Genomic DNA, 72,089 nt, shown 5'->3' with positions numbered 1-72,089 from the left:
TGTGTTTGTGATCCATGAAATAGCTACTACCACACGCTGGGCCCTGAAATATGACCCCGCTCGACTTCTTAACCACCCTAGTCCTTTGTCCAGGAGTTGCAAGTAGTTTCTGGTGTTTCTAGTATGCTGGAGGCCATGCGCAGCGCTGACCCGAGGGGTGGGCTGTGATGTGGTAGGCACGTGGCACGGTGTACCGGGCGCCCATTTGGTGTCTCGGGAACCCTGCACACATCGTTCGGGGCCGTATGTGGAAACCTCAGCCGGAATCCTTGCGGATGGAACCTGGATAGGCAATAAACCTGGACTAGAGACTTGAGTGTTTAGGTAGATCGTGCCTACACCCATGTCGGCTTTCGCTTGAAGTCTGCCGAGCACATGTCGTGTGCAGACGCTAAGTGGTGGAAACATGTGTGAAGAAGTACACCCCTGCAGGGTTATAAATGATCTATTCGAATAGCCGCGTCCGCGGTAAAGGACCTCTAGGTTGCCTATACAGTTCATAGACAAGTGAAAGTGGATACTCTAAAATACGCAAGATAAGCTTGAGTGCTATGGATGGCGTTCTCATAGGGAGACGGGAGCGGATCCATAGTGGTGTATTGATATGGTGAATATGTGGACTCGCGTGCGCCACCTCAAAGAGTTACTTGCAGTCGTAGTTCAGGATAGCCACCAAGTCAAAGCTACTTGCTGCAGTTAAACCCCACCATCCCCTTTGTTGATAATGATGCATCAGTAGTTAATTCTGATGTAAGTCTTGCTGGGTACATTTATACTCACGTTTGCCTATTTTATGTTTTTGCAGAGAGACTTTAGTCTCGCTAGTAGTTCAGCTTGGACTTTGATATTTAGCTTGTTACCTCAGCTACAATCTTGTGCCCTCGGCAGGACATGGTAGATAGTCAGGCTTCTCAGCCCTTTTCATTTGTAGTTGTATGTACTCAGACATGTTACGCTTCCGCTTGTGCTTTGACTTGTATGCTTTGAATGCTGGGTCGAGAGACCCATGTTTGTAATATCTCACTCTTCAGAGCCTATTGAATAAAATACTTTGGGTCATAGAGTTATGTTGTGATGCCATGTTGTGTTTGCACATATCGAGCATATTGTGTGTATGATTTGAAATGCTTGGTATGTGTGGGATCTGATTATCTACTTGTTTCTCCTTGGTAGCCTCTCTTACCGGGAAATGTCTCCTAGTGCTTCCGCTGAGCCTTGGTAGCTTGCTACTGCTCTGGAACACTTAGGCTGGCCGGCATGTGTCCTTCTTCGTTCCTGTGTCTGTCCCTTCGGGGAAATGTCACGCGGTGTCTACCGGAGTCCTGTTAGCCTGCTACAGCCTGGATTTTCCGGAGTCCTGTTAGCCCAGCTGCTACAGCCCGGATTCACTCGCTGATGACTGACACGTTTGTTGTTGTGTCATGTATGCCTGTCCTTGTAAGTTAGTGCCACTTTGGGTTTATGATACGTCTCCAACGTATCTATAATTTTTGATTGTTCCATGCTATTATATTACTCCTTTTGGATGTTTATGGGCTTTATTTTACACATTTGTATCATTTTTGGGACTAACCTACTAACCGGAGGCCCATCCCATATTGCTGTTTTTTTTTCCTATTTTAGTATTTCGAAGAAAAGGAATATCAAACGGAGTCCAAACGGAATGAAACCTTCGGGAGCGTGATTGTTGGAACGAACGTGATCCGGAGAGCTTTGAGTGCAAGTCAAGAAGCTTCCGAGGGCCTCACGAGATAGGGGGCTGCGCCCCCTCCCGCTATAGGGCACGCCCCCTGTCTCGTGGGCCCCTCGGGCGTCCACCGACGTACTTCTTCCTCCTATATATACCTACGTACCACGAAAACATCCAGGAGCACCACGAAACACAATTTTCACCGCCGTAACCTTCTGTATCCGCGAGATCTCATCTTGGAGCCTTCGCCGACACTCTGCCGGAGGGGGAATCAACCACGGAGGGCTTCTACATCAACATCCTTGCCCCTCCGATGAGTTGTGAGTAGTTTACCACAGACCTACGGGTCCATAGTTATTAGCTAGATGACTTCTTCTCTCTTTTTGGATCTCAATACAATGTTCTCCCCCTCTGTTGTGGAGATCTATTCGATGTAAACTCTTTTTGCGGTGTGTTTGTCGAGATCCGATGAATTGTGGGTTTATGATCAAGTTTATCTATGAATAATATTTGAATCTTCTCTGAATTCTTTTATGTATGATTGAGTTATCTTTGCAAGTCTCTTTGAATAATCAGTTTGGTTTGGCCTACTAGATTGGTCTTTCTTGCCATGGGAGAAGTGCTTAGCTTTGGGTTCAATCTTGCGGTGTCCTTACCCAGTGACAGAAAGGGTTGCAAGGCACGTATTGTATTCTTGCCATCAAGGATAACAAGATGGGGTTTATATCATATTGCATGAGTTTATCCCTCTACATCATGTCATCTTGCTTAATGCGTTACTCTGTTCTTATGAACTTAATACTCTAGATGCAGGCAGGAGTCGGTCGATGTGTGGAGTAATAGTAGTAGATGCATACAGGAGTCGGTCTACTTGTTATGGACGTGATGCCTATATACATGATCATGCCTAGATAATCTCATAACGATGCGCTTTTCTATCAATTGCTCGACAGTAATTTGTTTACCCACCGTAATACTTATGCTATCTCAAGAGAAGCCTCTAGTGAAACCTATGGCCCCCGGGTCTATCTCTTATCATATTTGCTTTCAATCTATATTTATTTGCATCTATATTACAAAATACCAAAATATATTTATCTTATCATACTATCTTTATTAGATCTCACTTTCGCAAGTGGCCGTGAAGGGATTGACAACCCCTTTATTGCGTTGGTTGCGAGTTCTCAGTTTGATTGTGTAGGTGCGTGGGACTTTTGAGGAGCCTCCTACTGGATCGATACCTTGGTTCTCAAAACTGAGGGAAATACTTATGCTACACTTTGCTGCATCACCCTCTCCTCTTCGAGGAAAACCAACGCAATCTCAAGACGTAGCAAGAAGGATTTCTGGCGCCGTTGCCGGGGAGGTCTTCGCTCAAGTCAAGACATACCAAGTACCCATCACAGACCCATCTCCCTCGCATTTACATTATTTGCCATTTGCCTCTCGTTTTCCTCTCCCCCACTTCACCCTTGCCGTTTTATTCGCCCTCTCTTTCCCAATCTCCTCCTATTTTTTTCGCTTGCCGTTTTTCTGCTTGCTTGTGTGTTGGATTACTTGTTGCCATGGCGCAAGACAATACGAAATTGTGTGATTTCTCGAATACCAATAATAATGATTTCCTTAGTACTCCGATTGCTCCTCTTAATGATGTTGAGTCTTGTGAAATCAATACCGCTTTGCTGAATCTTGTTATGAAAGATCAATTCGCCGGCCTTCCTAGTGAAGATGCCGCTACTCATCTAAACTATTTTGTTGATTTGTTTGATATGCAAAAGAAGAAAGATACGGATAAGAGTATTGTCAAATTGAAGTTATTTCCGTTTTCACTTAGAGATCGTGCTAAAGTTTGGTTTTCGTCTTTGCCTAAAAATAGTATTGATTCTTGGAACAAGTGCAAAGATGCTTTTATCTCTAAGTATTTTCCTCCCGCTAAGATCATCACTCTTAGAAACGATATTATGAATTTTAAACAACTTGATCATGAGCATGTTGCCCAATCTTGGGAAAGAATGAAATTGATGCTTCGCAATTGCCCTACTCATGCTTTGAATTTATGGATGATCATACAAAAAATTTATGCCGGTTTGAACTTTGCTTCTAGAAATCTCTTAGATTCGGCCGCGGGAGGCACGTTTATGGAAATCACGTTAGGAGATGCTACAAAATTGCTTGATAATATTATGGCTAATTATTCTCATTGGCACACCGAAAGATCTTCTAGTAAAAAAGTGCATGCTATAGAAGAAATCAATGCTTTGAGTGGAAACATGGATGAACTTATGAAGATGTTTGCTACTAAAAATACTCCTCTTGATCCTAATGATATGTGAGGGAGTCCTGGACTAGGGGGTGTCCGGACAGCCGGACTATCATCGTCCGCCGGACTCCAAGACTACGAAGATACAAGATTGAAGACTCCGTCCCGTGTCCGGATGGGACTTTCCTTGGCGTGGAAGGCAAGCTTGGCGATACGGATATTAGATCTCCTACCATTGTAACCGACTCTATGTAACCCTAGCCCTCTCCGGTGTCTATATAAACTGGAGGGCTTTAGTCCGTAGGACATAACCTCCATTAGAACAATCATACCGTAGGCTAGCTTCTAGGGTTTAGCCTCCTTGATCTCGTGGTAGATCCACTCTTGTACTACCCATATCATCAATATTAATCAAGCAGGACGTAGGGTTTTACCTCCATCAAGAGGGCCCGAACCTGGGTAAAACATCGTGTCCCTTGTCTCCTGTTACCATCCGCCTAGACGCACAGTTCGGGACCCCCTACCCGAGATCCGCCGGTTTTGACACCGACATTGGTGCTTTCATTGAGAGTTCCTCTGCGTCGTCACTGATAGGCTTGATGGCTCCTTCGATCAACAACAACGCTGTTCAGGGTGAGACTTTTCTCCCCGGACAGATCTTCGTGTTCGGCGGCTTCGCGCTGCGGGCCAATTCACTTGGCCATCTGGAGCAGATCGAAAGCTACGCCCCTGGCCGTCAGGTCAGATTTGGAAGCTTAAACTTCACGGCGGATATCCACGGAGACTTGATCTTCGATGGATCCAAGCCACAGCCGCGCGTGCCGCGCTGTCACGATGGGCATGATTTAGCTCTGCAGCCGGACAGTGCCTTGGTGGTCGCACACAAATCCGCTCCGGCCCTTAGTCCAAAGCCGATCGCGCAGATCGAGGACCGGTGGCTGGACACCGCCTCGGGGGCTGCAACTTCCACGGCGATGGAGCCGAACACTAACCTTGTCCCTTGTAAAGCTCGTGACTCCGAGGTGCCGGACTCCCTGCCGGACTCCAAACCTCCTGCGCCCCTGCCAATCGAATCTGATTGGGCGCCGATCATGGAGTTCACTGCTGCGGACATCTTCCAACACTCACCCTTTGACGACATCCTAAATTCACTAAAACATCTCTCGCTATCCAGAGAGCCCTGGCCGGATTATGGCCAAGATGGTTGGGATGCAGACGACAAAGAAATTCAAAGCCCACCCACCTCCCACTTTGTAGCCACTGTCGACGATCTAACCGACATGCTAGACTATGACTCCGAAGACATCGACGGTATGGACGACGATGCTGGAGACGAACAAGAACCAGCGCCTACATGGCACTGGAAGACCACCTCGTCATATGACATATACATGGTGGACACCCCAAAATATGGGGACGGGGAAGAAGCAGCGGAGGCAGATTCCTTAAAGAAACAGCCCAAGCACCGACGACAGCGACGCCGCTCTAAATCCCGCCACAGCAAGAATGGAGATTCCGGCACAGGAGATAATAACACCCCAGACAGTGCCAAAGACAATCCCCTCCAGCAAGATTCAGCGCAGGAGGAGGCAGAAGCAAGCCCTCGCGAGAGAGCGGCAGACGAAGAGGTCGAGGATGATAATTACATACCTCCCTCCGGAGACGAGGCAAGCCTCAACGACGACGAATTCATCGTGCCAAAGGATCCCGTCGAACAAGAGCGTTTTAAACGCAGGCTTATCGCCACGTCAAATAGCCTAAAGAAAAAGTAGCAGCAGCAGCTTCAAGCTGATCAAGACCTGCTGGCTGACAGATGGACTGAGGTCCTCGCTGCCGAAGAGTATGAACTCGAACGTCCCTCCAAGAGTTACCCAAAATGCAAGTTGCTCCCCCGATTAGAAGAAGCATACATACCTTCATTGCCAGCGCACAATACGGCCGACCGACCACCCCGTGGTCGCAACAGAGAGGCATCCAGGCCCTCCACCAAGACCGTACCCCGGCATCGCTCCAAAAGTACGAAGCCAAGAGGGAACGCGCCGGACTTGCGAGATATATTGGAGGACAAAGCAAGGCAATCCAGATCCATCTACGGATCACGTGGGCGCCCAACGACCCCACGACGAATACCGTCGCGCCGGATACAACAACTCCGGCCGGGCCGAACACAGCAACCAACGCTCCCTCGAGCTACGTCGTGATATTGCTCAATACAGAGGCGCCGCACACCCGCTATGCTTCACTGACGAAGTAATGGATCATCAAATCCCTGAAGGGTTTAAACCTGTAAACATTGAATCCTACGATGGCACAACAGACCCCGCGGTTTGGATCGAAGATTATCTCCTTCACATCCATATGGCCCGCGGCGACGATCTCCACGCCATCAAGTATCTCCCACTCAAGCTTAAAGGACCAGCTCGGCATTGGCTTAACAGCTTGCCCGCAGAGTCAATTGGGTGTTGGGAAGACCCGGAAGCCGCATTCCTCGACAACTTCCAGGGCACATATGTGCGACCACCAGACGCCGATGACCTAAGCCACATAATTCAGCAGCCAGATGAATCGGCCAGACAGTTGTGGACACAGTTCTTAACAAAGAAAAATCAAATCGTCGACTGTCCGGATGCAGAGGCCCTCGCAGCCTTCAAACATAACATCCGCGACGAGTGGCTAGCCCGGCACCTAGGACAGGAAAAGCCGAAATCCATGGCAGCCCTCACATCACTAATGACCCGCTTCTGTGCGGGAGAGGACAGCTGGCTAGCTCGCAGCAACAACCTCAGTAAAAATTCTGGCAGTCCGGATACCAAGGACCACAATGGCAGGTCGCGTCGAAGCAAAAATAAACGCCGCGTTAGCGGCAACGACAAGGAGGATACGGCAGTCAATGCCGGATTCCGAGGCTCTAAACCCGGTCAGCGGAAGAAGCCATTCAAAAGAACCACTTCGGGTCCGTCCAACTTGGACCGAATACTCGACCGCTCATGCCAGATACATGGCACCCCTAAAAAGCGAGCTAATCACACCAACAGAGATTGTTGGGTATTCAAGCAGGCAGGCAAGTTAATTTCCGAAAACAATGACAAGGGGCTACACAGCGACGATGAGGAAGAGACCCGACCGCCGAACAGTAGAGGACAAAAGGGTTTCCCCCCACAAGTGCGGACAGTAAACATGATATACGCAACCCATATACCCAAGAGGGAGCGGAAGCGTGCACTAAGGGACGTATATGCGATGGAGCCAGTCGCCCCTAAGTTCAATCAATGGTCCTCTTGCCCGATCACTTTCGATCGAAGAGACCATCCGACCAGTATCCGACACGGCGGATTCACCGCATTGGTTTTAGACCCAATCGTCGATGGATTTCACCTCACGAGAGTCATGATGGATGGCGGCAGTAGCCTGAACCTGCTTTATCAGGATACAGTGCGCAAGATGGGCATAGACCCCTCAAGGATTAAACCTACAAAGACGACCTTCAAAGGCGTCATACCAGGTGTTGAGGCCAATTGTACAGGCTCAGTCACACTGGAAGTGGTCTTCGGATCCCCGGACAATTTCCGGAGCGAGGAATTAATCTTCGACATAGTCCCATTCCGCAGCGGCTATCACGCTCTGCTCGGACGAACCACATTTGCAAAGTTCAATGCGGTGCCGCATTACGCATACCTCAAGCTCAAGATGCCAGGCCCTCGTGGAGTCATCACGGTCAACGTAAATACGGAACGCTCCCTCCGAACGGAGGAACATACAGCGGCTCTCGCGGCAGAAGTACAGAGCAGCCTTTTAAGGCAATTTTCGAGTCCGGCCGTTAAACGGCCGGACACGGCCAAACGTGCCCGGAGCAACATCAACCAAGACCACCTGGAACGTTCCGAGCACGCGTAGCAATGCGGCCCCAACCCCAGCCCTCGCATGATTGCAAGACCAACCCTCCGCGTACATCATTACGCTCTGGAGATACCATGGGCCTAGGGGGAGGGGCACGACCACAACAGACCCAGAGTGCGGCTCGACCACACCAGGGGCTCACAAGTGTGCCACTCTTTTCTGTTATTATTTTCCTTCTTTGTATACACAGGACTCCATTCACCAGAGGCCCTGTCCGGCGGTGAACCCGCCGAACTCACGATGCAACAGCCAGGGAAGAAAGAAGGCTGCGATGAACACTCAGGTGGTCTCCATTACAAGCATTAAATTTGATTATATACACCAGTCTGCAGCCCACCCCTGGAGAGGGACATGTTTAATTAGTCCAATCCCTTGCTTACCGCACTATTTGTATCATTCCGCACTCATAGCAGAATTCCTTGAATAAATAATGCAGCATTTTTTGCCTGTTATTGCATTACTTTACACATATGTTCATTAACGACATCTTGCACCCGTATATTTTGGTACGGCCGAATACACCAGGGGCTTATGTTCCCCGCATTATGGTGTGATAAGTGCGAACACTTTCACAAGTGCGGCACCCCGAATTTATAGCATTATATGAATCGGCTCCGAATCATGTCTTGGGTCAATAGTTGGGTTTGCCCGGCTCCCACATTTTGGTGCCTTATGTTCCATTCTGTCGGCTAAGGTGGCACTGGGAGAACCATTGCGATTGCGCCCCGGTTGAGCTGGGCGAGCGCCTCAGTGGAGAAAGCTAAAACTGACTGGCATGATAAGGCGAGAGACTGGTCGCTGTTCGAGAGGTCTTTTCGGGTCCCTAAAGACTTATGCCGCTTCGAGCGAAGTACCGGATAATGTCCGACGAAGGCGTGGATAGCGCCCCAAACTCGGTCTTCCGAATACTAGGGGCTTCACCGAAATTTAAAATTATAGAATTCTATGGCTAAGTGAGAGTGTTCAAGCATTATAAGTCCGGTTGCCTTGTTCGTTGTGTTGAGCGCCTCCCTAGATGGACCCAAAAATGGGAATAAGAGTGCTCAAGTTTATCCCCAACACCCCAACACTTGTGGCTTGGGGGCTGAAGCCGACGACTTGCCATCTCTCAGATTTTATAAACGGCCGCACAGAAGGTAATATTTTAAATCAAACAAGCGTTGCTTCGCGCACATGAACAAAGTTTTCAGCGCACAGGATAATACATAGCGAGTCTACTCAATAAACATCTCTGGGGCACTCATCCGCAATCTTGCGGGCACCCTTCAGGACAGTCTTATTGTACATCTCGGGCGTACGATACTCCTTGCCCGCTGGCGGTGCGTCGGTGATAAGCTTCTCCGCATCCAGCCTGCCCCAGTGCACCTTTGCGCGGGCAAGGGCCCGACGAGCACCCTTAATACAGGCGGAGCGCTTGATGACCTCCACCCAGGGGCACGCATCCACCAGCCACCGCACGAGGCCGAAGTAGCTCCCAGGCATGGCCTATCCAGGCCACAGCCGGACTATAAGGCCCTTCATGGCCTCCTCAGCTACCTTGTGGAGCTTGACCAGCTGCTTCAGCTGGTCTCTAGGGGGCACCGGATGGCCGACCTCAACGTATTGAGACCAGAAGACCTTCTCTGTTGAGCTCCCCTCCTCGCCACGGTAGAATGCGGCAGCATCGGACACACTGCGAGGCAGATCTGCAAACGCCCCTGGAGAGCTCCGAATCCGGGTAAGTGTCAGGTAGTTTACATTAACATGCTTGCTTTGCATGAAAAATGCCTTACCCGCTGCTATTTTCTTCATATCCTCAACCTCCTGAAGGGCCTTACGGGCCTCGGCCTTGGCGGACTTGGCACTTTCGAGAGCCGAGGCAAGCTCGGACTCTCGAGTCTTTGAGTCGCGCTCCAAACTCTCATGCTTCTCCATGAGAGCCTGGAGCTCTTGCCGCACCTCCGCCACCCGCGCCTCCTGCTTCTCTCGCTCTGCCCGTTCCGCGGCCGCATTGCGTTCGGCCGTGGACACAGCTTCCTTCAGGGTTGCCACCTCATTCGTGGCCCCTGCAGTACCCATGTTATCCTTGTTATTCTCTTATTGCAACCTAAATCCTTTTCTGTAAGGTAACTTTTCAAAGTGGTGTTACTCACCTTCTTTGTCCTCGAGCTGCTTTTTGGCACGGCCGAGCTCTTGCTCGGACCGCTCGAGATCCTGCTTCAATGCACCGACCTCCGCAGTCAGTGCGGCAGAGGTCAGCAGCGCAGCCTGCAAACCCATATTGACATACTTTTTAGCAACCCTGCGTATATCTTTTTAGATCCTCAGTCCGGCTTTTCTTTTCGAACACCGAACTGAGCATCAGGGGCTACTGTCTATGCGGTATTACATTACATAATTTTAACTCCTTACCACAAAGCCTGTTAGAAGGCTACTGCAGGCTTCGGTCAGCCCGCTCTTGGCGAGCTGAACCTTCTGAATCACCGCACTCATAACAGTGCGGTGTTCTTCCTCAATGGAGGCGCCTTGGAGCGCCTCCAGCAAGTTGTCCGGCGCCTCCGGTTGGACGGAGGCCGCCGGCGTCACAGTCTTGCCCTTCTTGCGAAGGGGCCGCTTGCCAGACTCCGGAACCACTGCGGGTTCCGATGTGGAGTCCGGCGCAAAGTCAGGGAGGCTGCCTTGCGGCGCCTCCGGAGCCTCCTCCTGATGGGTCCTTTTCTGGGATCCCACCTCGGCGTCCTCACTGGCGCGAGGGGTGGAGGCAGTCGGGATGGAATCCACATCCGACGGAGCCAACGACCCGCTCGATGAAGCGGGGAGATCATCATCGGCCGGACTGCAGGCAGCATGTAGCATTAGAAGGACACTATGTGACACAAAAGATAAATTACAAATCCTTCAGGAATTCGGATACTTACGATCTCGCCGGAGGCCTGGCCCTTGAAGGCCACTCTTCGCCGACAATGTTGGTGTTGGCAGAGCTGTCCGGGGGAATAGTTCTCCCCCTCTTGGACCCTTCGGCCTCCCCTGTTGGGGAAGCCTTCCTCTTCCTCTCTCCCTCCTCTGGGAGAGAGTCTTCTTCCTCCTCCTCATCTTCGGAGGAGGAGTCCGCCTCGGAGTCGTCGGAGACCTGAAAACGGGAACTCTTTCGAGTACCCGTGGCCACCTTCTTGGCCTTCTTCTCCGGCACCACATGCGGTGCCGGAACCAGCAGCCCCACTAGACGGGCGTCCACTGGGTCTTCTGGCATGGGAGCCGGGCAGATGAGCTGCTCGGCCTTCTTCATCCACTCCTGTCAAAGGAAAAGGGAGATTGAAACCCGCTTAGGGTCGAACTATTAACAACAAGTGTCCCGTAAAGGGGTAGAATCACTTACCTCGTCAGCTGGACGCTGCGAGTGAAATCCGCGATCTTCCGTCGCGGATGCGGGGGCTTCGGCGCCCTTAAACAGCACCTCCAGGCGCCTTCGTACGTCGTGTCGAAGAGCCCGCTCAACTCCGGGTGCTATTCCGGATCGAACTCCCACAGATTGAATGCCCGTTCTTGGCATGGGAGAATCCGGCGGACGAGCATGACTTGGACCACGTTAACCAGCCTGAGCTTCTTGTTCACCAGCTTCTGGATACAGGCTTGGAGTCCCGTCAGCTCCTTCGAATTACCCCACAGCAAGCCCTTCTCTTTCCAGGAGGTGAGCTGCGTAGGGATACCAGATCTGAACTCGGGGGCCGCCGCCCACGTAGGGTCGCGCGGCTCGGTGATGTAGAACCACCCCGACTGCCACCCCTTGACGGATTCCACGAAGGCCCCTTCGAACCAAAGGACGTTGGGCATCTTGCCCAACATGGCGCCTCCGCACTCCGCTTGAGTGCCCTTCACTACCTTCGGCTTGACATTGAAGGTCTTGAGCCACAAGCCGAAGTGGGGCTGGATGCAGAGGAAGGCCTCGCACACGACGATAAACGCCGAGATGTTGAGGATGAAGTTCGGCGCCAGATCATGGAAATCTAGGCCGTAGTAGAACATGAGCCCCCGGACAAAGGGGTGAAGTGGAAAGCCCAGTCCGTGGATGAAGTGGGGAAGGAACACGACCCTCTCATGGGGCCTGGGGGTGGGGATGAGCTGCCCCTCGTCGGGCAGAAGGTGCGCGATGTCGCCGGAAAGGTATCCGGCGCTGCGCAGCTTTGTGATGTGCTCCTCTTTAACGGTGAAGGCCAACCACTTGCCTCCTGCTCCGGACATGGTCGGAGGAGGTTGAGACGAGATGCGCGAACTTGGGCGCTGGAATCAAGTGCGCGGAGATGGATAAGCAAAGGAGGAAGAAGGCGTAGGTGAAAAGGTGAATCCTTATCCCTTATATATAGGCGGACGAAGACTATACATCCCCACCAGCCTGGTAAAACTCGGTTATCTCCCAAGCGCCAATATCAATGGCGCGGTTGGGTTACCCACGTCCGTATTGATGAGAATCCCGGAATAAGGGGAACACGATCTCTGCTTCGACAAGACGTGCCAAGGAAACCGCTTCCCTAAACGCGCTGAGGCGGTATAATAAAAAACGATTCAAGTAAAGGCTTGGTAGTGGTGTGACGTCATGCCGCAAAATATGCCAGCAGATTGAACTTGTGTACATTTTATTCTCTCTACGATGGAATGTGGAATTTATTTTGCAGAGCCGGACACTATCTTGGTGTTCACAATCTTCTATGGATTATTTGGAGGAGGAACCCGCCTTGCAATGCCGAACATTATGCGCGCCGGACTCATCGTCATTGAAGCGAGGTTCAGGGGCTACTGAGGGAGTCCTCGACTAGGGGGTGTCCGGACAGCCGGACTATCATCGTCCGCCGGACTCCAAGACTACGAAGATACAAGATTGAAGACTCCGTCCTGTGTCCAGATGGGACTTTCCTTGGCGTGGAAGGCAAGCTTGGCGATACGAATATGTAGATCCCCTACCATTGTAACCGACTCTGTGTAACCCTAGCCCTCTCCGGTGTCTATATAAACCGGAGGGCTTTAGTCCGTAGGACATAACCTCCATTACAATAATCATACCGTAGGCTAGCTTCTAGGGTTTAGCCTCCTTGATCTCGTGGTAGATCCACTCTTGTACTACCCATATCATCAATATTAATCAAGCAGGACGTAGGGTTTTACCTCCATCAAGAGGGCCCGAACCTGGGTAAAACATCGTGTCCCTTGTCTCCTATTACCATCCGCCTAGACGCACAGTTCGGGACCCCCTACCCGAGATCCGCCGGTTTTGACACCGACAATATGCCTTTGTCTTCCTTGATTGAGAATAATAATGAATCCGTGGATGTGAATTTTCTTGGTAGGAATAGTTTTGGAAACAATGCTTATAGAGGAAATTTTAATGCTAGACCGTTCCCTAGTAATCCCTCTGGTAATTATGGAAATTCCTACAATAATTCTTATGGTAATTTTAATAAGATGCCCTCTGATTTTGAGAATGGTGTGAAAGAATTTATGATTTCTCAAAACAATTTTAATGCTTTGCTTGAAGAAAAATTGCTCAAAGTTGATGATTTGGCTAGGAACATTGATAGACTTTCGCTTGATGTTGATTCTCTTAAAATTAGATCTTCTCCTCCTAAGCATGACATCAATGAGTCTCTCAAAGTAATGAGAATTTCCATTTATGAGTGCAAGGAAAGAACCGCTAGATTGCGTGCTAAAAAAGAAAGCTTTATAAAAGCGTGTCCTTCTAGTTTCCGTGAAAATAATGATGAGGATCTTAAAGTTATTGATGCGTCTCCAATTAGATCTATGTTTTCCAATATGAATTTTGATGATTATGGGAGTGATGATGAATCAACTTTGCCTAGAAAGCGTCCCAAAAATTCGGAGGCTTTAGATCTTAATGCTAAATTTGGTAAAAGTGAGATTGGAGAGTCCTCAACTTCCAATAATATTGAACCCACTATCTCGGGTTTCAAGGAATTTGACTATGATAATTGCTCTTTAAAAGGTTGTATTTCCTTGTTGCAATCCGTTGTTAATTCTCCTCATGCTTATAGTCAAAACAAAGCTTTTACCAAACATATTGTTGATGCCTTGATGCAATCTTATGTTGAAAAACTTAATTTGGAAGTTTCTATACCTAGAAAACTTAATGATGAGTGGGAACCTACTATAAAGATTAGAATTAAAGATTATGAGTGTTTTGCTTTGTGTGATTTGGGTGCTAGTGTTTCCACGATTTCGAAAACTTTATGTGATATTCTAGGTTTCCATGATCTTGATGATTGCTCTTTAGATTTGCACCTTGCGGATTCCACCATTAAAAATCCTATGGGAAGGATCAATGATGTTCTTATTGTTGCAAATAGAAATTCGGTGCCCGTAGATTTTATCGTTCTTGATATAGATTGCAATCTTTCTTGCCCTATTATTCTTGGTAGACCTTTCCTTAGAACGATTGGTGCGATTATTGATATGAAGGAAGGGAACATTAGATTCCAATTTCCCTTAAAGAAAGGCATGGAACACTTTCCAAGAAAGAAAGTAAAATTACCTTATGAATCTATCATGCGTGCTACTTATGAATTTAGTGCCAAAGATGGCACTCGTTAGATCTATCTTTGCTTTTTTGCCTAGCTAGGGGCGTTAAACGATAGCGCTAGTTGGGAGGCAACCCAATTTTTCTTTATGTTTTTTGTTTTTGCTCCTGTTTAGTAATAAATCTTGCATCTACCTTCTGCTTAGATGTGTTTTTATCTTTTAATTAGTGTTTGTGCCAAGTAGAACCTATAGGATAACCTACGATGATAGTTGATTTGATTCTGCTGAAAAACAGAAACTTTGCGCACACAAATATAATTTTGTTAAATCAGAGGAACGTGATTTTGTGTTGATTCTTTTTTGTTATGTTCAATAAACAAAATTTTCAGGACTTCCTATTTTGGTAGGATTTTTAGAGTTCCAGAAGTTTGCGTTAGTTACAGATTGCTACAGACTGTTCTGTTTTTGACAGATTCTGTTTTTCGTGTGTTGTTTGCTTATTTCAATGCATCTATGGCTAGTAATTCAGTCTATGAACCATAAAGAAGTTGGAATACAGTAGGTTTAACACCAAATTAAATAAAGAATGAGTTCATTGCAGTACCCTATGTGGTGGTTTTGTTTTCTTTCACTAATGGAGCTTATAAGATTTCCTGTTGAGTTTTGTGTTCTGAAGTTTTCAAGTTTTGGGTAAAGCTTTTATGGACTATGGAATAAAGGGTGGCAAGAGCCTAAGATTGTGGATGCCCATGGAACCCCAAGATATTCAAGAATAGCCAAAAGCCTAAGCTTGGGGATGCCCCGGGAAGGCATCCCCTCTTTTGTCTTCGTTCATTGGTAACTTTACTTGGAGCTATATTTTTATTCGCTACATGATATGTGTTTTGCTTGGAGCGTCGTGTATTATATTAGTCTTTTACCACAATCATCCTTGCTGTACACACCTTTTGGGAGAAGCCTATTTGATTAGAATTTTATAGAATACTCTATGTGCTTCACTTACATCTTTTGAGCTTGATAGTTTTTGCTCTAGTGCTTCACTTATATCTTTTAGAGCACGGTGGTGTCTTAATTTTGAAGAAATTTCTAGTCTCTCGTGCTTCACTTATATTATTTTGAGAGTCTTTTACAACAGCATGGTATTTTCTATGATCTTAAAGTTGGTCCTAGAATGATGAGCATCCAAGTTGGGTATAATAAAAACTATCATAGGAAGTGAATTAGATGCTATGATCAACTTGATACTTGATAATTGTTTTGAGATATGGAGGTAGTGATATTAAAGTCATGCTAGTTGGGTGATTATGAATTCAAAGAATTCTTGTGTTGAAGTTAGCAAGTCCCGTAGCATGCACGTATGGTTAAAGTTGTGTAACAAATTTGAAACATAAAGTGTACCTGGCTTGTGCATCCTTATGAGTGGCGGTCGGGGACGAGCGATGGTCTTTTCCTACCAATCTATCCCCCTAGGAGCATGCGCATAGTACTTGACTTTTTGATGACTTCTAAATTTTTGCAATAAGTATATGAGTTCTTTTGACTAATGTTGAGTCCATGGATTATACGCACTTTTATCTTTTCGCCTTTGCTAGCCTCTTCGGTACCGTGCATTGCCCTTTCTCACCTTGAGAGTTGGTGCATACTTCGCCGGTGCACCCAAACCCCGTGATACGATACGCTCTATCACACATAAACCTCCTTATATCTTCCTCAAAACAGCCACCATACCTACCTATTATGGCATTTCCATAGCCATTCCGAGATATATTGCCATGCAACTTTCCACCGTTCCGTTCTTCATCTTCATGACATACTTTACTTTTGTCATATTGCCATTGCATGATCATGTAGTTGACATCGTATTTGTGGCAAAGCCACCATGCATTATTTTTCATACATGTCACTCTTGATTCATTGCACCATCCTGGTATACCACTGGAGGCATTCATATAGAGTCATATCTTGTTCTAGTTTCGAGTTGTAATTCTTATGTTGTAATCAATAGAAGTGTGAGGATCATAATTATTAGAACATTGCCCAAAGAAAAAAAGAAAAAAAAAAGAAAGGCCAAAAAAAAGAGAGGCCCAAAAAAAATAAAAAAAATAAAAAAAAGAATAAATAAATAAAAAGGGCAATGTTACTATCTCTTTTTCCACACTTGTGCTTCAAAGTAGCACATTGTTCTTCATGTAGTGAGTCTCATATATTGTGCTTCAAAGTAGCACCATGTTTTTCATATAGTGAGTCTCATAAGTTGTCTTTTTCATACTAGTGGGAATTTTTCATTATAGAACTTGGCTTGTATATTCCTACGATGGGCTTCCTCAAATGCCCTAGGTCTTCGTGAGCAAGCAAGTTGGATGCACACCCACTAGTTTTCTTTTGTTGAGCATTCATTTATAGCTCTAGTGCATCCGTTGCATGGCAATCCCTACTCCTCATGTTGACATCAATTGATGGGCATCTCCATAGCCCGTTGATTATCCTTGTCAATGTGAGACTTTCTCCTTTTTTGTCTTCTCCACACAATCCCCATCATAATATTCTATTCCATGGCTCACGCTCATGTATTGCGTGAAGGTTGAAAAAGTTTGAGATTATTTAAGTATGAAACAATTGCTTGGCTTGTCATTGGGGGTATAGAAGTTGGGAACATCTTTGTGTGACAAAAATGAAGCATAGCCTAACTATATGATTTTGTAGGGATGAACTTTCTTTTGCCATGTTATTTTGAGAAGACATGATTACTTTGATTAGTATGCTTGAAGTATTACTATTTCTTTTATCAATATGAACTTTTATTTTGTATTCATTTGGATCTGAACATTCATGCCACAATAAAGAAAATTACATTATAAATTATGCTAGGTAGCATTCCACATCAAAAATTCTCTCTTAATCATTTACCTACTCGAGGACGAGCAGGAATTAAGCTTGGGGATGCTTGATACGTCTCCAAAGTATCTATAATTTTTTATTGTTCCATGCTATTATATTACCCCTTTTGGATGTTTATGGGCTTTATTTTACACATTTATATCATTTTTGGGACTAACCTACTAACCGGAGGCCCAGCCCATATTGCTGTTTTTTTGCCTATTTCAGTATTTCAAAGAAAAGGAATATCAAACGGAGTCCAAACAGAATGAAACATTTGGGAGCGTGATTTTTGGAATGAACGTGACCCAGAGAGCTTGGAGTGCAAGTCAAGAAGCTTCCGAGGGCCCCACGAGATAGGGTGCCCCCCTATAGGGTGCGCCCTCTGTCTCGTGGGCCCCTCGGGCGGCCACCGACGTACTTCTTCCTCCTATATATACCTACGTACCCCGAAAACATCCAGGAGCACCACGAAACACAATTTCCACCGCCGTAACCTTTTGTATCCACGAGATCTCATCTTGGAGCCTTTGCCGGCTATCAACCATGGAGGGCTTCTACATCAACATCCTTGCCCCTTCGATGAGTTGTGAGTAGTTTACCACAAACCTACGGGTCCATAGTTATTAGCTAGATTGCTTCTTCTCTCTTTTTGGATCTCAATACAATGTTCTCCCCCTCTATTGTGGAGATCTATTCGATGTAAACTCTTTTTGCGGTGTGTTTCTCGAGATCCGATGAATTGTGGGTTTATGATCAAGTTTATCTATGAATAATATTTGAATCTTCTCTGAATTCTTTTATGTATGATTGAGTTATCTTTGCAAGTATCTTTGAATAATCAGCTTGGTTTGGCCTACTAGATTGGTCTTTCTTGCCATGGGAGAAGTGGCCAGCTTTGGGTTCAATCTTGCGGCGTCCTTACCCAGTGACAGAAAGGGCTGCAAGGCACGTATTGTATTGTTGCCATCGAGGATAACAAGATGGGGTTTATATCATATTGCATGAGTTTTCCCTCTACATCATGTCATCTTGCTTAATGCGTTACTCTGTTCTTATGAACTTAATACTCTAGATGCAGGCAGGAGTCGGTCGATGTGTGGAGTAATAGTAGTAGATGCAGGCAGGAGTCGGTCTACTTCTTATGGACGTGATGCCTATATACATGATCATGCCTAGATAATCTCATAACTATGCGCTTTTCTATCAATTGCTCGACAGTAATTTGTTCACCCACCGTAATACTTATGCTATCTCGAGAGAAGCCTCTAGTGAAACCTATTGCCCCCGGGTCTATCTCTTATCATATTTGCTTTCAATCTATCTTTATTTGCATCTTTACTTTTTGCATCTATATAACAAAATACCAAAAATATATTTATCTTATCATACTATCTCTATTAGATCTCACTTTCCAAGTGGCCGTGAAGGGATTGACAACCCCTTTATTGCGTTGGTTGCGAGTTCTCAGTTTGTCTGTGTAGGTGCGTGGGACTTTTGAGGAGCCTCCTACTGGATTGATACCTTGGTTCTCAAAACTGAGGGAAATACTTACGCTACACTTTGCTGCATCACCCTCTCCTCTTCGAGGAAAACCAACGCAAGCTCAAGACGTAGCAGTTTACGACTAGCCATGTCAGCCCGGGTTCTTTGTCATATGGATGATAGCGACACTACATATACGTGAGCCAAAAGGCGCAAACGGTCCTGGGCCTGGTAAGGCGACACCCGTGGGAATACCATGCGTGAGGCCGCAAAGTGATATGAGGTGTTACATGCTAGATCAGTGTGGCATAGGATCGGGGTCTTGACAGCTTTGGTATCAGAGCCTAACTTCCTGTAGGATTACCAAGCCAAACTGGTCGAAGTTGAGTCTAGAAATTCTGTAGTTATATAAGGGAATTGATTGTGGATGGGAACGCAAGGTTCTTTTTTCTCCTTTACCTTATGCCCTTCTGATCTGAGTCATCTTATCCTTCTTACGGGGTTAAGGAACTAGGCTTTCTCTTCTTTCTATTAGGATCATGTGTTACTAATTTGTAGACTTATAAGACTGTTGGATTTAAGCCCCAGTTCAGTTTCTAATACCTCCGTGTGTTCATAGTTGGTCTCGGAACCTTGATATTGTGCTTCTGAGTGGTTATGCCACCATTTTTGCAGGATGTCTCAAATCCTTTGAGCATTTACAACCATTATGCTGTCCGAGTCATTCCAGGACTCTAAATAGTCTGATGCATTTGCAAATCCCTTCTTTCCGTTCCCAAAGTTCCTTTGTGCCAGATCAACCACACTAACTAGTGTGTTGAGGTACTTCGTCGCCTCGGCATTTATGTTGGAGCTATTATTATGACCCTAGGTGTCTAGAGTACCACCAAGTAACCTAGCCATGCTTTGTGTTCTCAGTGTGATGATTCTGGCCATCATTCTTGAAAGCATCCCGTGATGCAATTTAGTTAGTAGGTATCCTATTCCTGGGTTTTGAACCCGACAATCACCCTACTTACTTCATGTTGATAGTGTTTGCTCATTCCTTTAGGTTATTAGTAACCTTTGCATTAGTCCTCGAGGTCCGTGGTATTTCCTTCTTCCAAATACCATGAACCATTTATGGCAGAAGTTCTTTGAACCAAAAGATCACAACCAGAGTGCTTTTGACGGGTTCTCGCCGTCACTCTGCCAGTTCTACCTTTCTGCATGGGTTATCCAGAAGAAATATGTTGAACTCATTCAACATGCTAATCTATGCATCCACAACTCCGAAAATCGTATGTTCCTTCAAGTTGTCCCTCTTTAGTTGTTTTCTGGCCCCAATTGGTAGTCAAGAGTATGCACGCATTCGTGCATCGATGTCTATTACTCTTGCGGTCCGTCAAGCCATTCTATTCCGGAATGACTAGGAGAAACAAACTCTAGTACCTCATCCATATCCATGATTGGGTCAAAACAGTTGTATTCCGCAGATCAAAATGCAATCAAGCTTTTGATTCTGTTCTACACCGGAGTATTGCCCCCTTTATGTCAGGGTTTTCATGAGACTTGCACCAACTCTTATGAATTCTTGACGCAGTGATACTTCTCGCCATCATTACTCATTCCTCGGTTCCGTGTTGTTGCAACCAGAGTGCCGACAAGTGAATCATGATGTGTGAAATCTATACTCCCAGCATCTCTGTTGCTTGGTAGTTAAATGGACGATAACCTCATTCCTAGCGTGTTGATTATTGAATCACCACCCTAAGGTTGATTGTGCTACCTAGTCCTTATTCCCGATGCACTCTTCGGTCGGTGAGTTAGGATTTAGTCAATCCCTCGCTCATTTGATCATATCGTCTTGCCCTGAAAAGCAAGATTGTTCTTGAGCTTAGTAACATATCGGTGGTTCGTGATTTTCTGAATATCTTCTCGGAAGAATCACCAAGTCGTCACCTGACCGCTATGTTGAGTTCGTGATCAAGATGGTTTATCCCTGTAAACCACCCCTTCTCCAAGAATCTGTGTTGGATACCCCTGAGTTGGTTGGTTAAGCTGAACGACAACTTGGAGAGTTGGAAGATAAAAGCTTTGCCCGACTTAGTTCATTCCAAAGGGATATCTCTTTGTATATGTGTGTTGAAGAAATATGATATCTTCATCGATTGATCTCCGTGACCAATTGCTGGATCTATTGTCTTATCAAAACTTTGATTTGAGTCTGGGCTATCATCAAATCAAAATCAGCACCAACGATGTTCGTAATGTTGTCTTACTTTGTGGTTGATCCCTCGAGCATACACCATGACATCTTTTGGTCTGTCCAATACTATCACCTTGTTCACATAATGGCGGAATTCCAATGATATGGAAATTCTGATGAGTTGTTGTTGAGCCCATCAGCAGCATTTTATCTCCTTCATAATTCATGATGAACATCAGGCTAGTGTTGGAAACTTGTGTAAGCATTATCTTCGTGTTCCGTTCATGAGGTATATGTTCGGACGAAAGAAGTGACTTCCTCTAATTCACGTGCAATTGGTGTAAGTTGCCGCCGTGGATCTGAGAAAGATTGTTTTTGTTTCCTTTGGAATCATCCCAAATCAGTCATGCATGTGCAAACTGATTGACTTGTTCAAGGAGAAGAAGTTCCTTCTTAAGAGTATACCTTATGCAAGGACTTCGATATCCTCGATGATGATTCCCCACCTGAACTCGGTAGTGTTTTATTATAAGACTACTATGTGGCCATATTTGTCTGGGACAACGTGTTCACATGTTTGTAGCAGAACCAGCTCATGTTTTGGAGCTTGCTATCGCAGTTCATTCCTCGAGAATCTCGCCACACCGTCTCGTCGATTTCTGTTGCAAACTTTCATTTTCCTTTCTAGACTTGGTGAGTCTGGAATATCCTGACACCAACCAGACCTGAATCTCAGGCAGATATGATGGTTGGGACGTGTTCAAAGAATTATAATATTGGTCTCTCTATAACCCGGTAACGTGGATGTCGTGGCCAACACACCTAGCCGGAAGGCCTATTATTGTAGTATCTTGGTTGAAGAAGTTGACCACCTCCCCGTAGGGATTTTGTAGGATTTACTCCCTAGTTGTCCCTTATGGATTTTGTGTTTCCGAAGTCCGAACTTTTACTTGATGTTCTAGATATCAAACCATATCTATGAATGGGATACGCTAGTACATCAAGGAGAACATTAGAAGCGAAGTGCTAAATGTCTCTCGGTCGATCGTCCAGATTTTGTTCCCTTGGCCTTGCTAAGGTGAAATCTGAGAAGAGATGTCTTCCTTTGCATCTGCATCCTCCACCCATATCCATCATGGTGGTATGTTGTGTTGCCGAGATCCTTGTCTCGGATATTGGTAAAACCTTGATGAATATGGAAATGCTCAAGTTCTTGAGAGCACGCACAAGCACTAGGTGCTATCATAGTCACTAGCTGGGATTGTTCCCAATCTCCTCGGTTATGCTATAACTTTTCAACAGTGGACTCACTCTTTAGTGTTGAGTTCCTCCCCGGTTACTAGAATCATTTCCGGCATTTGCATTTTGTTCCAAGCTTGCACCAACATTGTGCCATCCCACCATGGGTTCCATCCATTCCTGATGATAATCAAAAATCATTCTTTGCGTTGTCTTCAACAAGGTAGTCCACATCATCCATTCTGGCCCGAGAATGTCATTCTTTTGAACTCCTTCAAACGATCATTTGTGAACTGCCTTAGGCTGGTATAGAGAGTTTCAACGATCTTTGTATCAAAAGTAATTCTTTTTGCCACTTCAAAGGATAAATCTATAAGTCACCTTCCCTGAGGGGCCCCGTTATAGAATCATGGCAATTTTTCCTCGCCACTTTGAAACCCTCATCAATTGTTTCTTCTGTCCTTCTTAAGGTGTGTTTTGCCTCTCAGCCCAAGAGATGTTCAATGTCTCATTCCATGAGTTGATCTTGAGTGTTCGATCTTCGAGGAGATCGTTTTCTATAGAGTTTTCTTTTGTCGTCATCGAGTTGGATAAAATCTCGAAAGAGAAGACGCCAAGATCAATTTGAACCAATGAATCAATATCTTCGAGAAGGGCAAATGGATCATGAAGATTGTGATAGTTTTGTGACCCCCTTCCCTCTTACCTCACGTCTTGAATCTCGGGACGAGATTCTTGTTTAGTGGGGGTGAGTTGTAACATCCCTAGCCTTGTTATGCACTTGGACTAGCTTGGTTGTTGCATCATGTTTATTTTGCTCAGAAATTTGGAAATGGGGATGATAGAACCCCCAGCACCCCCCCTTAATCCAACTAGGGTTTACTAAAATCTTTTTCAATGAACCTGAAATGCCCTTCTAAAATGTCCATCACTTTTGTCTTGGTCTAGAACCTCTGCCAAAATTGGTTCACATTTTTCTAGGACACATAAAGTCATTGGATTAAATCATTACCTATTTGCATTTGGACATTTAAATGATATAAAATAATTCAAATGCCCAAATAATTCTGAAGTTAAGTGGGGCTATTGGAAATAATCTAAACAAAGCCCCCAATTAATTTCAGGATTCATGAAAACGTTTTAGCATTTTAAATAAAGCCTAGAAGCTACAAAAAAATAGAAAAAAACAAAAACAAAATAAAGAGAGGGAGAGAAAGGCCATATGCCACTTACCTGGCTGGCCGACCCACCTGGCCCGTGCCAGTCATCACCTACCTCTGCCAGTAAGCAGAGGAGGGAGACAGCACACGCGCGTGCGTCGCGCCACGCCACCCCCTGCTCGCCTGCTTCACTCGCGCCTCGAAACGCCTCCGCGGCGCCGCCCCGACCCCGTGGACACCTCACACGCCCCCTGCCTCTCTCCCTCGCCTCTCCTCACCATGGCCGACATTGCCGCGCCCGCGCCGCCGTAGTTCTGGCAGCCACAGTCGTCCTCGCACCACCCCGTCGTGTCCCAGAGCTTTGCCATCGTCCGCTAGGCCGAGCTAGCCAAGCCCCGAGTGCTCGCATGCTCTGCACCGCCTCCATCGACCTCGTCTTCACCGATCACCGCCCGAGACCCCCTTTGCTGTCACCACTGCAGCAGCTCGTCCCCGACCTTGCCGTCTGCTCCGCCGTGGTCGCCGTGCGCTCAGCTACCTCCCCATCCTCTCCGTTCTTGCTCTCGAGCACCGTAGCGGCCGCATGAAGCTCAATCGCGCGTGCCGCTGCCGAGCTCGTCGCCGACGTTACTCCGGCCACAGAACGGCCTGGCCACCCTGCCCGTTAGCCTCACCACACTCCCAGGATGCCGTAGCACCACTCCCCGCACCTCGCAGTGCCCCCTAGCGACAGGTTAGACCTCACCCAACTCCGACGACCGCCAAGGTTGCCGCCGGCATCGTTTCCAGTGACCTGGGGCTCAACCACCACTACCACTCGACGCGGCTCACTCCCAGCTACCCGTAGATGGTCTCCGCCGTCCATTTGGTCGTCGGAGGACAAAACCCGCACTGCCCCGCTGCATTTGGCCTCGCCAGTGGCTAAATGCCGGCGAGTTGACCAGTTTGACCGGGTTGACCCCAGTTTGACCCCTGGGTCTATGACCGGTGGGGCCCGCCCTCCTAATTAACCTAGGATTAGGACTAACTAAAATTAGTTAGTATAATGACACTGACACGCGGGACCCACTGGTCAGGTTTCACCTGGACCGTCCCCGTTGACTGCTAATGTCACCCTGACGCAATGTTGACGCAATAAATCATTTACTTGATTTATTCTTACTCAGGAAATTCCAGAAAATAGTGCAAACTTCTAAAAATCATAGAAGTTAATCTGTAACTCCAAATAAGATAAATTATATATGAAAATTGATTAGAAAATTTCAACCTTTCCATCTGTACTAGTTTCATGTATGTCGGAACACTTTAACCTTGCTGTTTAGATGAAACAACTTAATGCAATAATATGACCTCTTATTTTGGGTTTGCATTTGAATCGTTGATTCAATGAGCTCAAACCAACCTGTTCTAAGTTGCATTAGCCAAAACACACTCATTTTGCTATGTCATTGCATGCATCATATTGTTGCATATTGCCATGTGATGATTGTGCTTCAATGTGTTCTTCGTGGTAGGTTCTGCGTTTGAGGATATTCACGAGTATCCAGGTGAAGGGCAGTACCCCTCTACCACTCTGTCAGGCAAGCAAAACCCCCTTGTTCATTCCGATACAATCCCACTCTCTCGCTCCTGCTCTCTTTTACTGCATTAGGACAACAATGATTCATCTGTTACTTGTTGCGGTAGTTGAACCCCTTTCCTCTGCATGACCTGCCATTGCCACAGTAAATAGATGAAACCCACTACCATGAGTAGGATTTGTTTGAGCCCTGATGTGCCTACTCATTCATGCTTGTTTGTCATGCCTGCTATTGCTTAGAGTTGTTTCAGTTCTGATTCATCAGGGATGAATTAGAAAGTTGTGAACATGTCCTACTGTGTGTGAGCTAAGTGTGTGAACATGATTTGGTAAAGGTAGCGGTGAGAGGCCATGTAGGGGTACATGGTGGGTTGTCTCATTGAAGCTGTCCTCAGGAACTAAGTTCTGTGTTTGTGATCCTGAAACAACTACTACCACACGTTGGGCCTTGAAATATGACCTTGCTCGACTTCTTAACCACCCTAGTCCTCTGTCTAGGAGTTGCAAGTAGTTTCTGGTGTTTGTAGTATGTTGGAGGCTGTGCGCAGCGCTGACTCGAGGGGTGGGCTGTGATGCGGTAGGCATGTGGCATGGTGTATCGGGCGCCCGTTTGGTGCCTCGGGAACCCTACATACATCGTTCGGGGCCGTATGTGGAAACCTCGGCCGGACTCCCTGCGGATGGAACCTGGATAGGCGATAAACCTGGACTGGAGACTTGAGTGTTTAGGTAGGTCGTGGTCTACACCCACGTCGGCTTTCGCTTGAAGTCTGCCGAGCACATGTCGTGTGCAGACGCTAAGTGGTGGAAACATGTGTGAAGAAGTACACCCCTGCAGGGTTATAAACGATCTATTCAAATAGCCGCATCCGCGGTAAAGGACCTCTGGGTTGCCTATACAGTTCATAGACAAGTGAAAGTGGATACTCTAAAATACGCAAGATAAGCGTGAGTGTTATGGATGGCGTTCTCGTAGGGAGACGGGAGCGGATCCATTGTGGTGTATTGATATGCTGAATATGTGGACTCGTGTGCACCACCTCAAAGAGTTACTTGCAGTCGTAGTTCAGGATAGCCACCGACTCAATGCTGGCTTGCTGCAATTAAACCCCACCATCCCCTTTGTTGATAATGATGCATAAGTAGTTAGTTCTGATGTAAGTCTTGCTGGGTACATTTGTACTCACGTTTGCCTATTTTATGTTTTTGCAGAGAGACTTCAGTCTCGCTAGTAGTTCAGCGTGGACTTCGACGTTTAGCTTGTTACCTCAGCTATGATCTTGTGCCCTCGGCAGGATTTGGTAGATAGTCAGGCTTCTCAGCCCTTTTCATTTGTAGTTGTCTGTACTCAGACATGTTACGCTTGCGCTTGTGCTTTGACTTGTATGCTCTGAATGCTGGGTCGAGAGACCCATGTTTGTAATATCTCGCTCTTCAGAGCCTATTGAATAAAATACTTTGGGTCATAGAGTTATGTTGTGATGCCATGTTGTATTTGCACATATCGAGCATATTGTGTGTGTGATTTGAAATGCTTGGTATGTGTGGGATCTGACTATCTAGTTGTTTATCCTTGGTAGCCTCTCTTACCGGGAAATGTCTCCTAGTGCTTCCACTGAGCCTTGGTAGCTTGCTACTACTCCGGAACACTTAGGCTGGCCGGCATGTGTCCTTTTTCATTCCCGTGTCTGTCCCTTCAGGGAAATGTCACGCGGTGTCTACCGGAGTCCTATTAGCCTGCTACAGCCCAGATTCTCCGGAGTCCTGTTAGCCCAGCTGCTACAGCTCGGATTCACTCGCTGATGACTGACACGTTCGTTGTTGGGTCATGTATGCCTGTCCCTGTAAGTTAGTGTCACTTTGGATTTACGACTAGCCATGTCAGCCCGGGTTCTTTGTCATATGGATGCTAGCGACACTACATATACATGAGCCAAAAGGTGCAAACGGTCCCGGGCCTGGTAAGGCGACACCAGTGGGAATACCGTGCGTGGGGCCGCAAAGTGATATGAGGTGTTACATGCTAGATCGGTGTGGCATAGGATCGGGGTCCTGACACAAGTGATATATAGCCCATAGCTGTGTGAGAGCCAAGTAAAAGAGATGCGCGTAGTCCTTGCATGAAGGGAATGGTGGTAATGATAGCCCACGGGATCCCAAGTCATCATTGCTCTCAAGAGCTTGTTTCGTCAACTCTTGGGATTGAGAGGTTGACGAGTATATGTGAGTACCTACACAAAACAAAGGCAAAGAGAAAATTGTGAGTGCGTGATATATCTACACATCATCCATCATGATGCGCACATGCTTGTGTTGGTTAGCACTAAATAGCCAATGCTCGAATAAATGAGATGCATGATATAGAAACATGTCATCCATCATGAGAGGTTTGTTATTATGTATGGCATAATGGAGACTCAAAGGATGTAATGCATCATGAGAAATATCTAGGGCATTGTTATTCATGGAATGCATATGGTACACACCATCATGGGAATCATGCAAGGTATGGGATGCATCAAAATCTCCTAATATGTATGAGGAAACTATGGGGGTCTCCTCATGAGCATTAGTGGAAACGTTACATGGAGAATATTGACAACATCCAAAACAAAGCATGTTTGGTTTTATGTGATCATGGCATGGCATAGTAGATGAATTGCGCAAATCATGTAAAAGAAGCATGGCAATATCATCACACGAAAAACAAAAGCCAATGACCATCATCTCGTCATCTATGCCATAAGTGCAAATAGGATCTATTTTAATGGGGCGTGCATAGTTACTATGTTGAGATTGTAAAGATGCAATATGGGAGGTCTCACTCATAGCATATGACAAGTTCAAAGGGTTGTCAAACATGATGTGACAAAAAGAATTTTCACATGATATCCTATGGAGCATAGCATCACAACTAGGCAACTCAACATGCTCATCATCATATTCATCATAAATGGGTAAGTCAAGGCATGAAGAAGTCTCACTAGAATGAAGCATGGGAATAGGTGGGTCAACATCATGGGAGAAATCGATGTCAAGAGCGTCCACTAGTGGGACAAGAGAAGCACCATCACCTATGTTACCTTTGGAGCGTCGCTCATGTGTTGTAGGTGAGGTGTCGAAGATCCACTCGTTGTCATATTCATCTTGATGGAACCATGTGGGGGTGCATCATTGTGCACCATGGCCATCGGTTTTCCCATTGGAGGGATGGACTCATCGAGGGTAGGCATGTCGTCATGTAGAAGACCTAGCACCAAAGAAGAAAACACACTAGGAGTAGAGGTTAAGTCGTTAGAAATCATAGTGGCCTCACATGCCGTGTCAACTACCTCACTCACTAAGTATTGTGGCTCACTCACTCCCTCGAGGATGCTCTCACTCACTAAGTGTTGTGGCTCACTCACTCCCTCAAGGATGCTCTACCTCACTCACAAAGTGTTGTGGCCCACTCACTCCCTCAAGGATGCTCTGATACCATATGATGCGGGGCTAACCCGGTGTAGGCCGATCTTTCACGATTGGAGTGGGATCCCTCGAAGAACATGAAGAACACGGGGAAGAACAGAGAGAAATCACAAGGGGAAACACTCAAGAACAAGTCCAATCACACATCCACTAGACAATCAAACACAAAAGATCCACAAGGTACATGAACAACAAAAGTAAAGATACAAGGTAAGGTTCATCTCCAAGAGGAGGTCTTGATGCTATCCTAGATGGATCTTCCCACGAGGGGGTCTTGATGACATCCCGTAGGATCTTCTCCTAGATGGAGGTCTTGGCCTCCAATGGAGTAGTGGTCTCTCTCTCTCTCTCAAGAGTAGAGATAGGTAGGAGCAACATACAAATGAGCTATCACTTTGCTAACCCTAACTAGAAGGAGGTGGAGGAGTATATATAGTGCTAGCCCACGAAGGGGTAAGTGAGAGGGGGGATACATGGGACTTTGGCTCGGTTAGGCACGCGCAGGTGTCGGACGTCCGGGTTGGGGGCCGGATGTCCGGGGTCTCGGCCGGATGTCCGGGCTGAAGTGGCCAAACTTCGGGAGTGTTCTGTCGTTGATGCCGGATTTCCGGGGGAGCGCCGGATGTCCTGTGGTTGCCGAGGCGCCGGATGTCCGGGCACACGGGCCGGATGTCCGGCCGCTGAGGCTTCGACCGTCTTGTTGGTGCAACTCCTCGAAGGCTGCACAGGCACCGGATGTCCGGCCTCTGGCCCGGATGTCCGGCCGCTGTAGCTTTAGCAGCTCCGTCTTCTTCCGTCGTTGCTTCCATGCTTCCCTCGCGGATGGTGTAGTTGTTCATTGGCGCTTGCACTCCTCCTCGACATCCGTGAAGCTTCGACAATACCTATGCATGCACATGGGAGAATTGTCAAGTAGTATACCATCCTCGAAGGGGTCAAGTGAGCACGTGTAAAGGAGAGGATTAACCTTTCGCACGTGTCACTTGTCAAACGGACTCTTGACATGGTGATGACCGTAGGATGCTCCGCATCATCCCCTCCCCCTTGGAAAAGATCCGACCTCGGATCGAAAACCAAATCACCATGGGAAAGAGATGGCGGTGCTGTGTCAAAGTGGTCGATCACCAAGCACTCATCGTATAGTAGCTCGAAATGGGCACTTGCCCATGTCACACCGTTTTGTGATTCCTTCAAAAGGAGCAAATAGAACAAACACTTGGAAAACAAATGTGGTTAGCATTAGTGCAAAACCAAGAATTCAAGAGGTGATTCACCAAACAAGTGTCGTCATCAAGCATAGCATAGGGTGTGACAAAGGATTGTGACATGACATGTAAGCATATGAATTGAGCAAAATAAAGGTCATCATGGAAACACGCATGTAAATGTGAGGTAGAGATGCAAATATGTGTGACAAGAGAATAAGCATCTACCTCAAGGTCATAGCAAACGAGCATCAAGCACTCAATGAAAGGTTTATGGTAGGCATAAGAAGTGTTCACAACACCAAATAAAATGAAGTGTCTAAACACATGGGACAAGTGCAAGACAATCCAAGCATAACGTGCATAGGGTGTAGTGAATATAGTTTGGCACTCAACACAATAGAAAGAGCAATTTTTCATCATGTGTGAGGCAATCAAGTGAATCATGTGACAAGCAAAGGGACATGGCATATGTGAAGAAATGACATTGGTGCAACCAACCATATGATAGTAGCAAGTAGCCCAAGAATTGGATGCAACACACAAGGTACATATGTCATGAAGAATGGAAATGTGGCAATCATGGGTGAAAGCAATATCTTGAACATGCGTGCAAATGGTGCAGGCAACACATGAAGTATGATCCACAATATCCAAGCTCAAGAAGGATGTCACCTTGAAAGCGTGTCCTTGTGCATTCTTCACAATGCCGAAGTTGTAGGAAATGTGGTGTAGAAGCGAGTCGTGGTAGAATATATGAGGCTCGCTCTCAAGAGCTCGAATGGTCAACTCACGTGAAGTGGAAGTCGACACAAAGTCCAAGTATCCTACATATGCACACAACAAAACAAAGAACATATGTGCATGGTAGATAAACACATCATCCATCATGATGGTTTTCTTCTCTTGCACATAACTATTAGAAGCACAAGTGCAAGAATAATATGATGCAACAATGGTGATATTCATGGCACTATGTATATGGTGCAAAGAAGTAAGACAAGCATGCGTCATAAGTAATATGTCAAAATCTCCAAACATATGTGAGAATGCTATGGGGGCAATCTCATGAGCAAGACTATAAGCATTGTTGCACTCAATACATGGCAACACATCTAGCATGAGAGAGGCAACACATGGAGATATATGACAAGAAGCAATATGAATCATGTGCATAGCATATAGATGGTTGTCATCAACCGCATGAAATGAGCAAGTATGAATCATGGGTGATGCAACATGAGAAAGCATAGAGATCAAGTCATGCAAACTAGTGGAGCGAAGATGCAACACACTAGAGTAAATCATGGCAATCATGTCATGTGAGAAAATAATAGGCATAGGTAATGCACATGACATATCGCAAGCACGAACACAAAGCAAGATCATAGTATCATCATAGGAATGGGTCATAAATGGAACATGGCAATAACAAGCAATGTCTCCACCCAGCTTGCAAATACACATACAAGTGCTAGAGTCAATCAACATGTGTAATGCAAAGCATGGGTCACAAATGCATGGCAAAGGCATAGTAAATAGCATATCATGCAAAGTGAACATGGCAAGATGGGCAAATGATATATAATGGACAATAAGCCATAACCATGTGAGGGACATGTATAAGAAATGCGCGAAGTGTTTGCGCGAAGAGAGCGGTGGGAAAGACAATCCACGTGATCCCAAGTCATCATTGCTCTCTAGAGCTCATTTTGTCAACTCGTGGGATTGCAAGGTTGACAAGTATTCATGGGTACCCACACAAAAGAGACACAAACCAAAGAAATTGTGCGCATGGTAAATGTACACATCATCCATCATGATGTGTATGTGCACGTGTGAACTAGAACAAGATAAGCATCGCTTAAAGAAATTTGATGCATGGTATATGAACATGTCATCCATCATGAAATAATAGTTATTATGTATGAAACGATGGGGACACAAATTGAGAATGCAAGTATATGGCACTTAAATTGCATGTTTATTCATGGGAGCATATGGTGCACACAAGTATTGGGATCATGCAATGAATGGGATGGATCAAAATCTCCTAAAATGTACGAGGGAACTATGGGGGTCTCCTCATGAGCAAGATTGGAAACATCATATGGAGAAAATGGACAACATCTAAAACAATGCATATCTGAAGCTAGGTGGTCGTGGCATGGCATATGAGATAAATGATGCAAAGGGAGCATATCCATATCATCACAACAAAAACAAATGCCAATAACCAATGGCTTGTCATCTACGCCATATGCGCAAATTGGGTTCATTTTAATGGCATATGCATAGTCACTATGAAGAGATTGCAAATAAGACATATGGTTGATCTCATGCATAGCATATGACAAGTCAAGAGGATTATCAAACATGATGTGACCAAGGGAATTGTCACAAGAAATCCTATGTAACATGGCATCACAACTAATAGACTCCACATGAGAATCATCATAATCATCATAAATGGGCAAATCATCGCATGGGGAAATCAGACTAGCATGAAGCATGGTACTAGGTTGATCAACATCATGCAAGCAATCAATGTTAAGAATGTCCACTAGTGGGACTAGAGCATCACCGTCACCTATGTTACCTTTGTCATTCCACTCAAGTGGTGTAGGTGAGGTGGGAAAGACCAAATGGTGGTCATCTTCATCTTGATGGAACCATGTGGGGGTGCATCATATTCCACCGTGGCCATCGTCTTGTCCAAAGGGAGGACGAAGTCGTCGAGGATCGGCTCATCATCATAAATGGGACCTAGCGCCAAATGAGAAGACACAATAGAGGTAGAGGTAAAGTTGTTAGAAATGCAAATGGCCTCACGAGACCTATCAACTATCACACTATCTCTATGTGGTGGTTCACTCACTCCCTCAAAATAGGTGCACTCAAAGTCGCATATGGTGGAGTCACTCATCTCACTCAAGTGGTGTGGGTTGTGGATCTCCTCACATGGGATTTGTGGCAACATATCATATACTAGATCATTAATGGCGCGCGTTGCTGCACCCGTAAATTTTTACAATAAAATGGTAGGTATTTCTAAAAATACATAGGCATACGACATATCATGAAGATTATATATGTTATATTTCAGAACAATGAGACATCAAGGTTATATACATAGCATGATGTAATAGTTGGTACATCACATGAGCAATGCAACAGGGAGATCGTTGGCCACAACATCAAAGGCCTCCTTTGCTCTCAATTTTGATCTATTACATGAATTTATGCATAAAATCGAACAATTTTGAAAGCAATAAAATTATTCTTTGAGAAAAGCAAGCCTAAATTTATTCATGAAGCTAAACAATGTTGAAAGCCTTAAGTCTACCTTATAACAAAATTATTCTTTAAGAAAAGCAAGCCTGCATTTACACATGAAACTGAACAATGTTGAAACCTTGAGATCTAGCTTTTGCACACACAAAAAAAACTCGGTCAGAAAACCTTGATGCAAGCAGACGCATCCGCAACATCGTCACATCCATCTGCAAAACCGAAAATATACTAACACTTGATGCTTTAATAATCGTCATTTGCATTTTCTCTTCGTGGACAGATGCAGACCCTCTGCATCCCTAAAAGACCTTGAAACTTAGAGATCAAGTAAAGAGGATAACACGATTTGTTGGCATCAGGGTCAGAGAATAATCTTTGATGTATAGTTTGTAACAATAAAGTTACCCATATGGTAGGCCACAGGAACATCAAAAGCTGACATTCGAGGAGATTGTACTACTACATGGACATATTTTTGGCCAAATGTAGAACTAGATGGTAGCATCACAAGACTTAAGTAGACAATTCGAAGCTGCAATGGCATTAATAAAATCCCCACGTGGATTGAAGTAACATATGGTCTGTTTTTTCTATGATGAAGAAGCAGTTAGAATCAACTGAAACTTTTTATCCCAACAATTAAAAATGTTCACATATATTACCATATAAGTACATAGGAAGACGCTAGAGTATAGGAGTGTGGTTTCACTTTTTTTAAAAGTTGCCAAACCGCGGGCATCATTAGTATACGGAGAGTATACCAATTTGCTGGAGATCTGACCACACCCTCAAACATGATGAAGAGGACAGTGCAAGGTGGACTGCAATGCCCACTTACAGTAGAACGGTAATAATGGTCAAAAAGAGTAAGGAATATGGCCTCTTAATAAGTTAGCAATAAGCAAAAGTAAAAATACACTGGAAGATAAATCAAGAAATAATTTACGACAATGCAGAATGACAAATATGCCTCTTAATACATACAAGCATGTGAGAAATTAAATTAAAAACTGAGAAACAGGTCATAACAAACTATTATAAAAAACTGAATTAATACGCAACATCAACAGTCATTTCAGACGTCTGCAAATCAATCTTGCATTTTTGGTAGGATGTCATATGCATTGCAAATTCTCATGGTTGTTTGGTTTAATCAATTTCTCAACCTTGGCCGTAGAAAATAGTGGTTTAAATTTTAATGCAAAAAGGGATGGTATAAACATTCACTGGTTAACATAAATATGAGGATAAGAAAAATAGAGGACACAAATGAGGCAATTAAATTTATGAACATGGCATGATATCACATCCTCTTAATCCTGGGACTGTACATGTATATCACAGATCAATACATCGGTAGCCGTGGAACAAATGAACGGAGATTAATCACAGTTAGAAACTAAGATACCTTATGAAATAGAACACCGAAACTGTATATCAGTAGCTTATTTCCACCACATATACAACCAAGATTATGTCCTGTACAGTAACAACAAGCAGACCATGATATACAGAAATTGAGCCATCCAGTGGCCAGAATATCAAAACAAAAGCTTAGCGCACATCAGAACCAAGAAACCATAACCCTACACCTCACAACCACACCAACATCACATGCACCATCCTCCAAGAATTTATATGAAACAATTGAAGCTAAACATAAATTTTTAGAACCAATTCCGGTAGGATGGACCAAATTCAACTTATACTGTTTTGTTTCAGCAACATAGATATGTTAATTATTGAAGTGACTTCTTTCAGTTACAGCCCTACGTTATTCCTACTGGCTTCATCCATGAAGGAACTTGTCTTGGTGTAAGGAAGATGAGGTACTGTAAGTCCGACAACATATAATTAGTGTGAATCAGTAAATCACATATGTTGTTTAGAGCTTATCCTCAACAACAATAGTCAATAGTAGCAGTGTTTGAGACTCTGGAAGTGTATGTACAGTCAGTAGCATTAAAATTTACAAATTGTAGGCACACATACATATGGATAATAAGATATGTGAGTGAGACTCTGGAAGTGTATACACAGTTAGATACTCAGTAGCATCAAATTTTACAAATCATGGGCATACATACATATGGACAATAAGACATGTGAGTACATGTATACTAACCTGGGTGGCAACCGTTGCAAATCGTGAGTTTTAGAAGTGCCCGGACTAACCACCAGAACCCGTCAATAGTTCCCATACATCAACTGAGATGTGACTATGTGAGAGCACCTGCAACAGAACAAGTGTCGTGTCGTGAGCAAAACAAAAAAGAGGTATCAATCAGAAGGGACTCGGTATCAGTAGTAATTGGATGGAAGATGTGAGGAAGGAGGGGCGATAAACCTGCAGCGGCAACCTAGCGAGAAGCATGTCCAGAAGATGTGATGTTGCCGAGTAAGTTTGGGGAATGAGCAGAGCAAGGTGGAGATTATATAGATTATATAGAGGCGCAACGATTAAAGGAAGAAGATGAAACGAAAGAAGGAAGAAACTGAACCAGAATCCTGAGCGTCCTTGCGCATCTAATAAAGGAAGAAGATAAATCACATAAAGAAAGAAACTGAATAAGAATCATAAGCGACCTGCAATAATCAGATGTCGGCGAGTGGCGCACATAAATTGCGATTAATGCCTGCAGCAAGTGCAATTGACTACATGCTAAAGCACCGTCGAGTGGATTCTAATCATAGCCGATGCTTCGTCCCGCCGTCCCCTTGGCGCCGCGCTGTGAGGCGACCTTGTCATCGGTGGAGGTGCGGTCGCTCGCATCGTATGGATCCGCCATCCACGAGACAAGGACTTTTTCACGGGCTTTATTACTCGTGGACATCAAGCCCATTTGCCCAAACAATAGTAGAGCTCCAATTTTGTTCTGGGAGCAGCAGCCCAGCCTGTCTAGCTCTCTCTGTTTGCAACTGAAGCCCATAGGGGATTGCACTCACATCCAACGGCCTGAAACGCTTAGAAGAGCAGATTCAATGGTAAAAAATGACAATGCTCTGAGAGGGCTGGAAAAGTGCTCGGTTATAATGTTTCTAAATGGGGCTAGTGGTGAAGTCACTCTCACTCTCAATATGATGTCACAAGTCACTCAAGTCATCATACGTCACTGTGGTCGAAGGGAAAATCCCATGCTCAACCATCTCATCGCCGTCACCGTGGATGAAGGCCGAAGATGGCACATCATCGCTCTCCTCCATGATCGAAGGGAAAATCCCATGCTCGATCATCTCGTCACTGTCGCCGTGGATGAAGGCCGAAGATGGCGCATCATCACTCTCCTCCATGACCGAAGGGAAAATCCCATGCTCGATCATCTTGTCACCATCGCCGCGGATGAAGGCCGAAGCTGGCGCATCATCACTCTCGCCTCCAAAGATGGAAGCATCATCCTTGCTCGGCACCTTGTCGCTCGCCTCCAAAGCTTGGTCCTTGAGGGTCTCTGTAGTCGTACTTGTTGCCGCACCGTCTTGAAAAAGAGTCATGGTAGACTCGGCATCATCAATGCCACAAAGAGGGATGGCGGTGAAGTCAAACTTGGGAGCATCGTCTTGGAGCTTGTAAAGCTTGGACATCTTGGTGGTACTCTCCTCATGCTCGTAGTCATAGAGCTTGGTCGCCGCAAAGTGTGCTTGGGGTGGAGAAGCCTTGGCCTTCATGAGTTCTTGTTCCGCCTTGAAAGCACCAATGTAGTAGTCGTCGATGGACTTGTAGTTCTCGAGGAAGATAGTCTTGGAGATGTTGTTGTTCAATCCCATCATGAAGTGGAACAACATTGAAATGGGGTCGTCCACGCCGGCTCGTCGCAAGGCAATCTTCATCTCCTTGAAGTACTTGTCGATGGACTTGGATCCTTGGATGGTGTTCTCAAATTGGCGTCGAAGTTGTTCCGTGTAGGTTGGAGGGACGAACTCTCACCGCAAAGCTCTCTTCATCTTGGGCCAACTCATGTCGTAGTACTCCGAAGGTGTGTGAAGCCACCAAGTCGAGGTGTAGTCGTGGAAGTTCCTTGTGGCGCACTTCACTTGATCTTCGGGAGGAACTTGATGTAGCTTTGGGTAGTCGTCCATTAAGCGCTCCCACTCGAGATACTCCTCGGGTTCTTGAGTCCCATAGAAAGGAATCACATGGTCGATGTCGAGGTCGTAGTAGCTCGTGGAACTCGCGGACTTGAGCTTGGGGAGCTTCTCTTGAGTGTAGTCTTGGGGTGCTTGTTGTCGAAGATGTCGTATGTCCGTAGGCAAAGATGCGTTGAACTCGCTTGGCAAAGATGCCAAGGGAGATGGTGAAGTCGTTGAGCGGTTGTTGGTGTTGAGCTCTTGACCTTCACATTCTTGTTGGTGATGGTGTCGATGCCGATGTGATCTTGTCGGAGATGGTATCTCGGAAGCATGTGCTCTTGACACTACTAGGAAAAACCTTACACACAGAAGTTTACCAGTAGTGCGGTTTAAAAATGGGCGCTACTGCTAATTAGTAGTAGCGAGGGGTATAAAAACCGCGCTACTACTAAGTTGATAGTAGTAGCGAGGGGTATAAACCCGCGCTACCACTAAATGGTCTCCAACAATGCCCCGAGATAGGCCATAGTAGTACCGAGGGGTATAAAACCGGTGCTACTACTAAGTAAGTAGTAGTAGCGCAGGTAAGACCCCCATGCTACTACTAAGCCTGTCCACCCCGGCCCGATCCACACTCCAACCCCACCAACCGTCCCACACCACCTACCCCCCGTCTATCTCAAAAAAAGAACATGCAGCCCGATCCAGATCCCAACCTCCTCTCCTCTCCCAACCCACTCGCCTTCGGCCTCCCTTCCACCTCCTCTCCTCCGTTTGTGCGCCCCCATGCCCCCCGCCGTGGCGCCACGGCAGCGGCCGCGCGCCCGCCGCTCCCCGTCTTGCGTATCCAACCAATCTATCCAACCGAAACCTACTGCTGCTGCCGCCGTCGCCGACCAGATCCCGTGCCACCACAGCCTTGCGCCTCCGGCCATGGCGCCGCCATCCTCCGAAGAGCCGGCCTCTGCTACCGTCGAGGCCGCTCGGGCCGGCGCCATCTCCAAGGTCCTCATCGTCATAGGTGCGTGCCCTTTCCCCCTGTGCAAGATTCCCTCCCCGCTGCTCCTCGTGGCTCGTGCTATGCTTGCTTGCTCACTGTGTGGGGGTCTGGTTGGTTGCAGCTATGCAGACGGAGGCGCTCCCGCTCGTCACCCGGTTCCAGCTCGTCAAGGCAGCCACCGACGAATCCATGTCAGTGCCCCCTCCCACTTTTTGGTTCAGAATTCAGAACTGGTCGATATGGCATTCTAGTCAGTTAGTTACTTGGCATGTTGTTCTGCGGTAATACGCGTAGCCCACTAGCTCTATTCGCAGCTCCAAAAATACAGTGGAGATTGGATGCAGGTGTGTGCCTAGATAGATTTCTTGTGTTGTTGCTGAGAGGATTGCGTCTGCGCGGAGGTGCAGCATAAATTTGTTGTTGGAATGGATTGCGAGCTGGGAAAATTTAGCAGCAGTAGGTTTCAGCTGGAGGAGGCCGTGGACATGAAAGCAGGAGTAATTTTCTTCCCAGAAGTTTGCACAATTTAATCTAGGATCATGGTCCTGGTCAATGTTAGGGGCAATATTAGTAGAGCCAACAAAAAGATGGGCAATTTATAATTTGCTGTCCATGACGTCTGAACAAATGCAACAAATTTGTATGTACAGTATGATTGCTAAAAATGGACCGTCGTATATATCTGTACAAGGTTGGGGAGGCACGGTCAGCATTGGTGTTCTGGTGCAGGTCACCGGAGCCCGTAGAGAGGATAGGTCATCACGTCAAGCTCATGGGGATAGGGCAGCCACCACTGTCGCCTCCCGCGACGACAGAGCAAAGGTGAGGATGCTTGACTGTCAAAACTGAAAAATTGAGATCTTCTTGTGAAACTGAACAACTGAGATCTGCTTGTAAACATAGCTTGAAGATCATGGCTATTATTGTGAAGTTCTCAAGGTGATGAGCTTACTCGAGTGCTTTCCCCTGGAGACTTTGCATTTCCAGGTGACTTCTTAGAGATTTTGAAACTGCTTGTACATGCACATTCTTCGGTTCCTCTTCCATGACATACAGATCGATAAATGAAGTGATTGTGCTCCAACTTTGTAAGAAGATGTTCAGAGACCCATGTAGAATGATGTTCATATTACTCCTATAGACAAAGAGTGATGTACTCCTTGTATTCATGCCTACAGTAAGAAGCAGATAGTGCACCTTGCCAGCTGCTCTTTTCTTTGCTTTACCCTACATTTTCTTTTCTTGGCTATGACTGTAAATTGAAAGTGCCATTGCTAACTAACCAAAGCCAGCCATGTTTAAAGAATAAATGTAAGCTCAACACACAACCAAAGCAAGCCATGTTTAATTAGCCATATTTGGATGACTGATGGAAAATGTGGGCTGCAGGCTACACTTGCCTCCTTTATTTGTCTCTTTTATTTCAGTTGAGTCCTGAATTTGAAATTCTAGTGATTCCTCAAATTCTGTTGTACTATTTAACTGAATCAATCTTGTGTTGTTAATTTCTATAATTTGAGGTGAGGAGTACCTGCTTGGAGTGGTGTGTGCTGCGATGACCAGGCGGGGGCGCAGCGACGATCTGTCTGGGAAGCGGGGCAAGGACGCTAGGGCCGCGGCAACAAGACTGGGGCAAAGAAGGTTGGGCCTGCTGCTGGCGACGGGGATGAGCAACTGGACAATAGGGAGGAGCCTGGTGGAGGGTCCTGCTGGTGGAGGGCGGAGGAGGGGCCTGCTGCTGGCGACGGGGATGAGCAGCTGGATGACAGGGAGGAGCCTGGCGGAGGCTCCGGCTGGTGGAGGGCGGAGGAGGAGGAGGATGGGCTTGCTGCTGGTCTGGACGAGCAGCTAGGGGAGAAGGAGGGGCCTACTGCTGTCCTGGATGCGCTGCCCTGGAGGAAGACAACGAGGAAGACGACGATCTGATTTCAAGTTAGGGGTAGTTCTGTATTCGTTCGTTTTCACCTGGTCGGAGATTTCTCCCAGCGACAATTATTTCGGAACGGAGGGAGTAGTTGCTTATGTAACTGTGCGATAGAATGAAATTATACATGAGTTGCTGCTACAATGAGGAACTGGAGAAGATACGACAACTGTGTGATAGAATGAAGTTGGTTGATTTTTTTTAATTCCTATTAAGTTAGCAGTGGCGTGGGGATAAAATGGTACGCTACTAGTATTTGACATGCTACTACTATTTCATTAGTAGTAGCGTGGTTCATAATAGCAGTAGCGCGGATTGAGCCCTCACTGCTACTAACAAAGTTAGTAGTAGCGCAGGTTCGACCCACGCTACTACTAACTTTTAGCTTTAGCACGATACTAGTAGCGCGAGTACCCGCGCTACTAGTAGCCATTTTACCCGCGCTGCTAGTAGCCTTTTCCCTAGTAGTGTGAGCGTCTTCTCGAAGATGAGGAAGATCGCTTGTAGGACTTGATGAGGGCTTTGATCTCCTCCATTTGAGCTTGCATCTTGGTGTTGGAGTTGTTTTTCGTGGCATCGAACTCGTCGTTGTTATAAACCGAAGGAGAAATGCTTTGCCTATCCATCACAAGACTCGAGTATAGGTCAGTAGGAAATGAGATAAACAATACCAAGTTACCTTTTCCCAAAGTTGAGGATATATCCCGTTTCACTCAATGTGAAATGAAAGAATAGTGGAATTGGTACCTGACTTGTTCACTCACACCTATCAAGTAAAGCTTATGGTAGAGCTTGGTGAGGATAGTGGCACAAAAATTTGATGCAAAATGTTAGCAAGAGTCAATAATGTTGAAAAAGATTCACAAATTCGCAAGCGAAACAAGTAGACCAATAGCAATATGTGGCATACGGAAACACACACACGGATAGATAAATGGGGTCATGCAACCAAGGAATGAGCACAAAATGTGGAATCCACGAAAAACGCTCGTGTTACACAACTCAAGAGAGACGCTAGCACGATTTCTCAATAGGCGTATACAACACTTGTGCACAACCTATAAGATTCAAAATGGATAAACTTTCCATCCCAAGTATGCTATATATGTATGGTTCCCGGTGTTTCTCTCAAGATGATCGGATATAACAATCTTATATGCAATGTGGTATGATGCTATGACACTTGCTTACCAGATTCTTTGCTCTTTCTCTTTTGCTTAAAAGCTTATTCTCTTTTTTTTGTATGGACACTTTGCGAAATGCACAAACCAAGATAGCAATTGTGTATATGCGGGAACAAACTTGTGACATGAGATATGATACCAAGATATGCACCACAATGATATGGTATGTATGCATGGGAATTATGATCACTAATGTGCACAAGTAACGTTGCCGGCAATACTCAAATGGCTAGTCTCGATAGGCAAGTAACACAAAATGGGCTAGGGGTTAACAATGCAATGGCAAGGGGAATATACAATGGTGTCATCGAGGTTACCGTCCTTGGCGAGGATGAGAGGCGATTTTGTCGATGTTGACCCATTCTTAATTAGCCGAAACACCTTAGGAAACGGAAAAAACCGCAAACTCAAAATCTCAAACGTCAAATGTCAAAATGGTGGTAGCGGAAAGCAGTGGTGGTTTGCACTTGCACTTGGCAATGCAGAAGTGAAATGCTAGGCTATACACGTGTTGGAGTTGAAGTTGCCGTCCCTAAGTAGCCGAAACACCTTAGGAGACACAAGCCACAACTCAAACAAGCTCAAACAAAATTGGGTTAAGTTTGGGTGGTCGGAAGTGTATGGTGGGCAAGGTTATGTGGAAGTTATGGTGGTGGTTGATGAAGAAGCAACCGTCCTAAGTAGCCGAAACACCTTAGGAGACTCAAATCACTACTCAAGCAACCACTAATGCTATGGTGAACAAAATGGGTTAGGTTGCGGAAGTCGATGGTGGTTATGCGGATGATGTGGTGGAAGCCCTAGGCAAAGATGTCAAAGTTCTAAACTTTTGATGGAGTCAAATGGTGTTGGTAGTACTTTTGTGGGATGGGGGATGTCAATAGCTTCAAAATGAGCTAAAGAACGTCAAAATCGGACTCCATATGAATTAGTTATGGTCAAAACGGCGAAACACAGGAGGCTGAAATCTACAGGGGGCGGACATCCGGGGGTGGGGCCGGATGTCCGGGGGCTGATGTCCAGAACCGTGTAGATTTTGTGCTCCAGGAGCCGGATGTCTGGCTTGGGGCCCAAATGTCCGGCCTGAGGCGGAAATTTGGACTTCAAAACTCGATTTGGGGCGGAAATTGATGATTTCGGGGGCAAAATTGCGGAGATTTTGTGGGTGGAAGGTGGGGAAACTTGGGGAGATGCTAGATCCACTTGAAACCAAGAAAATCCATGGATCAAAATCAACAAAACATCATCAAACCAACAAATCACAAAAAAATTGGGGCTATTTTTGGTGGGGATTTTTGAAATTTAGGACGAAATCAAGCAAAAGAAGGCTAGAAAACGGTTGGAGGGACTCCAAATACGTGATAAATGTGGCTCATGATACCAAGATGATGTAGGGTAGAACCCTAGGGACGATCTTTCACATTTAGAGAGGATCCCTACGAGGAACACGAAGAACGCGCGGAGGGGAACAACGAAAATCACGGGAAAACACAAGAGAAAACACTCAACCAACACAAATATGATCACACATGTGCTAGATCCAAGAAACACAAAGAGATACACGGTCCAACTCCAACAAAGGACGATACAAGTGGCGGTAGTTCATCTCCGAGAGGAGGTCTTGAATCCACGAGGGATCTTCCCGTAAAGGGATCTTGAATCCAGGTGGATCTTCTCCGAAGAGGCCGCGGTCTCTCACGAGGAGGAGATCCGTATGGATGAGCAAACCTCTATCTCAAATGAGCTAATCCTTTGTTAACCCTAAAACATAGGTGGAGGGGGAGTATATATAGTCTAAGGGGCGAAGGGGTACATGGGCCTCGGCCCAGATGCATTGCACGCAGGCAGGGGAGGCTGGATGTTCGGGCGTCGGGCCGGATGTCCGGGCCTTCGCGAGGTGCCGGATGTCCGGGCTAGCGGGCCGGATGTCCGGGCTGGAGTGGCCGGTCTCGGACCTCTCTGGATAGGCGGGGTCCGGATGTCCGGGCTGGGGGCCGGATGTCCAGCGGCTCGGTAAGAGCCGGATGTCTGGGCTGACGGGGTTCAGCTTCGGGTGCGTTCTGTGATGGGCGTCGGACCTCCGGGGGTCGGGCCGGATGTCCGGGCTGGTCCGGATGTCCGGGGCCTGTAGCAGCTGGCTCTTCTTCCTTCTCCTTCCTTTGCTTCCACGCACGCTTGGCCTTGGTCCTTGGGTTCTCCATGGTCTCCTCGGGTGTACCTGAGTATGCACAAGGTCCGCACTTGAAGTAGCATCCATGACTTACATGCGGAAAGGGAAGATCCGGAAAGGAGTGAATTCACCTTAGGTCCAATGTCATAAGCTCGAGGTCTCATGTTATGTATCCTTGGGGCTTGGAGAGTAGTCGGAGTGTACATGGGGATGAATGTGGGATGCTCCGCATCACCTTAGGTGTGGCAAGCTTTGGCAAACTTAGTCTCAAACCAAACAACCCCTTTGTTAGCCACACTTTGGCTTGCCTAAGGGAATCTTGCCACACAGTTACTTTGTGTCTATGACATGTGGGGCTCACTGCTCATAAAAAAATCTTTTCCTTAGGTGTGGCTAGAACCAAACACCTACCTAACTTGGTCAAACTTGCCTAAGGTTAGGTGTAGCAAAGTGTGGAAAGGTGTGGCTAGGAACCAAACAACCACTAAGATTGCCAAAGATTGCCACACATAAGGTTAGGCAAGTTTGACTAACATAGGTGAGTGTTTGGTTCAAGCCACACCTTAGGCAAGCCACACTAAGGCCCCACATGACATACACACAAAAAATGTGGCAAGATTCCCTTAGGCTTTCCAACTTGTGGCTCTCATTTTGAAGAACTAATAACTTTGCCTAAGCTTAGTTGTGGCAAAGTTAGTCATGAATTAAGTTCAACCATGGAGTCTTCTAGATTATACATGTGGCAGAATCTGGTGGATGATATCCAATGGCCAGTAGTGCTCGGATTTGCCATCTTTGTACCGTCGGATTGGCTTCATCCAACGACCAACTTTCAAAGTTTTTCACACAATATATAGGGGGTATGGATATAGATGTGCCGGTCCATTGCAATGGATCCAAAGTATATCTATTTAGTGGAGTGCACTCTAAACACATTATCTATTTATTTTTCTTTAACCTTTCGTAGCCATGCAACCAAGCCACATAAGCTTCATGGGTGCCCCCCACATCATATTATTCGTACTACGTTGACTAAAAAAGATAAATCACCCAAAACAAGTTCTTCCCGTTTTTTGTTCCTACGATGTTGTGCCATGCACGTACCTACTAGTTGTATAGTGGTAGTACTAGTAATATAGTATTAGGAGTAAAAACTTGGTACTAGTAGGAGTAGTACTAGTACGGAATGCTCCTACTCTATCAACGAGCCCCATCTGACACCAAATTTCTTGGCTTCCGTGCTACAGCTAGATCTTCCCCTCGTTTCTGTTTTCCAACCCGGCGGGCGGGGTGCGGTTTGCCAATGGTCGGTTTGCTCAACAGCGGTCCCACATGAAAGTGAAAATGCTAGGCAACACGCCTTCCCTAAGCTATGTGTCGTGTCGGACGGGTCATGGAGTACTCCCGATTCCCGGGCGTGTGGGGGTGCGACGCGAACGCAGCAGGCCTTTTCCTTTTACTAGCAATGTGCTCGTGCATTGCGACGGATCCAAAGTAGTAGAATAGTAGTACTTGTTCACAAACTTGAAAGAAATCACTTTTGTTTTGATATACTCCTAATATATTACTCCCTCCGTACCTAAATATTTGTCTTTTTAGATATTTCAAATGGACTATCACATACGGATTATATAGACATATTTTGAAGTGTAGATTCACTCATTTTGCTCTGTATGTAGTCACTTATTGAAATCTCTAGAAAGACAAATATTTAGGAACGGAGGGAGTACTTTTCACTCAAGATATATTTCTCAGGCTATTTTGATGAGGTGAGGGAGGGATGTGGTTGCTTTCAAGCTAATAAGGGGTTTTCTACAAATTGGAGTAGAGAAGTGGGCTATTGTTGCAAAATGCCACAACTTACCTCAGAGCCGTTAGATGCAGATCTAATGGTCAGAAACGACGGATGACAGACACACCACCATCACCAACTGAGTCTTTTATAAGGAAAAGTAGGAGTAGAGAAACATGGATCAATTGTAACATTTGGTTCTGCTCCTTGGCACAATCGATAGATAGAAATAACGATTGGAAACGCTAGGGTGGGGCTATTTCCGCCAGATAAGCAGGGTACATAGTACTAGGTTGGCGCATCGTCGGTTTGGTCACATGCGGTCCGACATGTTCTAGTGTTTCTAGCAAGATGCCCGGGAGTTGCACGAAGTTGATGGAAAAGGTAAGCACAACTTATAAAGTGACGGATGGAGTACTAGTTACAGTGATGCATATAATTAAGCAAAGGGATCGCACATGTCGGTATTGACTAGAACGAGAATGCAACAGCACAGTAAGAATTAAGGCCACGATGATGCAATCACAGTGGTGGTTACAGAAGGCAAGAAGAAAGATGGATCCATGAATGTACGACCTCCTCCTCCTCAACTTAGTGCGCCGGGCCACCGACCGGCGGCTAAGGAGCGGCGGCTTTTGTGGAGAGGTCGAGGTGCTTCTCAGCAAAGGCATCCAAGGCTTCCAGACGGTTGAGGAAGGCCAACATCGTAGCGTCATCACTGGCCTTGTAGATACCTATGTACACGATTTGCTCGTACGTGTGGATGTGTAGGTCGACGAATTCTTGCAGGGCGAGGCGCCTCGCGGAGAGCGCGACCTCCAGGTGGACATTCTTCGTGGCGTTGGCGGGCAGTCGCGGGGCCACCAGTGCTTGAAAGAGGTTCCGGCCATGGAGGCCGATTAGGGTGGCAGGCAATGAGGAGCCCGAGCGTGCAGGCTGGAGGAGTACGACGATGTCGTCCGCGAGCTTCTTGAGGACGGTGAACTTGTTGCTGGTGGCAACGATCATCTGGTCCAACTGAGAGTCGTAGTTGCCGTCGACGGTGGCCATCCACCAGCCGGTCTCCAACACCGTCTGGAGACGATCCTCAGCGCCATGTCGCAGGCCGGTGTCGTGGACCATCTGGCACAGCCGCTGGCCGCTCACGCGCATCGTTGCCATGGGTCTGGAGTGAGCTCTTTTGCGCTTAGTGTAGGTGCTTAGGCAAATGCTTAGGTGTGTACGATGTGGTAGATGCATTGGAATGGAGGGGCGCCTTTATATGATGGCAATGAGGGCAAACTGTGTTGCATTCACATCGTGCAGCCTCTTTTCCCGGACCTCCTCCCATTACTTCCCTCATGCGTTAATTGAAGGAGGATGCATTGTCCGTTCAACATTTCGGGAACCGCTACTCCCTCCCTCGTATGCATTAAATCCGTATCAGGAACTGCGTTGCCCGCTGTCAAATTGAATACTCCCTCCGTCTAGGTGAGTAAGTCATCTTACGAAAACCAAATAGTAAACACATAGGCGCGGTGCATTAACTCTCACGTTGTTTCTTCTTTTTTTGACATAAATAGATGAATCAACCAATAAGAGATGTGGGGCTTGTATGCTTTTAATGACTTGAGACTATCAAACATGACATGCAGTGGTCAGTTCGTTGCACGCAATGATATTAATAATGCTTAGTATCGTATATTAGTATCATGTAGTACTTTATTTATTGCCATGTATGACACATAGTAGCATAGCATTTATTATGATACGGTATCTAAAGGAAATCTGCCCTAGAGGCAATAATAAAGTTATTATTTATTTCCTTATTTCATGATAAATGTTTATTATTCATGCTAGAATTGTATTAACCGGAAACATAATACATGTGTGAATACATAGACAAACATAGTGTCACTAGTATGCCTCTACTTGACTAGCTCGTGAATCAAAGATGGTTAAGTTTCCTAGCCATAGACATGAGTTGTCATTTGATTAACGGGATCACATCATTAGGAGAATGATGTGATTGACTTGACCCATTCCGTTAGCTTAGCACTTGATCGTTTAGTATGTTGCTATTGCTTTCTTCATGACTTATACATGTTCCTGTAACTATGAGATTATTCAACTCCCGTTTACCGGAGGAACACTTTGGGTGCTACCAAACGTCACAACGTAACTGGGTGATTCTAAAGGAGTACTACAGGTGTCTCCAAAGGTACATGTTGGGTTAGCGTATTTCGAGATTAGGTTTTGTCACTCCGATTGTCGGAGAGGTATCTCTGGTCCCTCTTGGTAATGCACATCACTATAAGCCTTGCAAGCAATGTAGCTAATGAGTTAGTTACGAAATGATGCATTACGGAACGAGTAAAGAGACTTGCCGGTAACGATATTGAACTAGGTATTGGATACCGACGATCGAATCTCGGGCAAGTAACATACCGATGACAAAGGGAACAACGTATGTTGTTATGCGGTTTGACCGATAAAGATCTTCGTAGAATATGTAGGAGCCAATTTGGGCATCCAGGTTCCGCTATTGGTTATTGACAGGAGACGTGTCTCGGTCATGTCTACATTGTTCTCGAACCGTAGGGTCCGCACGCTTAAGGTTTCGATGAAAGTTTTATTATGAGTTTATGAGTTTTGATGTACCGAAGGAGTTCGGAGTCCCGGATGAGATCGGGGACATGACGAGGAGTCTCGAAATGGTCAAGACGTAAAGATCGATATATTGGACGACTATATTCGGAGTTCAGAAAGGTTCCGAGTGATTCGAGTATTTATCGGAGTACCGGAGAGTTACGGGAATTCGCCGGGGAGAAGTATTGGCCCTTATTAGGCCATACGGGAAAGAGAGAGGGGCTGCCTAGGGCAGGCCGCGCCCTCCCCCCCCCATGGCCTAGTCCGAATTGGACTAAGGGGAGGGGCCGCACCCCCTCCTTCCTTCCCTTCTCTCTTCCCCTTCCTTGTCTCCTACTCCTACTACTTGGAAGGTCTCCTAGTTGGACTAGGAAAGGGGGAATCCTACTCCTGGTGGGAGTAGGACTCCCCTAGGGCGCGCCATAGAGAGGGCCAGCCCTCCCCTCCTCCACTCCTTTATATACGGGGGCAGGGGGCACCCCATAGACACACAAGTTGATCTTCGTGATCGTTCCTTAGCCATGTGCGGTGCCCCCCTCCACGATATTACACCTCGGTCATATTGTAGCGGTGCTTAGGCGAAGCCCTGCGACGGTTGAACATCAAGATTGTCACCACGCCGTCGTGCTGAAGGAACTCCTCCCTGAAGCTCTGCTGGATCGGAGCCCGGGGTGCGTCATCGAGCTGTACGTGTGTCAAGAACTCGGAGGTGCCGGAGTAACGGTGCTTGGATCGGTTGGACCGGGAAGACGTACGACTACTTCCTCTACGTTGCATCAACGCTTCCGCTTCGATCTACGAGGGTACGTAGACAACACTCTCCCCTCTCGTTTCTATGCCATCACCATGATCTTGCGTGTGCGTAGGAAATTTTTTGAAATTACTACGTTACCCAACAGTGGTATCAGAGCCAGGATTTTATGGTTTGATGTTATATGCATGAGTAGAACACAAGTGAGTTGTGGGCTATATAAGTCATACTGCTTACCAGCATGTCATACTTTGGTTCGGCGGTATTGTTGGATGAAGCGGCCTGGACCGACATTACGCGTACGCTTACGCGAGACTGGTTTTACCGCCGTGCTTTGCACACAGGTGACTAGCGGGTGTCAGTTTCTCCAACTTTAGTTGAACCGAGTGTGGCTACGCCCGGTCCTTGCGAAGGTTAAAACAGCACCAACTTGACAAACTATCGTTGTGGTTTTGATGCGTAGGTGAGATTGGTTCTTGCTTAAGCCCGTAGCAGCCACGTAAAACTTGCAACAACAAAGTAGAGGACGTCTAACTTGTTTTTGCAGGGCATGTTGTGATGTGATATGGTCAAGACGTGATAAGATATAAGTTGTTGTCTGAGATGATCATGTTTTGTTGAAGTTATCGGCAACTGGCAGAAGCCCTATGGATGTCTCTTTGTTGCATAAGATGCAAGTGCCAAATAATTGCTTTAATTTATTGCTATACGATAGCAATAGTTGGAAGAGCAATAGTTGGTGAGACAACCATGTGATGACACATTGATATAGATCAAGATGATGAAGATCATGGTGTCGTGCCGGTGACGATAGAGATCATGACAGTACTTTGGAGATGGATATCAAAGGCGCAAGATGATCATGGCCATATCATGTCACATATTTTGATTGCATATGATGTTTATCTATTATACATCTTATTCTTGCTTTGATTGACGGTAGCATTTTAAGATGATCTCTCACTAATTATCAAGAAGTGTTCTCCCTGAGTATGCACCGTTGCCAAAGTTCGTCGTGCCCAGACACCACGTGATGATCGGGTGTGATAAGCTCTACGTCCATCTACAACGGGTGCAAGCCAGTTTTGCACACGCGGAATACTCAGGTTAAACTTGACGAGCCTAGCATATGCAGATATGGCCTCGGAGCACGGAGACCGAAAGGTCGAGCGTGAATCATATAGTAGATATGATCAACATAGTGATGTTCACCATTGAAAACTACTCCATCTCACGTGATGATCGGTTATGGTTTAGTTGATTTGGATCACGTGATCACTTAGATGACTAGAGAGATGTCTGTCTAAGTGGGAGTTCTTAAGTAATATGATTAATTGAACTTAAATTTATCATGAACTTAGTCTTGGTAGTATTTTGCAAATTATGTTGTAAGATCAATAGCTTGCGTTGTTGCTTTCATGTGTTTATTTTTGATATTTCCTAGAGAAAATTGTGTTGAAAAACGTTAGTAGCAATGATGCAGATTGGATCCGCGATCTGAGGTTTATCCTCATTGCTGCACAGAAGAATTATGTCCTTAATGCACCGCTAGGTGACAGACCTATTGCAGGAGCAGATGCAGACGTTATGAACGTTTGGCTAGCTCAATATGATGACTACTTGATAGTTTTGTGCACCATGCTTTATGGCTTAGAATCGGGACTTCAAAGATGTTTTGAACATCATGGACCATATGAGATGTTCCAGGAATTGAAGTTAATATTTCAAGCAAATACCCGAGTTGAGAGATATGAAGTCTCCAACAAGTTCTATAGCTAAAAGATGGAGGAGAATCTCTCAACTAGTGAGCATGTGCTCAGACTATCTGGATACTTCAATCGCTTGAATCAAGTGGGAGTTAATCTTCCAGATGAGATAGTGATTGACAGAATTCTCTAGTCACCATCACTAAGTTACTAGAATTTTGTGATGAACTATAGTATGCAAGGGATGACGAAAACGATTCCCGAGCTCTTCGTGATGTTGAAATCGACGAAGGTAGAAATCAAGAAAGAGCATCAAGTGTTGATGATTGACAAGACCACTAGTTTCAAGAAAAGGGCAAAGGGAAAGAAAGGGAAACTTCAAGTAGAATGGCAAACAAGTTGTCACTCCCATGAAGAAGACCAAAGCTGGACCAAGGCCTGAAACTGAGTGTTTACACTGCAAAGGAAATGGTCACTGGAAGCAGAAATGCCCTGAATATTTGGTGGATAAGAAGGATGGCAAAGTGAACAAGGGTATATTTGATATACAGGTTATTGATGTGTGCCTTACTAGTGTTTATAGTAGCCCCTGAGTATTTGATACTTGTTCGGTTGCTAAGATTAGTAACTCGAAACAGGAGTTACATAATAAACAGAGACTAGTTGAGGGGAAGTGACGATGAGTGTTGGAAGTAGTTCCAAGATTGATATGATCATCATCGCACACTCCCTATACTTTTGGGATTAGTGTTAAACCTAAATAAATGTTATTTGGCGTTTGCGTTGACCATGAATATGATTTGATCATGTTTATTGCAATACGGTTATTCATTTAAAATCAGAGAATAATTGTTGTTCTGTTTACATGAATAAAACCTTCAATGGTCATACACCCAATGAAAATAGTTTGTTGGATCTCGATCATAGTGATACACATATTCATAATATTGATGCCAAAAGATGCAAAGTTAATAATGATAGTGCAATTTATTTGTGGCACTGCCGTTTGGGTCATATCGGTGTAAAGCGCATGAAGAAACTCCATAAAGATGGATTTTCGGAATCACTTGGTTATGAATCATTTGATGCTTGCGAACCGTGCCTTTTGAGCAAGATGACTAAAACTCCGTTCTCCGGAACAATGGAACAAGCTACTGACTTATTAGAAATAATACATACCGATGTATGCGATCCAATGAGTGTTGAGGCTCGTGGCAAAGTATCGTTATTTTCTGACCTTCACAAGATGATTTGAGCAGATATGGGTATATCTACTTGATGAAACATAAGTCTGAAATAGTTGAAAGGTTCAAAGAATTTCAGAGTGAAGTGGAAAAATCATCGTAACAAGAAAATAAAATTTCTGCGATCTGATCGCGGAGACGAATATTTGAGTTATGAGTTTGGTCTTCAATTAAAACAATGTGGAATGGTTTCACAACTCACGCCACCTGGAACACCACAACGTTATGGTGTGTCCGAACGTCGTAACCGCACTTTATTGATATGGTGCGATCTATGATGTCTCTTACTGATTTACCACTATTGTTTTGGGGTTATGCATTAGAGACAGCTGCATTCACGTTAAAAGGGTACCATCTAAATCCGTTGAGACGACACCATATGAACTGTGGTTTAGCAAGAAACCCAAGTTGTCGTTTCTTAAAGTTTGGGGCTGTGATGCCTATGTGAAAAAGTTTCATCCTGATAAGCTCAAACCCAAATCGAAGAAGTGCGTCTTCATAGAATACCCAAAGGAAACTGTTGGGTACACCTTCTATCACAGATCCGAAGGCAAGATATTCGTTGCTAAAAATGGATCCTTTCTAGAGAAGGAGTTTCTCTCGAAAGAAGTGAGTGGGAGGAAAGTAGAACTTGATAAGGTAATTTGTACCTTCTCCCGAATTGGAAAGTAGTTCATCACAGAAATCAGTTCTAGTGATTCCTACACCAATTAGTGAGGAAGCTAATGATGATGATCATAAAGCTTCAGATCAAGTTACTACCGAACTTTGTAGATCTTCCAGATTAAGATCCGCACCAGAGTGGTACGATAATCCTATTCTGGAAGTCATGTCAATAGACCATGATGAACCTACGAACTATGAGGAAGCGATGATGAGCCCAGATTCCACGAAATGGCTTGAGGCCATGAAATCTGACATGGGATCCATGTATGAGAACAAAGTGTGGACTTTGGTGGAGTTGCCCGATGATCGGCGAGCCATACTGTATAAATGGATCTTCAAGAGGAAGACAGATGCTGATAGTAGTGTTACTATCTACAAAGCTCGACTTGTCGCAAAAGGGTTTTTCAACAAGTTCAAGATGTTGAATACAATGAGATTTTCTCACTCGTATTGATGCTTAAGTTTGTCCGAATCATGTTAGCAATTGCCACATTTTATGAAATCTGGCAAATGGATGTCAAAACTGCATTCCTTAATGGATTTATTAAAGAAGAGTTGTATATGATGCAACCAGAAGGTTTTGTCAATCCTAAAGATGCTAACAAAGTGTGCAAGCTCCAGCAATCCATCAATGGACTGGTGCAAGCATCTCAGAGTTGGAATATACGCTTTGATGAGTTGATCAAAGCATATGGTTTTATACAGACTTTTGGAAAGGTCTGTATTTACAAGAAAGTGAGTGGGAGCACTACAGCATTTCTGATAAGTATATGTAAATGACATATTGTTGATTGGAAATAATGTAGAATTATTCTGCAAAGCATAAAGGAGTGTCTGAAAGGAGTTTTTTTTAAAATAAAGACCTCAGTAAAGCTACTTACATATTGAGCATCAAGATCTATTGAGATAGATCAAGACACTTGATAAGATTTTCAATGAGTACATACCTTGACAAGATTTTAAAGTAGTTCAAAATGGAACAGTCAAAGAAGGAGTTATTGCCTGTGTTGCAAGGTGTGAAGTTGAGTAAGACTCAAGACCCGACCATGGCAGAAAATAGAAAGAGAATGAAAAGTCATTCCCTATGCCTCAGTCATAGGTTCTATAAAGTATGATATGCTGTGAACCAGACCTATTGTATACTCTGCCCTGGTTTGGCAAGGGAGTACAATAGTGATCTAGGAGTAGATCACTAGACATTGGTCAAAACTATCCTAAGTGGAATAAGGATATGTTTCTCAATTATGGAGGTGACAAAAGGTTCGTTGTAAAAGGTTACGTCGATACAAGTTTTGGCACTGATCCAGATGACTCTAAGTCTTAATCTGGATACATATTGAAAGTGGGAGCAATTAGCTAGAGTAGCTCCGTGCAGAGTATTGTAGACATAGAATATTTGCAAAATACATACGGCTCTGAATGTGACAGACCCTTTGACTAAACTTCTCTCACGAGCAAAACATGATCATACCTTTGTACTCTTTGGGTGTTAATCACATAGCAATGTGGACTAGATTATTAACTCTAGTAAACCCTTTGGGTGTTGGTCACATGACGATGTGAACTATGGATGTTAATCATATACAGATATGATTATTGGTGTTAAATCACATGGCGATGTGAACTAGATTATTGACTCTAGTGCAAGTGGGAGACTGAAGGAAATATGCCCTAGAGGCAATAATAAAGTTATTATTTATTTCCTTATTTCATGATAAATGTTTATTATTCATGCTAGAATTGTATTAACCGGAAACATAATACATGTGTGAATACATAGACAAACATAGTGTCACTAGTATGCCTCTACTTGACTAGCTCGTGAATCAAAGATGGTTAAGTTTCCTAGCCATAGACATGAGTTGTCATTTGATTAACGGGATCACATCATTAGGAGAATGATGTGATTGACTTGACCCATTCCGTTAGCTTAGCACTTGATCGTTTAGTATGTTGCTATTGCTTTCTTCATGACTTATACATGTTCCTGTAACTATGAGATTATGCAACTCCTGTTTACCGGAGGAACACTTTGGGTGCTACCAAACGTCACAACGTAACTGGGTGATTATAAAGGAGTACTACAGGTGTCTCCAAAGGTACATGTTGGGTTGGCGTATTTCGAGATTAGGTTTTGTCACTCCGATTGTCGGAGAGGTATCTCTGGTCCCTCTCGGTAATGCACATCACTATAAGCCTTGCAAGCAATGTAGCTAATGAGTTAGTTACGGAATGATGCATTACGGAACGAGTAAAGAGACTTGCCGGTAGCGATATTGAACTAGGTATTGGATACCGACGATCGAATCTCGGGCAAGTAACATACCGATGACAAAGGGAACAACGTATGTTGTTATGCGGTTTGACCGATAAAGATCTTCGTAGAATATGTAGGAGCCAATATGGGCATCCAGGTTCCGCTATTGGTTATTGACCGGAGACGTGTCTCGGTCATGTCTACATTGTTCTCGAACCGTAGGGTCCTCACGCTTAAGGTTTCGATGACAGTTTATTATGAGTTTATGAGTTTTGATGTACCAAAGGAGTTCGGAGTCACGGATGAGATCGGGGACATGATGAGGAGTCTCGAAATGGTCGAGACGTAAAGATCGATATATTGGACGACTATATTCGGAGTTCGGAAAGGTTCCGAGTGATTCGAGTATTTATCGGAGTACCGGAGAGTTACGGGAATTCGTCGGGGAGAAGTATTGGGCCTTATTGGGCCATACGGGAAAGAGAGAGGGGCTGCCTAGGGCAGGCCGCGCCCCCCCCCCCCATGGCCTAGTCGAACTGGACTAAGGGGAGGGGCCGTACCCCCTCCTTCCTTCCCTTCTCTCTTCCCCTTCCTTGTCTCCTACTCCTACTACTTGGAAGGTCTCCTAGTTGGACTAGGAAAGGGGGAATCCTACTCCCGGTGGGAGTAGGACTCCCCTAGGGCGCGCCATAGAGAGGGACGGCCCTCCCCTCCTCCACTCCTTTATATACGGGGGCAGGGGGCACCCCATAGACACACAAGTTGATCTTCGTGATCGTTCCTTAGCCGTGTGCGGTGCCCCCCTCCACGATATTACACCTCGGTCATATTGTAGCGGTGCTTAGGCGAAGCCCTGCGATGGTTGAACATCTAGATCGTCACCACGCCGTCGTGCTGACGGAACTCCTCCCTGAAGCTCTGCTGGATCGGAGCCCGGGGTGCGTCACCGAGCTGTACGTGTGTCAAGAACTCGGAGGTGCCGGAGTAACGGTGCTTGGATCAGTTGGACCGGGAAGACGTACGACTACTTCCTCTATGTTGCGTCAACGCTTCCGCTTCGGTCTACGAGGGTACATAGACAACACTCTCCCCTCTCGTTGCTATGCCATCACCATGATCTTGCGTGTGCGTAGGAAATTTTTTGAAATTACTGTGTTCCCCAACAGTATCATGAGATAATACTCAACTCTCTCTTTCTTCATTTAATTCTATGACACCTCATCAAAATTGCCTAGTTGGCATGCATGATATAGCTATGATACTACCATTACAACCAACCTTAGCAAATAAACATTAAGTTCTCTCGTTTTCCTCTCCTCCTTGGTCACCTACATGGAGGGAGTATACTGTACTATTTAAAAGTCGAGGGCGGGGCTTTTCCTGCGTGGTAGGCGGGGCAGTTCCGCCTAGTCGGTTCGACAGAGACGCGAGAAGAAGAGTGAGTAGGCTGCTGCAAATGTTGGGCTATGTGATTTGACAGCGAGTTAATGCTAGACAGGTGGGGCCCCGTGATTTTACTTGCCATTATCATTTTAACTGCGGCGCTATAACCGGCGTGAGCCTCCTGATTCCTGACCACCTCCATATAGGTGCCTCTCCCAATGCTCCACCATGTAGTTGAGGCTGCCTCCTGCATGAGAGCCCACTTCTCCACGTTTTCTTTACCTCTCTTTCCTCCACATATGCAAAAATGCCATGTAAAGCGCACTATTGTACTTACTTGCTCCTACAGGTGCTAAGCTTGCCACATAGGCATAAAGTCTGATGTGGCAAGTTAATTAAGAAGAGACAGACTAGTTTGGTGACCCAAGAAAAGAAACGGTGCTAAGCGCGTGTACCTAGGTGAAAAGACAATTTTGAGTCTATAGCTAATTAAATGAAGCAAACGTAGCAACAAAAAACTACTAATAAGAACCTATGCATTGGGGACTTGATTGCTAAGCCATTTAATGCCCTTAGCACCTCATCTAAGCACCATTTAATTGGAAGAGGTCACTCCTTGGCAAATGCAATAAATACTACTCCCTCTGTCCCATAATATAAGAACGTTTTTGGCACTAAACTACTGTCAAAAACATTCTTATATTATGGGACGGAGGGAGCACGAAGAAAGAGATAGAGAGAAGTAAAAAATACACTTATAGCCAACCTTATAGCTACCCTTGTTGTAGTATGAGTGACTAAGTGATGACATGCCAACATCAGATAGCTTAACGCACCATGGTAAATCTCCAAGGGCGCGACCGCGCAAGCGACACGACAGTCGTGTTAGGCGCGACCATAATACGGGCTGCTAGCAGCCCTTGGATCTGAGATCGAACGGTCGCATGCTAAGTTGCTGCAAATTTGCAGAATAACCCTCCAGGATAAGATATTCGACCATAGGTCTAGAATCACGCCATGCAAACGTTCGATCTCAGATCCAAGGGCTCTCGGAAGCCCGTATCATGGGAGAATGGAAAGCCACTACCCTGCCATTCGCACGCTGGCAGTTCGCTCCTACTCATCCTCGCACGGCCTTTAATATTACGACGGTTCGCTCCTAGTCGTCATGTCCTTTCACAATACGGCAGTTCCACTAATCCTAACCCTCCTCCCAAATCCATGGCGTCCCAAATCTCCATGATCGGCGGTGAGTACAAGGTTAGAACCATCACCGGCGATGAGTTTGACATCATCTACACCCGTTCTTCCGCGACGGTGAAAGGATGCCTTTCTCGCTTCAGACGCATGTTTAAAAACTCAGATGATGAGTGGGTTGCTGGGCTAGACGTTGAGTACACCACAGTATTGGGACGAGAGAAGGATCTAAAGGAGGAAGAGAGGAAGAAGCCCGTCGTGATCCAGGTTTGCGTGCATGACTTATGCTTGGTCTACCACATATGCCATGTCGATGTTGAATGCCTGGATTTTAAGAACTTCCTCAAGAGCAACCTAGTCAAATTTGTTACTGTAGACTTTACGAACGACAAAAACGTCCTGGGTCGAATAGGCCTCGTTGTAGGCAACCCCTTTGACCTCCAAAAGAATCGGTTGCTGCCCTCCAGTGGCCAGCCTTCAATGCAGACCCTGGCAGGAGCCATGGTTCATCCTTCATACGGTAAACTAGAGAAACCTCAATACACGTTTCATCATCATGCATGGTAGCAAAATGTACTAGATATAGACCACATCCACTATGCTACAATGGATGGTTACCTTTGTTTCAACATCTACAAGGGTTGGATGAAGAGCAAGAGCCAAGTGTGCGGTTCAAGCAAAGAAGTATCGGCCAAGAGGAAGAGGGACAAGGACGAAGTCGAGGACGTGGACGAGGACTCCGAGTAAGGTGGCAGTGTCGTTGATCATGGTGGTTCTAATGCAGTGTCTACCGGATTACTTGCAAAGTTTAATTTCAGGTGTGCTTAGTTTAATTTGAGGGGTGTGTTGTGCTGAGCCCCCAGCAGAACTATGTTATGTTTCTTCCCGTTACTTTAACTCTTCAGTACGTACATACTAGTATTTCTTACATTTCATCTTTTAGTTGGTATAGTACTACCACTCATTTCTTCACATTATATACGTACAATATATATGGCCAACATCATATAGCCAGCAGTTTAGTTGTCAAAGAATTTCAGGGTGCTTAGTTTTGTCAAAGAATTCCAGGGTGCTTAGTTTTATTTGAGGGGTGGGTTGTGCTGGACACCATTATTGTGACTACCCTTTCTAATAGTACTATATGCATAATTTGGCGACGAGCGCTCTCTATATGTACCACTTTTTTTAATTTCAAGTTTTGCTCCATGGCGCAATCCATCGATACTACTACTGTACAAAAGTGGAGTATATACATTTTATAAAAGGCTAGAGGGCGGGGCAGTCTAGCTTGATCGGTTTCACGAGAGGCGTGGGCCTTTGTGATTTGATGGCTCATTACTGCTGTCAAATCAAATAGTATTGCGCCGCCCGCTGCACGACCGGCTGAACACGCCTCCTCGCCTCCATTAAACGCCTCCGTTAAACCCGCATGCAAACCGAGAATCCTACTCCGGCCACACGTCCATTCATGAGCGGGCCGGAATTAAACGCAACACCGGTCGAGCTCCTCCCGTCTGCCTTCAGTTTAAACGAGGCCAGATGCCGGCCAAGCTCCTACCGTCCGCCCTCTATTTACACTAGGCCAGACAGACAACGGGCAAGAATCACACCCCTCCGCCGCTCCCCCATCTCCTCCTTCACCATTTTCTCCACTCTTCCGATGGCTTCCGTGGAGCCGTTCTCCGGCATATTACCTGGCTGGGTGGCCCGTCGAGCCCTCCGAATACGGGCGAGGCCGCTTGGTGCTTCACCAACCTCGCTTGGCCCGATGGAGCCAGTTGCCGCCCCAAGTAGGCACATGGTTCAGCAACTCGTCGCTCTAGTTCAGCTCGATGAGGAGTGGCGAGTTGCTCCACGCTGACACGACGGCGAGCACACCGGTACGGGCATCGTCGCTGCCGCGTCGTACTGCGCCACCAGTGTCTGCGATGGCCGCGCCTCCCGTATATGTGGGTGCGCCTCCCGTGCCTGCGGCAGCGCCATGCAGGTAGAGATAGAAGCCGGGTGCGTGGAGAGCAATGAGTCGGTGGCCAGCTTCTCCGTGTCCGCCGCCATCATCGAGGAGAAGTAGAACACGGGAGGCCACCGCCACTTGGGACCCATGAAGGCCACCGCCGAGGCGACGACTGCGCATTCAGGTGGTTTCTTTGCTGCTTCGTCTCTTCCAAGGACCTTCGTCAACCCCGCAAGTGTTTGACAGACATGAGGAAGTCAAAGGGATCTGTGGGCGACCATTTAGATTATGTACTCCCTCTGCAGCTGGCAGGAAATATTTGTTCTAAGAATGGATAAATTTTATGTATCTATAACTAAAATAAGTCTAGATACATCCATTTCTAGGACAAGTATTTCCGGACGGAGGGAGTATTAATTATACCAAGAGAGCCAGGTTGGCACCGCTTAGTTCATGTAAATGTAATGAAATCCATCATGTTTATCTGAAGATTCGGCATTTTTATATGAAATCCTTCATGCTTATATAAAATCAGTCCGTGTTTGAACGAATTTCATCTTGTTGGTTAGAGTTGTGAAAATGTATGCCATTGGCGTTTGATGTCGTCCTCTGCGGAAGGAAGCGATAGAAAATTTGCCGGCTGCCGTTGGAGATGCTCTTATGCTAGAAATAATAGAGTGACATCCAATCCATTTGAGTTAATTGCTTGCATGATTGTCCCTCTATAAAAAGTTAATTGCATGTATAGTGTACATGTGACTTGCAGGGTGGCTACAGCTTCGTACAGAAAGTTAAAAAGAAACAAGTCCATCCTTAATCTTGTATTCTAAGTACTCTGTGGGTTCCACCGTCAGTACAGTAGCGAAATAAGTATATATTAAATAAGTAATATATAATATATAAATCTAAATTTAAAAGACAGAATTCAAACTCATGTCATCGCGTTGCGAGCATCCAGTGCTAACCAGTCCAGCACATTTTTGTTGTAGACCATGCTGGAGATATATCTCCATGTCTACTCTTATACTCCATTCGTTCCTAAATATCTGTCTTCTTCAAATTTCAAATGGACTACCACATACGGATGTGTATGTAGACATATTTTAGAGTGTAGATTCACTCATTTTTCTCCGTATGTCTTTTTAGGAAGGGGTCAGATTTCTCCTTGATTTATTTATGAGGTATCCAGATGGCACTGCACCGCCAAGAAAAGAGGGTAACATCAAAATTATGGACTACTTTTTTGAGTATGTTGGTAAGGTCCGGTCATAGTCACTTGTTGAAATCTCTAAAAAGACAAATACTCCCTCCGTTTGGAAATACTTGTCATCAAAATGGATAAAAGGAAATGTATCTAGACGTATTTTAGTTTTAGATACATCTCTTTTTATCCATTTTGATGACAAGTATTTTCAGACGAAGGGAGTATTTAGGAACGGAGGGAGTAGAAAATAGAGTTGGTGATGATGGTGTGCGTGTCATCCTGCAATATAGGCCGTCGGATTTATATCTAACAGATAGGAAAGAAACTATGGCAATTTTGCAAAAATATACCCACACACCTCTCCACCTTCGCAAATAAGGCCTTCCCTCGTTCAGCCTTTTCTCTCACAAGATAAACTACTCATACAAATGCATCTTGATGTTCCGTGCAACGCACGGGCAGCTAGCTAGTTTCTTTTAAAATAGTTGCTGCGATAATTGGGTTGAAGTGATATATTTTATGTGTGCCCCGAATGATTTCAGATTCACTAGTAGTAACAACGAAAAGGTTGCCTTGTTAATTAACAGAAAATAGGGTGAAAATTATCACATGAGGGCGGTAAAAACAAGGCACACTGGGTTCAGCGTCATCATCACTACAGTTGCGCGCGTGAGAAGTGTACATATCAAGGGGGCTACCGAGCGAGGCACCGAGACACAATGTTTGAGAGAGAAACCAATTGTGTGCGCGGTAGGCACATAGGCACAACTAGCGAGTGTGTGTGTGTGTGTGTGTGTGTTTGAAAGAGGAGTAGATAGCTTATTATCAAAATCGAGGTGCCACCCTACTCCTTCGGTGTCGGGTAGTGTGTTTGTGTGTGTGTGTGTGTGTGTATGTTTGAGAGAGAAGCCAGTCGATATATTAGTATCAAGATCGAGGTGTCACCCTACTCCTTCGGTGTTGGGAAGTGCGGGTGTGTGGGTGTGGGGGGGGGGGCAGTGACACTCACATATCTCTACTCTTATAAAAACAGAGTTGGTGATGATGGTGTTCCTGCCATCCTGCAATATAGGCCATCCAATTTATATCCGATGGATAGGAAGGAAACTATGGCAGTTTTGCAAAAAGATACCCACACCCCTCTCTGCATTTGCAAATAAGGCATTCCCTCGTTCATCCTTTTTTTCCCACAAGATAAACTACTCATACAAATGCATCTTGTTGTTCCGTGCAACGCATGAGCATCTTGCTAGTATGGAGAAGGAGTTTGTGTGACACATATCTAGCTATATTAAGGGAAAGGTAGATAGAATTTGTGTGAGGCATACTTAAAGCATCACGAAGATAAACAAATGGTGTGCATGCAAGTGCCGGAAAAAATGAAGCGAGAAACAATGTGTGTTTGTGTGTGTGTGTGTTTGTGTGTGTGTGAGAGAGAGAGAGAGAGAGAAATCTCAAAACAAAAGGTGCTCTGTTGGAATCCCATTGTATGTATTCATATGGTTCCGGAACTCGAGTTAACCTTAGGCATATGTGTGAGAGACATTATTATACTTTGAGACATTAGTGGCTGTGGGTGGGCGGAATTAAAGGGGTGGGCGTGTTAGACTGAGAGAGCGTGTGTGTTTCTATGTGAGAGACTTGTAGGACGGGGTAGAAAGACGAATTTAACCTTGACGGAGGGAGAGAAATACACGAAGTGCGCGTGTGTGATTCTGATGCCCACAGGGAAATGAGATGTGTATGCGTGTGAGAGAGATTGCACAATTCATTCACGTATCACTATCTAGCGATCGTGGGCGTGCATCACTTGAACATAAGTCAATATCTACTTCGTATCGTGGCCAATGGTACAATATCGATTCAACGCTACAAAAATTGGACACTCACATATCACATTTTTTCTATTTAAATAAACCTTTTCAGTTGTGCATGTCAAAGTTACAGTGATGTTTAACCAATGTACCTATCATGTACATGCACCATTGTTACTCTTGCATTCAAATTCATTAGTCTTGATGATTTAAGTTTCTAATTTGAAGTAATATATGTAATATTCATATATGAATTCAACGGGTACGCAATTTATGAAGTGGAGGCTATGTAATCATATGAGGTAACACTTTTAAGTAGTGGACTATAATATCCATTTCTTTTTGTGCGCCTCTACACTAACACGTCAATGCATTATGTTTAAAGTAAATAACCAATGGCACTAAATTATCTATTTACATGAGAAATACATAGGTTGAGCGTTTGATCCCTTTTTTGTGAACGCGCCACTACACTCGTACGATTGGTCGCGCCCGTGTGAACGTCCAAGTTATCGGCGCATCATCCCGAGTTATTGTCTTTTTTTCTGGGGTGGACTTCACACCAGTTATTAATTGCTGACGCGTGCCCCGTGTACACAGTCTAGCATGACCTTCCCGCTAGAACGGTCCAAAATTAGTTGAAACTAGATATGAACGATCCCGCGGGCGGCAAAATCTCTTGCCTCCTTCTAAAATTTCTGCTACCTTACTCTTTAGCATGCAAAATTCCCCTTTTGTCCTTGGTGCACGGAGACCAAGAGTTACAATAACGAAGTCATCTACATAATAGGTCAAGGCTGCTTTGGTAACTTCCGGTTCCCCCCACTACATGGCACCCCCATTTCCTCTTCCCCTCCCGCAAAAAACGAATAACTCCACAGCACCAGAGCATCTTACATCACGCCGTCCGTACTTCATCTTCCTTTCTCCCCTCCCCTCTCGAAACCCTAGACTGCTCATCCACCGGCGTACCATAGCCCATTCACTGCCAGCGGCGTCCACCTCACTGGATCTGCTTTTGCAGCCGCATCTACCCCTCCCACCTCCCCTAGAAACAAGTAGACTGCTCATCCACCACTGTACCATAGCCCATTCAGTGTCGGCCTTGTCCATGGCGTCGGATCTGCTTCGCTGGTACTCTCGTCAACCGCCGCGCATCTGCAGCGGCTCATTCGTACTCCCCACCGGAGATGCTTCGTCCACACCCCCCGGAGCCGCCCCACCGACGCCCCCGTCGACAACCTCTGATCCTCTTCGCCGACACCTTCCTCAACCCTACCGGAGCCACTTTGCCGACACCATCGTCAACCCTACCGGAGTAGCTTCGCCTATACCATTCTCAACCCTACCGGGGCCGCTTTGCCAACTCACAAGTCCACGGCCTCAGATCTGCTTCCTCACACCCTCATCCAACCTACCGGAGCAGCTTCTGACACCCCATCCACGGCCACAGATCCGCATCATCGACACCATCCTTAACCCAACCACCGGAGCAGCTTCTGACGCCCCGTCCACGACCGCAAATCCACATCGTCGACACCATCCTTAACCCAACCACTGGAGCAGCTTCACCTACGCCCTCGTCCACGGCAACAGATCCCCTTCGCCCACACCGCAGTCCATCCTACGGGAGCCGCTCCAAACACCCTACTCGACGGTTCTAGATCTCCTTACCGGACCCCGACAGCCGCGCAGCGTCATCACCCTTGACGTTTCTAACCTGATTCCTACCGTCTGGAGAGATGCCAAGAACCCGCCACGGCCTAGGTACTTGTCACCTTTAAACCCGTCCAGCATCAACTGCCCGATATACTTCAAATATACTAACCGATCGCTATTACCTATTATGCAGCTGGCAAAAACTACAAGGACGATGTTTCTTCTGGATCTAATAGCTTGGCCAACTAAGATCCTGGACTGAGGCATTGCTATGATCTTGTAAGTGTGTCTCTCTCTCTTGTATTGTTCTGTGCCTGCCAGCGTGCTTTGCTAGGATTTTCGACCAGTAATCCCTTTGTGCAGACAATGATTTCTACTACTGGTTGCTAAATTAGATATGTAGATGTCATACATGATACTACCTCGTACCTCCGTTCCTAAATATATGTCTTTCTAGAGATTCTACTATAGGCTACATATGGAGCAAAATGAGTGAATCTACACTCGAAAATGCATCTATATACATCTGTATGGGGTCCATACTGGAATCTCTACAAAGACATATATTTAGGAACAGAGGCAATACATTACACAAAATCGTAGGTGGCATGTAGGAATTCCAGTGCACTACATTAGGCTCCCTTAGAGTGCCTGCTAGTCCAGCACACAGAGTCATGGCTAGTTTATGCTACGCACACAATCGTTAATTGGTGGTTTAAATATGCGCAAGGGATATGCAATGTAGTATCATGTAGAGATGTCTGAAATTAGCCGTGTCAACTTGTAGATAGGGTTACACAATGAAAAAGTACAAGATGTATGTGGCAATTTCATGGAACGTTAGAAAAAAAATGAGAGGCAGCGGTGAGCCTATACAGTGTGCTATGGTACGTCACTCCTCCATTGCAATCATCGTGACATGTTATTTGTATGTCAGTTCTATTAGCCAAGTTTCTTAGGGATAGTTATTACGAGTTATCCTAAGAAAATAAGCGCATGTGAATATAAGCTCCATGTAATAAGCCAACCAGTTGTTTTCATTGCGTTTTTAGCTTATCTTTGGTATGATCAGTGGAAAGTCTAGATTGCATTATATTTTTTTCATTTTGCTGCCCATATGAAAATTAATTTGACTTGCAAACATCACAAATTGAACCCAATGCAGTAATTAATATGATAGGAAAACACACCATCACTATTTGCTCAAAATGCAAATACAAAGATACCATCTACTTGGCACAATCTACTTTGGTCAATGTTTTCCATAGAGATCCCATTGCCTAATTTAAATGAAGAACGCATGACCCACATTTAAAATGAAGAACAATTATTTATTGAAATTCGACGGTCCAAGTGGCTGGTTATTATCATATAGCAGCACCACCTGAAAGCATCATATAGCAGCAGTAGCAGCTCATAGCAACTCATCATACAGCAGCAGCAGTGTGCAATTCATCATATACCAGCAACAGCTCATAGCAATTCATCATATAGCAGCAACAGGAGCAGCTCATAGCAATTCATCATATAGCAGCAGCAGGAGCAGCTCATAGCAATTCATCATATAGTAGCAGCAGGAGCAGCTCATAGCAATTGATCATATAGCAGCAGCAGGAGCAGCTCATAGCAATTCATCATATAGCATCAGCAGGAGCAGCTTAAAGCAACTCATCATATAGCAGCAGCAGCATCAGCAGCTCATAGCAATTCATCATATAGCAGCAGCATCAGCTCATAGCAATTGATCATATAGCAGCAGCAGCTCACAGCAATTCATCATATAGCAGCAGCAGGAGCAGCTCATAGCAATGCATCATATAGCAGCAGCAGAAGCAGCTCATAGCAATTCATCGTATAGTGGATCAGAATGAAATTTTGGCAAAAATCATAGGAGATCCTCACCTTGTTGGATGAGATCATCCTTCAACAGCACCTCAAGGCCATGGCCTAGGAGGAGGGGAGGGGAAATTGAAGGGCATCATGTTAGATCTTGCCCATTGGAGAAGAAGGCCATTAGTGACAAGCAACAAGGGAAGCGGCCACAAGTTCACTCTCATTCTCAACATCAAGTTGAGAAATCAAGTGAGAAGAAAGTAAAGAGTAGACGTTGCTACCTATGTCGTGAAAAAGGTCACGTTGCTTCTTCATGCACTAATGGTACCTCATCCAACCCAATTATCATTGATGATGTCTATTATCTTGGGAAGGATAAGGTTGGCAATGTGTTTGCCAAGTTTGTTGGTACTCAAAATCGTTTGAAGCAAAGAAACATTTGGGTATCCAAGCCTATTGTGACTAACCCCTTAGGACCCAAATTGGTTGGGGACCAACTAGCTCAAACTTGATCAATAGGTGTTGTTGGAGGGTATTGGACACTTGGCTACATTATGAAGAATTAAGGGGACTTCATCACTCTTATTGCCTCAAGCCAAGTCAATTGAACCATCAAGCTTATATCTTATATCCAATGTGCCTCCTTGCGGTAACTTGTACTTAAATTGTTTACATTGAAAGTTACTTGCCCACTTGCATGTTTTGGTTTTGTTCCTTGCATGCGTTTGTCTATGTTGTGCTTCCAACTTGATTATCTTGAGCAATCAAGTATGTGTGTGTTGGTTTGCACATCATGTATGTGTGTCTCATGCATTGAGCCTTTTGCATCTTGTTTATTTCTTAGTTGGCTCTTGTGAGAGATTAATGGAATATCCCATTACGGGGGAGTGATGTGCTTTGTGCACCTCACAATCCTATAAATGTGTGTACATGAGTAATACAATCTAGTATTGATATTTCAAGATTATCTAGTTGCTATGTGGTATGTCTTCTCATGAGAAATTCAAATTCTAAATTGTCCATTAATTATCTCTTGTTGGATCCTCTTATTGCCTCTTGTTAAGTTTTCTTCATTGGCATCACATTATGGGAGAGTAATATGCTATGTATATTACTAGCCTAGAAAATGTGTACATTTGAGATTTTGTCACCTAGTGTTGATATTGTAGATTATCTTGTTCCTAGGTGGCATGTTAGCTCTACAAGTTGCAATTTGCTTGTGTTTGGTGTGAAGATGATGTTGGATATCCTTGCTATCTACCAACGGGAATTATTTCCAAATACCTTTTGTATTATGACAATTGGTACTCACTTATGTGTGGTAGAAATTATTGATCATTTTTACATTGGCCTTTGCTCTTATTTGCCTTATCTTGTGCCTAGGATTGTGTCAACTCTCATTGTTTTCCATACCACTTGTAGATCTTGTTATTTTCTTGATCTTGTTTAGTGTTTTCTGGATAGAGTGAAAGTGGTGATCCCACCTTGTGCATTTTGTATTCAAATGCAAATTCTCTATAATGCACTAGTCTTGGGGGAGCTATCCTATTTTCTATAAAAAAACTCATCTTGTGATCCATATTAAGTGTGTGTTGGTGGATGGCAAGTCGTTTCTTTTGGTACTTTGTGCCAACATGAAACTTTGTAGAGAGCTTGGTTTGTTTGGAACCATCCTCTCCTTTGGGAGTTTGACATCTTTTTTTGTGTGTTCCAATCAATATCTCATTCCTTGATGTATCTTTTAATGATATCTTCCAAGTGATGATTTCTCCATTTGGTATCCTTTTCACTTGGTTTTTCCTTTTTTTGGTATTGGTTCTTGAAAGTCTTGAGCATGCATTTTAACTTCATGTAGTTCCTTTGGCATGTTTTCTTTCTTTGACCCAATATATAGGGGAAACTCCACCAAGTCTCAAATTGGATGAGATGTGCATGAGATTCATTTTCATATCTATATGCACACATCTATGTGGAGTTCGTCCTATGTATTGTTGGTTCTCTAACTCTTTGGTCCCAATGAGTTTGTGTACCATTTTGTTTGTGTTGTTGTTCTAGGAACAATTGGAGATGCATTGGATACTCGGCTCATTCAAAAGGAAGGTGTTGTCACCATGTGCTTATTGGAGTCAATCTAGGATGATCAATGAACTACTTTCTACCTTCAACTGGTATCTACTGCATCCTTCCAATGCTATCTCGGTAACAAGTATCATCATCTACTACATGCACACATTATTGCATCAATCGTGTGTAGATTGTATCATGGCATGTTATTCTTTCTTTCTTGTGATACTTATTTACTTTCTCAAAGCATCCCAACAATGATCTTGTTGCTAGTTGTGATGTATTTGATGGTTGTGTGGTAGGAATTCATTTATATACAATAAGACCATATCTAGCCTTGGGCTATGCTTCCAAGCACATATCTTATTGGTATATGTATGACTTCCTTTTGGATATCTTGTTCCTTCGTGTTGTAACTATTTCGGGTGTACATCCTTCTTTGTAGATATATATCATCATGATTTTGTCTACCTAGACCCTTATACACTTGAGAGAAATTACATCTCTAGATGATATCCTTTCTTTCACGTCCACCTTGTCTTTCTTATGTTATTTCTTTGGTGGCTCTGTGAAAGCTTTTGCCTTGAGTGCGTGTCTTATCTCGTTGCATCTTGATGCACTCTTCTGTGGTGAAGATTATTTTCCTCATGCTTGTCTTGATGAGGCTTTTGCCATCTTAATTGGTATCCCCTGTCTTAATGATGCTTATGCATTCTATCTTCACCTTGGGTTGTCACAAGTGTTGGTTATTCATTTGCGTATTTAGTGTTCTTGTGAACCCATTTGCTTAGTTGTGTGTGAGAATGAAGGGCTTTGCACCATGTATCTCATTCATTCGGGACTATGTTGATGCTTATGCTCATCCGTATATTAGTCTTCTCATGTGCTTTGCCATGACTCACACACATCATTTTGGTTGAGCCTATTATTAAGTTGCCTCTTTTACATGTTGCTCAACCATGTGTTTGTTGCAAGTGCTAGGCTTAGTTTCCTTTATGCTCACTTGCACTTGTTGTTTGTTTCTATTGATTTTGGGGGAGCTATGATCCTATTTTGTGCACTTTGTATCCAAATACAAAAATTATTATGTGTGCACAAATCATGGGGAGCTTCTCTAGCTTATTTAGAATACTCCTTTGCTCATATCATAATATCCTTCATTCATGTGGCTCATAGGATCTTTGGTCTAGTTGGTTCAATTGATATCCTTTGATTGCTTGCTTCAATTGGTATCTTTTGATTGCTCGATTTCTTGTTTCTCTCTTTGTTATGTCTTTGTGGCATGTCATTCTTTTGCAATCTTTGGGCCTCAATATAGTTTGTCTTCCTCCAAGTATTTACCATTGGATATGTGTATTGCATTCCACTCTCTTTTTGAGAGATACAAAATTTATGGAGGAACACTCTTTATATTGGCCTTCTAAGCTTTTCACCCATTTTGGCAATCGATGCCAATGGGGGAGGAGTTTCAGAGAGTTTTGTGGAGAAGTCTTCAGAGTTTTCTCCTTGCTTTGGTTTTGGTTCCTAAGCATTTGCATCCCATTCGCATGCATCATTGGTTGTTGCATTGCATGGTGATGCATAACTCCTTGTATAAACTCTCTTGGAAGTGATTGTCATCAATTACCAAAATGGGGGAGATTGAAAGAACATGCGGTGCCCCCTTGTTTGGTTTTGGTAATTGATGACAATATCTATGGACTAACGGTTGCCTTGAGTTATATTTGAAGGTTTTGTCCATAGGCTTTCCTTGAAGTCCATGTGTTGGTTTCAAGGAGTTTATGAGTTGACCAAGGTGCTATTAAGGAATTATCCAAAGATTGGTCATGTGAGTGTTGAGCTTATTGCAAGCATGTCTTGAAGAAGAAGATTGTGTGATCATTCATGTTTACCTTCAAGACATCATCCAAATGAAGAGAGTTGGAAAGATTCAAGGTTGATCAAGACTAAGTCAAGAGTGAATCAAGTTGATCAACTCACAAAGCGTAGAAGATGTACCGAGAGGGATCAAGTGATCCCAAGGTATGGTAAGCATTGTCAATTACGCTCTGTGTACTAACCCATGGTCTTCGTGAGATTTCTTTGTGGGGTTAGGATGCGGTGTGCAAGTTCAAGTGATGCATCATGAAGAGATCAAGTGCTTGAAGCTTGCCGCCCATTGTGGTGACAATGGACTTGTGAAGATGAGCCGAAGAGTGGCTCACCCATAGTGGACTATGGGGGAGCAATCATCTAGTCTTCATCGAGCCAACGCAATCAAGAAAGGTGGTCCAACTTGAGGGATTCAAGATCGTCATCTAGCTCAAGTGGACCATGTGCAAGGCAAAGGTTTTCCCTTAATAGGTTTTCTATTTACCGGTCTCATGGTGGTAGTTGGGAGACCGGGTTATAGGATCGTTTGCCGTACTATCAAGGGGGGCTCTCAAGTTGGTAGGTTGATCGTATCGTTAGTAGAGAGCTCAAACCATTGCATCCTTGCATCATGTTTCTTGGTTCTTGTTTTGTTCTCTTTGTGAGTCTTAGAGCTTATGGTCATCTTGATGACAAGCTTGAGTTCATCGAAAATGGAGTTCGCTTGCGTCTTCTATGATGTTTTCGGTGTTGGAGGTTTTACCGGCCTTATCCGAGGAAGGGTTCTCACCATTTTCTTATGGGCATTTTCTAATTTGCTTCTTATTGATATTTCTTTCAAGATTGTGTTATCCCTTGTCTCTAGCTTTCCAACAAACTTGGTTTCATCGAAGTCGGAGTCCGTTTGCAAAAGTTGTGGCAGTTTTGGTGTTTTGAAAAGGCTGTAGCGGTACTACCGCGAATTGGAGCGGATGTAATTTTTTACTACTGCTCCAGAGCGGTACTACTGCAGCTCCTAGAGCGGTAGTACCGATCCGGACCAAAAACTCAACCCAAGTCCTGCGGTGGTAGGCCAGGATGTAATTTTTTAGTACCGCTCAAAAGCAGTAGTACCGCTACCCTTAGCAGTAGTACCGCTACCCCTAACGTTAGTACCGTGAGGTCAAGTGGTACTACCGCTCTGACGGTTCTTCTGGCCTTTTTGCCTCCTCACTATTGTGTTTCGAAGGGGTACTACTGCCCTAGCGGTAGTACCGCTCCTTGGAGCGGTAGTACCGCTCTGTGCGGGCTGTGAGCATAACGGTTGGATTTTTCCCCACCTATAAAAGGGGGTCTTCTTCCCCCATTGAACCTCATCCCTTGAGCTCGTGTTCTTCCCCCATTGTTGAACTTCTTCGAGCTTGCTAACTCTCAATCCCTCCATGGATTCTTGCTAGTTTTTGAGGGAAAAGAGAGAGGAGATCTAGATCCACATTTCCACCAATCACTTTCTCCTCTATGTGAGGGGAACCCCTTGGATCTAGATCTTGGAGTTCTTGGTGTTCTCCTTCTTGTTCTTCCTCTCATCTTCCTCCCTAGCATTAGTTGCTTCGGTGGGATTTGAGAGAGAAGGACTTGGGCACTCCGTGTGCCCTTGCCATTGCATTTGGTGCATCAGTTTGAGTTCTCCACGTGATACGTGGAAGTTACAAGTTGAGAAGCTTATTACTCTTGGGTGCTTGGTACCCTTGAGCTGGTTACTCTTGGGTGTTTGGACACCCTAGAGCTTGTTCCTCTTGGGTGCCTTGGTGCCCTATACGGTTGGTGTTGTTCGGAGCTCAATCATTGTGGTGTAAAGCTCCGGGCAAGCGTCGGGGTCTCCAATTAGGTTGTGGAGATAGCCCCGAGCAATTTAACGGGTACCGGTGACCGCCCCCAAGGGTTGCCAAAGTGTACGGGTTCGGTGACCGCCCCCAAGGGTCTCCATTGTACGGGTTCGGTGACCGCCCTCAAGGGTCCCTTAGTGGAATCACGGCATATTGCATTGTCTGAGGGCGTGAGGAGATTACGGTGGCCCTAGTGGCTTCTTGAGGAGCATTGTGCCTCCACACCGCTCCAAACGGAGATTAGCATCTGCAAGGGTGTGAACTTTGGGATACATCATCGTCTCCACATGCCTCGGTTATCTCTTTCCCGAGCCCTTTACTTATGCACTTTACTTTGTGATAGCCATATTGTTCTTTGTCATATATCTTGCTATCACATAGTTGCTTATCTTGCTTAGCATAAGTTGTTGGTGCACATAGGTGAGCCTAGTTGTTTTAGGTTTTGTGCTCGACAAATTAACCGCTAGGTTTATTCCGCATTTGTTCAAGCCTTAACCGTAATTATTTTAAAGCGCCTATTCACCCCCCCCCCCCTCTAGGCGACATCTTCGGTCTTTCAATTGGTATCAGAGCCTCGTCTTTCTTCATTGGGCTTAACCGCCTAGAGAGTAAAGATGTCGACTAGGGGATTAGGATTCTCTGACACTTTTAGTTTTGATGGCACAAATTTTGATGTTTGGGTAATTCGCATGCTTAATCTCTTTAGGGTCATGGACCCAAATTTAGAGAGAATTGTAGATATGGGTTTTTCTCCTCCAAAGGATCCCCAAAGATTATCTTTAGAGGATGAGAAAAACTCTTATCTCAATGCTCAAGCTTCTAATGTGCTTTTCGATGCTTTGAGCAATGTAGTTATATTTCAACTCATGCCATTCCGAGATGCTCATGTGTTATGGACAAAGCTTCAAGATAAATATGGTGTGTCCAAGATTTGTGGGGATGATTGTTCTTCCTCCTCCTCCGGCCGTGTTGCTTTCTCAACTTCTTCTACTTCACCTACATGTGGATTGACACAAGGTAATGCTAGGGTGA

This window comes from Triticum aestivum, chromosome 1B (genome assembly GCF_018294505.1).
Source record: "Triticum aestivum cultivar Chinese Spring chromosome 1B, IWGSC CS RefSeq v2.1, whole genome shotgun sequence".
NCBI classification, from domain to species: Eukaryota; Viridiplantae; Streptophyta; class Magnoliopsida; order Poales; family Poaceae; genus Triticum; species Triticum aestivum.
This window is presented reverse-complemented; position numbering follows the sequence as displayed.